Source organism: Malus sylvestris, chromosome 6 (genome assembly GCF_916048215.2).
Source record: "Malus sylvestris chromosome 6, drMalSylv7.2, whole genome shotgun sequence".
Taxonomy (NCBI): Eukaryota; Viridiplantae; Streptophyta; class Magnoliopsida; order Rosales; family Rosaceae; genus Malus; species Malus sylvestris.
In genome coordinates this window covers 8,922,137-8,994,225 of record NC_062265.1, presented here as the reverse complement: position 1 = coordinate 8,994,225, position 72,089 = coordinate 8,922,137, and the positions used below count along the sequence as shown (strand labels likewise).

The window sequence follows — 72,089 nt, the reverse complement described above, 5'->3', positions numbered from 1 at the left end:
ATTGCTACACAATTCCTTGTTCCCTCAATCATTTCAGATTTCATGCATCATTGCACTCAATTGCTACACCACTCCATGTTCCCCTCCATTGCCATGCACTTCCTCTATAAAAGGAAGTGTGTGTAACATAAATGGAGTTCATACTTGGTTAGATCATTCATCCCCATTTCAATACAACCTTCACCCAAACACATCCATTCATCTTCACATCCACTACTCCATACAAACAAACCTTCAAACACTCACGAACACCTTGTGCCGTAGCAAAGGAAGGGAAGGAAAGTGCTTGGATGTGCTTGTTGTCCAACTTGGATCGTTGGAGCATTTAGGTGTTTTCTTTCTTTTGTTTCTAATGTTTAAATTCATTTCCTTTCGTTTTGTTGTGAATATGAGTGGCTAAACCACTCTTAGCTAGGGGTGATTTCAAAGCCATGATTATGTGTGTAATATGATTTGATAAATTCCAGTTATGAACTCTTGAATCGTGAATACAATTAGCTTAACTATTTGATTGATAACTTATTTGTATTTGTTAATTAAGGGTCGACACTTAATTGGCATGCATAAATCCGTTGCTAGAATATAAGGAAGTTTCACATAATCGTTACAAACTTATATTCACATGTAGTGAAGGTCGCTTATAAACGATCGCGTTAAGTTCAATTCCTAGCATAAGCGACATGATGTCATAGCTGTAAGTGCTTTGTTAATGCTTATGATTTTCATTAAACGTAATGATCTTTGATTGTATCTCTATTATGATGTCATGTAGGGAACTTTTGAAGAATGTTTTGGGTTGTAGAATGATGTCATCCAATCCAATAAAACAAGGAAAATCTGAGAGTTAACTAGTGATGTCACGGTTAATTTGGAGCATTGTCGTTCATAGTTCAATGAAGTAGTAACTGGAAATCGAGTTGTTTGCATACATATCATGTGTGGAGAAAAAGCCTCTAGCTATCCTATCCATCATCTTATTTCTCAAATTTGTTTTACAATCTGTCTAGTTTTTCATACTTGTTTGTTTGTTTCAACTTCGTCCAAAGCTCACTCCCCCTTTACTTTAGTGTGTCTAATTAGTTAGAATCTGTTTTAATTTTTGTTTTTAAATGTTTTGATTCAAGTAAAAGTCAATTTTCGTCCAAAGTCATTCCTAGTGTCTAGTTTAAGTTTATTTGGTTGTTTTAAGCTGTTTTGAGTATTTTAAGTTTGCTTTGAGTCTTGTGAGTCTTGTTAAGTGTTTTTAAGTTTAGTTTTATGTTTTTGAGTCAGTTTAGAGGTTATTAGCAAGCCATCCTAATCCCCGGTCCAGAACGATCCCTATTTATACTTATACTACAATTGTCAAAAGAGGGTTAAATTTGTGTGTTAAGTTAATTTTCGCATCAATAGACATGCCATTGATCGAGTATATGATGTGGGTAATTTGGTATTCTTAAAATTGTCACCTTGGAGAGGTGTAGTGCGGTTTGGAAAGAAGGGAAAGTTAAGTCCTAGGTACATAGGATCTTATGAGATCACTGAAAGGATTGGTGAAGTTGCTTGCAAATTGGAGTTGCCTCCGAAGTTATCTAAGGTACATAATGTGTTTCATGTCTTGATGCTTCGACATTATGTTTCAGATCCTTCACATGTGATTCCTCCTCAACCTTTGGAGATTAATCCGGATCTGACGTATGATGAGGAACGAGTGACTATCTTAGATTAGAAAGACAAGGTTCTAAGGAATAAGACAGTGAGCTTGGTAAAGGTATTGTGGAGGAACCATTTAGTAGAAGAAGCTACTTGGGAGACAGAAGATCGAATGAGAGAGATGTATCCAAGGTTGTTTTATGAGTATTAGTTGATTGATTGGTTATATGAACTTCGAGGATGAAATTTTATAAGGAGGGTAGATTGTCACAGCCCATCCCGAAATTTACATTTATCGTTGATTTGAATTGACGGAATTGCCCTTAAAGGTTGCTAAGGTATGTGTGACATGTTTATTTGAATAAAGCATACCTTCCTAAATTCTTGGAAAAAGTTAAGTTGGATTAAAAATTGTGTGCATTTTGTGTGGTTAGGGACTTAGGAGGACCACACATACACAATCAGATTTTTCTCTATCTCCCGCACGTTCTCTCTCTCATTTCTCTCAGTTCATTCTCTCTCTCCCTTCGAACTCGTACGGACCACACCCAAAGACCATCAAAACATCACAGATCGTCGTGTTTGAGACCATCATCGTGCTCCTGAAGACCACACGAACGCTCTGGTACCCATTTCAGGTAAGGAATCGTTCAATATCACGTTGAAAACTCAAACTCCGAGTTGAGCACTATTCATGAACTTTTGAATGGTTACGTTTTAGGACAATCCAAGTTCACAGCGAGCTCTAGGACGTTCTCACGAAGCTCAGAGTGCTTCGTTTGAAGGTTTTGGACGTCGGGATCACGAGGTTCGAAGGTGGCCAGTTTTGGTAGAAATTTCCCGACGTGATTTCAAGGGTTTTGAGGCTCCAAAGAGGTATAACCTTCTTCCTCTTGTGATTTGTGACATTTTGGTGAAAATTTCGTGGAAAATGGTGCAAAATCGAGCCAGAAAAGGGCATTTATAGGTTTGCCTAGTTTCCGGCGTCTGGAAGTAGGGGATAACGTGCGTGGGGGCGCATAGCACTGTGACCCTCCCGGCCAGTGGGGGCGCGTGCGGCGATGAAATTTTTTTTTTAAAATATCTTGACGTCCGTGACGTCGAGTAGGTCACTGTGGTATATTCATATACCCAAATTGAGCAATGTATGAGAAGTTATTAGCTAGTTTTGCCTATATGTTTTAAAATAACGTTTTTATAGTTGTTTCGCATATAGGTGTGACCTATCCCGAGGACGAGCGCATTTAAGGGCGTCACGGGGGTTACGACCCTTCGACATACCAGTGAGTGGGCAGTTATTTTCTGTACATAACTATATACTACTGACTTTTCCTAGAAATTGAATTTAAATGAAAGTATGTTTTAAAATGCCATGCATACATATTATATGAAGTATATGAACTAGTATTTGATGCATATATGTGAAATGGTGCTATGGACGCACATGTGAGTATCAGGTGAGTTAGTTATTGTTTATTGTTTGATGTGATTTATGTTAAGAGCTCATAACCTGCACCCCCGGTGTCAGTGCTTGTATTATTCACCCCGCACCACACGTTCACCTTGGATCCAAGTAAGTGCATGTCGTATAGACCACTAGAGGTGGTTCTGGCGTGTCGTACAGACCATTAGAGGTGGTTCCGACTTGTAGGTGACTTTAGATTGTTATACAACTGTTGATGAAAGAAGCACTAGAGCGTATTCTTACACCATTCTTATCATACATACTACTTTAGGTAGTTCCGATTTGTGTGCAAAGTAGTGCCGTACAGGTTAAAGTTGGTGACTCCGGCTAGATTGGATATTGAGCTATAGAATTAGCCGTACAGGACAGCTGTAGGGTCTCTGGTTGATTCCATATTTCACCTGTTATATTGATGCATCCTTATTATGTTTTGAAGCATAGCATGGCATATTTCCTGAAAAGTGTTAAAGACTTGTGATTCGAATTATTTGCTGTTATATATGGTTATATATACTATTTTTCTGGGAAAGTATACAGGTTTTACAGTGAGGTGTTAGAAGTGTTATTAACTGAAATATTTCCGAAAAGCTTTGTTTTACTGACCCACTCAATCTTGTTTTGCGTCCCTCCAGGTTCTAGTTAGCAGTTTTGGTGGTTCACGAGGATTCCCACGGCGTTCTGACAGACTACTTAAATGTAGGACTCACCTTTGGGTGTTGTAATTTAGGAATTGTCCTACTTGACTGCACCTAGTACATATGCTCTGATTATGTATGTTTCACACTTAAACTCACTCAAACATGTTATTCGAATATTATTGCTAGTAGATGGTTTTTATTCCTTTGTATTTCTTTTACCTTTTTGTTTCCGCATTGCGCTTTTGGTTACGTCACGCCCACGTGACGGCCAGCACGCCCTGATTTTAGGATCGGGGTGTGTCAGTTGTAATTTCTTATTTGTTGAATAGAGTACTTTATGTTGTTTCCAATTTATTGAATTTAGTACTTTATTTAAACTAAGAGTATATTTATTTAAGTTGGTAATTTATTTAAACTAAGAGAATCTTTATTCAAAGGACATAAACACACCAAATAAAATTACATAAACATAACAAATAAAATTACAAACACACCAAATACAAAAAAAAAACACTCACTAAATGAACTTAAAAAACACACCAAATAAAATTAAATAAACACACCAAACAAAAACAAACACACTAAATGAACTTAAGTTTCTTGAGCTTGTTTCAATTCCCACTGGTGCTCTATCAAGTCAATTTGCTGGGCATTGTACATATATGGTTCCTGAAGTGCAGTATATCATTGAATGAGCCTTTCATTGTAATGTCCATCTCTTTTTAATGGTTCGTGTTGCACGGGTTCTTCGGTAGCATCATGAGCACAACATATTTGTGTTCTGGAATAGTTCATCGTGTTTGGCTCATATTCATTAACGGCATCATAATCGTACTCATCTTCCACAATCATGTTGTGAAGAATGATGCACGTCATCATGATGGATCGAAGCGACTCTAAATCAAACATTATGGCAGCACCCTTGATAATCGCCTAATGAGCTTGGAGGGTACCAAAACAACACTCCACATCCTTCTTACACCCCTCTTGACAGCTTGCAAAGTGTTTTTCCTTTGCACTTTGCGGGCATGGCACTGTTTTGACAAACGATGACCACCTTGGGTAAATGCCATATGCTAGGTAGAATGGCCCATGGTACTTATGTCTGTTGACCCAATACGTGACTTTTGGTGCTTTTCCTTGTAGGACATCGTTGAACACTGGGATTGGGTAAGGACATTGAGGTCATTTTAAGCCTCCGAAACACCGAAAAAAGTGTGCTAAATCCATGTATCAAATGATGCCACCGTCTCTAAAATGATACTTTTTGCTCATTTTATGTCCCCATAAGCTCCTTGCCATGCCCTTGGACAGTTTATTCAAGTCCAGTGCATACAGTCGATGCTTCCAATCATCCCAGGAAAACCGTGCATCTCGCCCGTCTTCAGAAGCTTTTGCAAGTCCATCTCAGTAGGTCTCCGAATGTACTCTGTGGTGTAGATAGATCCAATTGAGGATCAAAACCTCATCAGGGACTCAAGAATGGTTGATTTCCCCATCCTCGCTATCTCATCCACTTGGTCTGTAGATGCTCCATATGCAAGCATCCGCAAGGTAGCAATAATATTTTGCTAAGGAAGGAGACCCATTACACCAAAAACATCCTTCTTTTGCACAAAGTAAGAATCATGGTTGCAAACAACAATCATGATTTTGTTTAAAAAATGTCGTTCCATTCTAAAACGACGTCTAAAGTACGTATTAGGGAATGCACTGTTACAGACAAAATAATTGTCCAAGAGATCTATCTGTACCTCATCGTTGCCTGCTTTTATCAATGTTTGCGGACCGGCTAGGCCTGGAGATCTGAGCCATATCTTGGATGACTCGACGGGAATGTGAGGCTCTTTAGCTTCTTGCTTCGTCATCTCTCCTTCTACACTCTTCATCCTCATCCTCTTCCATCTCATTTTCGTCCACCTGGAGATTGAACATTTCTTCCGCTTGCTTAAACAATTATTTCTCTTGCTCATCGATTTCCCACAACATCCTTGAAGAAGACATTGTAAGAAGGAAGCAGAAACTATGAATAATGATAGAGATTTTGATTTTGGTGTGTGATTTCTTAGGTTGGATGGTGGGTTATATGGAGGAAAAAGAAAGGATTAGGTTGTAGATAATGCCACGTGGCTTGCCGTCATTCGTTAAAAATCTAATCGAAATTTATCCTCAAATATTGTAAACAGATTGTGACATGTGGCGCGATGTGATTGGTTAAAAATCTTGTCGAAAATCTATCCTCAACGATTTTGAAAATGTAATGACACGTGACACGATGACATTGGATAAAAATCTTATCGAAATCTATCACCAAAAATTGTATTTTCAGATAATGATACGTGGTGTAACGAGAACGATTAAAAATCTTATTCGAAATTACAAATAAAATTATTTTTTATTTTGTATTTTTTTAGATAAACGATGTTATCTACACTAAGGGATGAGGAAGTGGGCTAAGCCTGACAATAGACTAGCAATAATGTAGTTTAAATTCGCCTTTGCTGAAAATCAAACGTAAGACCTCTCATTTACAAGTGAAGATGAATACCATTAGACCGTAGTACTAAGTGGCTAGATATGGTGTGTTTTAAGAAACTACATGCAATCAATCAAAGGGATGGATCCAACCCATAAAAAAAAAAAAAATTCTTTTAAACAATGAATTAAGAAAATGGGATTCAAATTCCAAATACAAGGCAAAAAGGATTGACATGGGCTTCCTGACTATTTCTTTATAAAAATAAATAAAATATATCAAGTAATATCATAGTTATATAGAACCAAGACATAAGGCTGAAAGTGAGTGAAAAGTGTTTCTTTCAACTGCAATAACGACGGTCAAGGAAGATGATGCAGGAAGAGATGTGTACTAATATGATGGTTTACAAAGAACGATCTTTATTCACCACCATAATTGTTTTCCACGTATGAGTGAAATCATTGATTTTTTTTTTCCAAAGAAATTATTATTAACTACAAAGAAACATATTTACAAACGAAATGTCCAACTACAAAAAAACATAAACAAGCAAAAAGACCGGCCAAACAACAAACTAATAAGAGCCCGACTAAACAGCTGAGGCCGAAAAACAAAAAAAATCAAGAAGTTCGCTACTACCGCCTCCGCTGAAACAGTGCATCTCGACCTGAACAAATCCATGCTCACCATCGAACATTGCCTCGCCAATCGCATCATACCCGATCTGCTCTTTGAGGACAGCCACAAAGTAAAGATAACCAACTAAAGAAAATTAGTCGGCTATCAAGAAAACAGAAGCCCATGGAACACCTGCCAAACACGGCAGATGACAGAGAGAAGGTGGTGGTGTTGGGAACACCCGAGTTGGTCGAAACACCAAAACTCTATGCACCATCTCTAAGGCAAGTATGGCTGAAGATCGAAACTTAGATGAAGGGGGAAAAGGGATGTCAGTAAGATCAGAATAGAAGGGGAAATCAAGATGAGGAGGAGGAGGAAAATCTGTAGAAAAAGGGAATAGAGGAGACAAGAGGAGACAAGAAAAGAAAGGGAAATTGGCGACCGACCCCAGCCAAAGTTAGAGTTGGTGCCACCGATTTTGAGCAAAATTGAAACCCTCACAAAAAAAAAATGGGGAAGAACTCTCAAGCAAAGGAAAGCTCTCTCACGGAAGGAGAGAATGACATAATTTCTACAACCGGTGCTCTTAGGAAAAAACAACATGATCAATTCTCCTCATTTACAAGTGAAGCCATGAATAGCTCTCCAAGCTCATAAATATCAAAATCTCACCCCTGTAAGTTATGAAGGAATAACCAAAATCAAACCTAAAATTTTAGAGCTATCCTCTTCTTAAAACTTCATACATTTATCATCCCTAATTCCTAATGAATCTTTCCAACAAATAACATAAAGTCTGTAAATTTCTTTTATTCTGTATAACTGTTTTTTTATACTCTTCTCCTCTATTCTACATCTTACTTAAGTGTTAGGGTTTGTAAATTTTGTATTGGTTCTCTATATTGAATTCAATAAGCCTTTTAAAAGAGGCCTCAGATAAAATTTTGGCTCTGTCACTTATAGGAACTATGTTGTTTAGAGCCACCCCTATACAATATAACACTTCAACGATAAACATGGGATACATAAAGACATGTGTTCATAATTAGAGGTTCTCTTTTCCAGCTTGGTTGTATCACAACTATGGAGACATAAATTAACCACATTTAATAAGAGAAGGACACATGGACTATATGCTCAAGATGACGGTTTTACCTTTGACGTAATGAGTAGACCACAAAAGACTTTTTAGCCTAAATGGTCCCTAAAATTGGCATAACTCCTCACTTTGGTCTTTGACAATGAAAATTGATAGAAATGGTCCTTGAGTTTGTCCACCGTAAATCATGTTGGTACTTTTGTGAAAAATCTTTCAATATCATCACTAGGTGGAAGGATTGGTTTGACAAAAAATACCTTTAAAAAGGTGGTCACGTGGTCATTCACATTACAATTTAACGAGGAACTTAACAGATTTTTCACGGAAATAACAAAATGATGTACAGTGGACAAACTTAGGGACCACTTTTATTGATTTTCATTGTTAAGGATCAAAGTAAGAAGTTATGCCCATCTCAATGACCATTTTGGCTAAAAAAAAAAACCAACCACAAAATTACCCTAAGGGATTTGCCCTAAGGTAATTAGGCCTTTATGGAACTAACGGACCCAAGGGCTCTTTGGGTATGACCCAATGATCACTCATATATTTCATGCATTTATACCATCCATTTCTAAAGTCTTTGTGATGTTTTTGTGTTAAAATGGTTGCATTTTACCTTACCTTGTGTTAGTGTGCAGTTAAATTTGCTTTAGGATCAATTTCAAGCACAAAAGGAGAAAAGGAAACAATAAAAACAAACAAAAGAATAGGGAGTGGGATGAGGCTTGTCTTCCACTTGTGGCCTTAGTGACTTGGAAAAGAGTTGCCTTTTGTTAAAGGCAAGGAAAGAAAACACACGGAGGAGAAGTGGGAAAGAAGAGAGATGTGGAAAAGAAGGAAGGGAGCACGGCAGAGCGAGGATTAAGTGGAGCACTAGGAAGTGGGATGAGTTGCCTTCCACTTATAGCCTTGGTGCTTGATCATATCATGGCCCGATTGTTTAAGAAAACAAAGGCAGAGGTGAAAGACAAAAACAAAGGCAAAGGGAGAAAGACACGGAGAAAAAGAAATAGAGAGGGCATGGAGCAAAAGAAGCAGTGAGCAACATAGCAGAAAAATAAGGGAGTCGCAGCTCCACATGGAAGAAGGGCAGATAGCTTCTTTGTAAAAAAAGGGTTATCTCTTTCTTTGATTCTTCATGGATAATTTCTTATGTATTCAAATAATTATGTGTAACTAATTTCCTTTTTCTAGAGTGAGGCCATGAGCCGCAATATGATTACGTAGATTTCTCTTTCAATTGCTTAAGTGTTGTTACATGCTTGCTTTGATATTTTCAATCTCTAAATTAAACTATCTATGTGTCTTGATGATTGATCACCATTAGGATGCTTAGAAAAGTCATTGGATGCAATTTTGAACGAATGTCACGTTAAAATTGGTTATGCTTCTTGTGATTGAGGATTGTAATTTCTCCTAAAGTAAATATCATACTCTTAGGGATTACATGGTTTAACAAAGGGATTTTCATCAAGATTAATGAATCATTATGTTTATATTTAATCCAAATGTCATGGATAAATTGCATGTAGTGGTATGCGTTTTAACTTGAATGTCACAAGTAAAACATACACAAGGAAAACCCAACCTTCAAAGCATATGTGTTTTCGATTACTTAAGCAATTGGAAGAGCTACGTAGGAGTGTTGTTGGTAAAGGTTGAACTCTAGCATATTGTCAATCTATTTTTCTTCAATCATTTATTTTATCTTGAATTTTCTCATTTACTTGTTTTGTTTAGTTGAATCATTATTTCTATAAGCCATTTCCCTTTTTAAATGTTTGTTTAAGTCACGTACAATAGTATTTAGTTTTGTTGAATTAGTGTAGTTCTTCGAGAAAAATAAGTTAAATACACAAAAACTCGTAAATTGTTTATATCAGTCCCTGAGGAGATCGACCTTGCTTGAGCCATTCTATACTACAAACACTTGTTCTCTTGCAAGAATTTTCTATGGTTTAACCTTTGTTTTACAAGTGGTAAAAATCACCATCACCCAGTCCAATGATAGTAGTGCACCAACTCTCTTGAGTCTCCCTTTGGGTGTCCGGTTCATCTGTGCTTTTACCAACAAGGATCTCAAGACTACTAGTTGACATGATTAGAAGGACAGACTTACATCATCAAGGATTGCTAGTATGCTATGCAGCCTCTCCTCCTAGTTGCCTGCTAGGGTTTCTTCCCTATAAATAGCCTAGTCAATCAGAGGAAATGGTAATCGTCACTTACTTCTCATAACTCTCTCAAGTTTTCTTTTCTTTCTACTCTTTTTGACTTAGTCATCAGAGACCTTTTGGCGGACACCCTTTCTTTTTTCTTGGTGTTCCTCAATTAGGCTAACAATGTTTGTTCTCGTGTAGGTGGAATTTCACCAATCCAACTGTGTATAAAATTTTCATCCACAAATTGGTGCTTTTATTGAGAGAAAAATTGAGCTATACTTAATGCGTGCTTAGAGATTTTAACGAAGAAAGTTGTCACGCCCCAACTTGCGAATAAGGACTACTCACGAGTTAGGTTGTGAGCCATATCTTAGCTATAGAAATAAATTCTACAACCAAGATATGGTGGAAAATAAAATAAAATTATAATGATTACACATACATCACATAACAAAATCTTACATAAAATTTATCGAATACGCAGTGGAATAAAATAGTGTACAAATTAATTCACAACAAGAACTACCAATTAAATAATGATTAAATTGTAACAATTCTTGCAAATACATAAAATATATGCAAATGGGATGGATGAATGTACTCACTCCCTTCTAATCCCGCTAACACATACATAAGACACCCAAGCTTGCACATCCTATACCATGCTTATACCACTTGGCTCCGAATACCTTAGAATATGAGTTAACTCTTGTTCATCCCTTAAACCTAATTTTTGTAATTAAATTCTTAGTTTTCACTTTATCATATAGGCACTTCCTCCGATACCCAATTGTATATTCAAACCTTTCCCTTGACGCCTGACATATACAAGATTTCATTAATTATATTCAAGGCAAACTTCAGCCCTTGAATATCCTCCCAACTTAAACACTTTACACAAGTGAGCACTTGACACAACTCTTTTTCTTGCTTTGCAAGAATGCTTATGTATATGCCATGGAACAAGGATATCAATAATCACATGCTCTATAACATCTGCAACACTAATCAAACTGTTAGTAGCCAAAATTGTATTAAATCTGCAACACTAATCAAATTGTTAGTAGCCAAATTGTATTATATTATCAATAATATATAGTATGGATAACACACAACAATCTAATTGAGAAATATTACTTTACCATTTTACTCCATCTCTCTCTAGGTGATATTGATGCATAAACCCATTTGAGTTCCATAGAGCAATTATGTTGGGTAAGCTTTCATACATTTTTTTTTGGGATTTGTCTCTCTTATTTTACAACATTCTCAAGGGAAGTAAATGAAGATTTTCGATGGTTTAGTGGGAGTGCTTCTCATGGCAATAATCTCAAAATGTAAATTCATGAACAACACAAGATTTGAGTGGTTCGCCAGATTGACTACATCCACTGGTGTTTGCTTTCATTGTATTTCACTATATATAAGAGACTAACAAATACAATGAAAGATGGCTTAAAGCCTTAACAATATGTAAAAGAAAGGTAAGAGGTAAAATGAAAGGGAGAATGGCTTTTTGTTGGAGTTGTTCTTTTTCTTTTCTTTTTCTTTTCTTCTTCCTCTCTTTTCTCTCCATGTCCCTTTTGTTGGTTCTTACTCCTTCCTTTATAGAGATTGCATGACATCTTCATCTCCAATAAAATCTCACAAGTGTGCCAATAGAAAGAAACCAAGTATTGTGCTAATTATCACCCTAAAATGTGTTCCAATAACAAGGCAATAAGTGTTGTCCTAATCATTAAGAATGATAAGTGTTCAAATGGCAAAGCAAGTGTCAAGTTAATTATGAACAAATGAATATCATGCAAGATGGATGCAAGCATCAAAGCCCATGTAAAGGTTTATCTCAAGGTAAGCTTGATAGAGTTGCATTGGAGTGAGAATATTGCCCAAATGATTAAGATTCCTTTAGATTGATGAGTAAACACTTCTAAATACCACAAACATTGCCTCATGCATGCTAATAGACTAACAACACATGCTATAGACTCCACCTTTTCATCCTAATTATTAGCTTCTATTAATTACCAACTTCCAACTCATCCTTTGGATAAAATAACAAGACAAAACTACTCAATTATTCCCACCTCAAACTCTCTGCCCATTGTGAGAAAATATCAAACTAACTCTACTAACAAAATTCCCACCTCTCATTCTATTAGTAATTAGGTATATTTGTCCAATAAACCAAAATAGAGAAAATACAATTACAGAGGGATACAAAACTTTTGTAATATAGAAATAATAAGTATACATACACCTTTTTTTATTTTTTAAATATGGGGTATTACAAAAGTAAATTCTAAAATCTTTTCTCGGTGTTCTTCATTCATTCTTGTTCACATTGAACAACCATGTTGGATATGCGAAGAACTGCGAGCAAGAATAATGGTCAATCCTTGCAATCTCGGATTTTCATGGAGTATCTAAGGCCCCAAAATGTGAATTTGGGGTTTTTGTCGATCACGGCCTCCACTGTACATTTTATTCAAAGATTGGATTCACTTTCATCATTAAAAGGGATTGTTACTTCATCGATACCCTAAATCGCTGCCATGGTTGCTACAACAATAGCCATTGTGCCACCCACCATGCACTTCCATTACGGCTACAGCGGCACAATAACATCAACAACATCAACTGGTTTGGCTGGCTCTCGCCGAACAGCCGTAACTAGTTCAGAAGCTATCTACCGATGTTCTGCCATTGGTTTGGCCGACTCTTACTGAGCGATGTTACCTTTCACAACTATCCTAATTAAATCAATTTTGTGGTAGCCCTAGCTTCCATAGGCTTCGGCCCATCAGTGTAGCCTTTAGCGACTCTACCTACAGTGCAACACGTGTCTACTAGCAGACCCGCGCTAGAGCAGACCACTTTGGGATATACCATCCGTGAACTCTTTCCTTGCAGGTTGCAGACCTTATCACGGTGTTTAGTCAATAGATGAGGATGTTCACTTAATTCCTTACTCATCTTACTCTTGTTAGAGATCTTGATCCTCTCTTGCTAAATATGGAGTTTGAGCAAGAATCACCATTCCGCAAAAGACCAAGAAAAGAAGTCATAAACGACGTAATTCTCATCCGTCAGCACCAGAGGCAAGAGCTTGGAGATCATCTATCATATAAGGAAGAAGATCGTATGTTGAGGAATGAAGCATCTAGGAGTGTTCATTCTAAGCTAGGCTCTCACTCTGATAGGCCTTCTCGCCTTAGGTCTAGGGAAAAGTTTACACTTACCTCAATTATCATGAAAGTGTTTGTAATGGACAGAGCCCATGCATAAGCGTTCATTCTTGCCTAGATTTCATGGGGGTGCCCTAAGAATTAGGTTAGCACACTATCTAGAAGGAAGAGTAGCACAACGGTTCTTTAGAAGCAGGCTCCACCGATTCTCCAGTCTAGCAGTTCCAGTAAGCGGATTGCAGGTAAGAAGACATCTCATCTAGTTTGAAGATATACAACAGTTGCTCGATCAGCGACTTAGAAACAAAGATATTCAAGTGGTTTATCTGTAAAAGATGGGCTACGCTTACTGAAGTAGTTTTGTGTGTTTGTGTGTGTGTGTGTATGAGTTGTGGATTATAATAGCTCTCGGCAAAGGTAATCTAATCATTATCCCTTGGATCCGACCGTTTGTAAGTAGTACTTGCCTCCTTTTTATAGGCCCCAAATGAGCTCTAAAAATTTTGGGCCTTTAAGTTTCTCACTGCTTACTAGCAAATAGGTTGTACTTGTAGGTGTGGTTTGTAAGCTACTTCTCGACTGTTCGGCTGACAAGTGGAAAAGAAGTGACATCTACATAGGGTTACTTGCTTGGTTTCCCTGGTCGGTACCCCACAGGCGCTAAGCTCATGCGAATGTGGATAGAAAACACTTTACGATGAATGCTTAATTTGACAACATTCATATCCTTTCATACAGTTTCTTCTTTGTTGCTGGCTAACGCGTGGCATGGATTTGATGTTTAGATAGACCTATTGTGGAGATAAAAATAATCAAGAAAATTATGGAGGTGACACGTTGACTTTTGGGTAAAATAACAAAATTACCCTCGAGGCACACTGGGATTCCCACGCACATGCAACAGACAATAACGGCTCAATTAAGGAAAAGTCAAAGGTGATCAAAATGGTATTTATTCATATCCCTCTCATCACTCCTCATCAAATCCTTATCCAAAAGGTAACTCCCAAATTTCTTATGTAATTTAGGATTAATTACCATGTTAATTGCAAGATATTATTTCGCATAATATCTTGCAATTATTCACCTAATTACACCATATATGGTCGGCCACTATTCTCCAAATAGGGCTAGCCATTCCCTTACAAATAGCCATATTATTTGTCTAAAAACCTAAGCCATTTGCTACCCACAAACTCCTAAACACATTCTTTTCAGAATTCTAGCTTTGGCATCGGAGATTATTCGGCCAAAGTCCCCCCCCCCAATTCATTGTGGCTGTGTGAGGCTTTTGGTCTTAATATTAGGTGTTATTATTTTGCAAGTGCATTTTCATCAAAGCAGAAGACGGCAAAAATTTGCATTCATAAATTGGTGCTTTCATTGAAAGTTTGATTCATACGCTCGAAGAAGACTCTCGCATTCAAAGTTTCTAATTTCTCGTTCATTCATAGATTTTTCGTACATTCTTATTCCTAGAATTTTTTTTATAAACTTCTTTGAATAAACGTAAAAGAAAAATACAATGACTAGGCCCGTGCCATAAGGCAGCCATCCTAATGCGAAGTAGCCCACACCCAACAGGCTCACGATGCTGCAATTACAGCTGAGGCCCATGCAGTTGCAACAAGTGGAGCAACCCAGCGCGCTCCAAAGCTAAACCCAAGACCTGCAACCCCAAGGTGCAATGCAGGCCCGAGGCGCACAAAGGGGAGCCCAATGCCTACCTGTATAGCGGCCCAACCTGCACCTACGGTCTGACTTGTGCAGACGATCCGACCTGTTTTTACGATCCAACCCATAGTCCAACTTATTTTTGTGGCCTATTTGGTGATCCCAACCGGTCTAAGATCGATTCAACCGTCCCAGCTTTAGATTTCTGAATCGATAATTAAACCGGGGGTATTTTCACCTCATTTCTCCACAAATTTGACATATCCCAACTCAAATCTCGCACTCGGAGTCCATTACACTTCCACCCCCCAAGGAGACACATACCGTCCAAGCTCTTCCAACCTTAATGGTGAACAATATTGTCCTGATGAGTCATAAAGTTGACAACCACCCCTTGCGCAACAGACGACCTTAGTGAATTAGCTATTGCAGTGTACCGAGATGCAATGTGCCCTAGACAAGGTGTCCCGAAGTAGGAGAAGGGCAGACGACGAGTTTTTTCAACAGCGTCTCGTTAAGCAACCACTCGACCAACCATGAACCGAGTATTCTAGCAGTGTACACTCCCGACTAAGCCCTCGAGATAGCGTATACTCTCGTCTTAGCACGCGGAGGAGCGTGCATTTTTTGTTAGGCCGACGGACGAATATACATTCACGATTGGGGCCACACTCTGATAATCAACATGAATAACTTTTCAGGCGAAGTGTTCATTTACGACTAGGCCTGCAAGGAGCATTTTTCACGTCACATTGGAGTAGGCAGCACGACGAATGGAGAGAAACAGTTACTTAATGGTCAAGTTCAACCAGTAATCTACGAGTAATTCGCTCGCCTGCTAGAAACGTACCACATGCACCGCAGTCGTGACATAGATCAGCCGAGCACATGGAAGAGTAGCCTAGACTAGTAGATCATGACTAGGGGCAGCCAAGAACTCCACTACCCCAGCAAAGGTAAATCTAGGAAGAAGTAGAAAAGCTCCTGACTGAGCGATTAAGCGATTTCTAACATAACGAAGTCACTGACGATGCGCTCGAACGAGATATGACCAACATAAGCAGGTCACCCTTCACGGACGAGATCGAGCAGGCAGAGCCTCTACGCAAGTTCAGCATGCCACATTTCACATTTTTCAAATGAGATTGAGACCCAGGTAGGCACCTAAATCATTATTGAAGCGCAATGATCCTCTATCAAAACAATGACGCTCTCATGTGTAAGATATTTGCCACCACTCTATAAGGTGAAGCACAATATTGGTTCCACACCCCGCTGCCATAATCCATCTTGAGTTTCGATGAGCTTTCTTTGGTTTTCACAAAAAGTATTCATCATATCACTCAATCAGGAAAAAGTCCGACCACTTGTTTAATATCAAGAAGATCCTAAATGAGTCGCTCTGCGACTATGTGAAGAGATTCAAAAAGAGAAGTTAAAGATAGTTAGTTGTAACGACTCGATAGCTAGTGCAGTCTTCCAAAAAAGACTCACAGCAGACCACCTACTATTCGGAGAATTGATTATGAAAGAATAGCAGACTCAATCACTCTGGCAGAGAAGCATGCGCTTTGGGATGAGGCTCGGCAAGCAGATGGTAACCCCAAAAAGAATAGACAGTAGCTTAAAAGAAGGAGGACGAGAAACAGTACAACAATAAAAGCAGGCAGAAGGCTAAGCTTAAGGATTGATCCCTAACTAAAGGAAGCATAACACCGAAGAACTATTATATGTTCTTGATCTTGATCTACCAAATCCAACTAAGAGCGAACTATAGTTCAAGCTACCGAAGCAATCAAAGGGAGATACCTCCAAGTTGGATCATACCAAATACTGCTCGTTCTACCAAGGTCCTGGTCATACGATCTACAACTTCTATACCTAGAAAGATTACCTAGATAAGCAAGTGAGGGAGGGTAAATGCAGCAGATATTTAGACAAACCAGCTACACAGCCTAGGGGGAACACAAACACAAATAAGAACCGTCTTTCTAATCAACGGAATCTTCATAGAATTTGAGCATTTAGAGGCCACCAACAGATCCAAGAAGAGGAACATCCAGCAGGCCATATCAGTCTCACAAGTCCAGGCAATCGACATCAACTTAGGACCCATCGTCGGCTTCATCGAGTAAGATGCCGAAGGTGTAGACTTCTCACATGATGATGCTCTGGACACATTTGTCCAATTGGCCTATGCCATAGTCGACAAAATGATGGTGGACAATGGCAGCGCAGTCAACCTACTCCAACTTTCAGTTATTCAGAATATGGGCCTGGAAAAAACTATCATACGCCAGACAGAGGTAAGCACAAGATTCATTGGTCACACTTTAACTGCCATCAGCAAAATAACACTATGATGAGATTCTAGGTTGGCACTGGCTAGTGAGACTGAGCACGGTAACCTCTGTCGAGTATCAAAAAATCTGATTCTGTATCCTAAGAGGAGGAGTTAGAGAGATCAAGTCAAACCAGGCCACACCTCAACGATACACTGTGTAAGTTACTAAAGGAGTCAAAAAATAAGTCATTTACCCTTATAGAGGCTACTAAAGTGTAGAAAGACAACTCTATCTTAACCGAAGACAGGTCAAGAAACACCGAGCATATATTTCTTAACCCAAAGCAATGGTCAGACCACCTTAACAACTTGGTGGAGCCAATGAAGCCCAACCTTGCTGAATGCACATTCAAGGTAAATCCGAGCGATATTGAATATGAAGTCCACCACTACTCTGAAGAAGATTCAAGGTCTAACCAGACGAATGAGATGATGAGTGCGAATGAGCTTTCCAAGACCTGAAGAAGTATCTCACATCACCTCTTTTACTATCCAATCCAGAAGCAGCGGATGACTTATACATCTACTTGATAGTCTCAAAAGTAGTTGTGAGCTATGCCCTCATACGAGAAGAGCTAAAGGCCTAACTGTCGGTATTTTACACTTCTAAAGCTCTTCTCGATACGGAAACAAGATATCCGAAGATTGAGAAATTAATTTTGGCGCTAGTTGTCGCAGCTCGGAAGCTCAAACTATATTTTCAAGCTTATACAGTCATTATCATGACTCAATATCCTCTACGTTTAATCCAGACACTTCTCAATAAGTAATGAAATGGGCATTGGAACTTGGCTAATACGGCTTAGTTTACTGACCCCATACGGTGATAAAAGCCCAAGCCTTGGCAGACTTCATATCAGAATTTACGCCTAGCCTAAACGAAGAACCAGCACGGCCCAACGATGCCCAGGAGGCAACCAAGCATGCCCAAGTCACATCTGCCTCACCTGATGAAGACTTCTGGCATTTGCACATCAACGATGCATCTAACTACAAGGGCTCGGGAGCAGGCGTGGTCTTTGTCACCCTAAACGGTTTGATGGTTGAACATGCGATCAATCTAGGTTTCAAAGCATCCAACTACGAAGTAGAGTTTGAAGCCATACTAGCAGGCCTCCAAATGGCAAAAGACTTGGCGATGTAAAAGCTTGCAATTCATTCTGATTCTTAGCTAATCACTAGTCAGACTATCGAGAAGTACACGACAAAACATATGAAGATGGCACAATACATATAGAAGGTACAAAAACAACTTGAGGTGTTTCAGACTTACACCCTTACTTAAGTTCCACAGGCAGACAACGCCCACGTGGACGCGCTAGCCGGCCTAGGCTCCACCCTTAACCATCAATTTAAACGCTCTATTCAGATGAAGATCTGGACAAGCCAAGCATAGAGATGGAGCCAGCAGCCAAGGTGTCACAGGTTAGTACAACTCCAAACTAGCAAGATTCCATTAGAAACTACCTGGTCAATGACACACTCCTAATAGAAAGATTGGAGTCTAGAAAGCTCAAAACAAAGTAGCACGCTACTACATATGGAATGGCATTTTCGTATGAAGATCTTATACTATACCACATCTCTGCTGCCTAGCGCATCCCGACAACCTAAAGGTTCCAAGTTCAATCCACGAAGGAATTTGTGGAAATCACTCTGGAGGCCAATCCTTAGCATAAAAAGCTCTTAATACAAGTTATTACTAGCATACTATGCATCAAGACGCTAATGAGTTAGTACAAAAGTGTGACCACTGCCAACACTACAAGCCAGTACCAGCACTGCCTTCCAGGAAACTACACTCGCAGATGAGTGTTTGAACGGTCATGTAGTGGGCAATCAACTTGGTAGGGCCAATGCTGCTTGCTACTAGGGGTAGAGGCATGAAGATCGTGGCAACTGACTACTTCACCAAATAGGTGGAAGCAGAGCTTATGACAACCACAACTCAGTCGGATATATAGCGCTTTATATGGAGGAACATCATATACCAATTTGGCATTCTTAATCCATCATCATAGACAATGGCCTGCAATTCGTAGGCAAAGATTTGGCTATGTTCTTCCAAAAATATGGCGTCAAGCAGCACATGTCCATGCCGAGGTATCCTTAAGGCAATGGGTATGTCGGAGCATCTAACAAGACAATTCTACACTGCCTCAAGAAATCCCTCTCAGACAATAAGGGAAAATGGCCAAACGAACATCCCGGATGTCTGTGTGCATATCGCACAACCAAATGATGAGTAATCGGTGATACTCTTTTCTCCTTGGCATTTGGTTCAGAAGCCATTATTCCTCCCACTGTCATTGTGCCAAGTATCAGCACTCTACTGCCAAGCATCGAGCATAACATAAAGAAGATGGCCACAAACTTAGATCTGGTAGAGGAGGAATGTGAGAAGGTCATCACCCGCATCGCAGCCTACCAGCAGCAGCTCCTCTCTAGCTACAACAAAAATGCCAAGATTTAGCAGTTCCAGCCCGAAAATCTAGTCCTAAGAAAAGCCTTCATCACTGCCTGTAGATAAGGCTAAAAAAAGATGGATCCTATCTAGGAAGGTTAGTACAAAATTAGCAGAGTAAGCGACAAGGGTAGCTACACCCTCGCCACCATGAACGACAAAGAGATTGAGAAGTAATGGAATGCTTACAATATGAGGAAGTACCATGCGTGACCTCATGTTACATCAAAGCTCGAAGACTCAAGTAGCTCGATGGGCACCACCTCACAAGCCAAGGACTATCCAGTTGTTATGCACTTTCTACCTTCCAGCAAAGTTGATACATTTCTTTGAAGATCGAAGAAGTCATTCACAAGCCTGGCTCAACTATATGCCTACAACAACTGATCACTCATGCTTCTCCTTGAAGATCGTGCCCTTTTTGGGAACTATGGTAGGAATTGCACCCCTTGGGTACCAACCATGCTTTCCAGTACGAAAAGGTAAACTAATCCCCCGACACCCATATAGGTCTACTATCTGATGCGATAGGATAAACTATCCACTCCGAATATCTAAACGTGAATGAGTTGGGCTACCCTGGTGTAACTAGGTGCAAGATGGCTTGCGCTGGGATTCCTAGAAGTAGCCACAATGGTATTTTTCAAAGCTTAGCTAATTGAAGGATTTTTTTCTTTCTTTCTTTGGCCTAATCCGCAGGGAACTGGGCTTCAGAGATGGAGGAGGCATATTATGCAATACGCCCTATGGACGGCTGCTCTGGAACCCTAAAGCTCATACCAAGTGCATTAAGGTAGCCTACAATTTTTAAAAAACTGCATACGACTTGCCCTTCAAGCAGTAAGCTATGTTAAACTTATACAACCACACATTTTTGTGAAAGGTTAAACAGTTAGCGTGCATATACGAAACTCTATCCACTGCCGACATGATACGCAGTCGATAAGCTTCATCTCCGCCAAGTGCGAAATGATCGTTTAGATCTACACTAATTCCTAAATTGTTGTGATACTTGCTATGCAACCCATGAAATTGGTTACATAAAGAGCAAATAGTTATCTTGGACCTTTGCCTACAAAATTCCATACAACCGCGTACTTTTGATACGAAAGGTTAGTGAATTTCATGTTCCATAAATATTTAGTATGTTGTGATGCAGGCCACACAGCTCAAAGGATTGAAGAAAGCCAAAGTTAACAACCAAGTGGTCACTTAAACTTGTCTGATTCTGTAAGTGAGGAGTTTGGCTGCCGATCCTATGGCTAATAATTTTGCAAATATTCTATATCAAAACCTACGGCTATATAGGCTACGTGGGCCTGTCTGTTTATAGAAAAGTAGCACGCATGCCGCTGGTCTAAAGGTCAAAGGTTAGGTGTAAACAAAAGAAGCGAAGATGAAGAAAAACAAAAGGAAGCAAGTTTATTAAATTTTCTACCAAAATTGATAGACAAATAGCAATTTATGTAATTTTCAAGTAGCTTGGACATCCCACGACTACTCAATCGCTACACCTTCACCAGCTACACACTTTCAGCAGCAGCATCATCCAACGCTTCACCCCCAGCTGCCATAGCCTGGGCACTAACTTCTTTGACTACTTCACCAATGTAAGCCTAAAAAGTGAAGGCAAACAAGTCTTGTAGAGAAATAGATAAGGTCTTAAAGTCTTTCCCAGCAAACTCAAAGTCAGACGACCTACCAAAGAGATGATCTACATAACCCAACTTGTAGAAATCGGCTTAACTCTGAACAAGTGAAGCCTTGAGTCCAACCTTCTCACATTTCATCTGCTCGTTCTCCTCAAGCAAGCCAACACAAACACGTTACAGTTCATCCATTTCCTTCTTCAGACTTTCGTTGATCTTCAATGCACCTTGGAGTTCCAACACTTGGGGTTCAAGCTTATTGACGATTTTCTGGAAGTGGATCACTTGATTATAAGCAGTAATCAACTCTTCATCCTTTGCATAAGTAGTAGAATGAAGCTCAGAAACGGCATATTCAAGATCTTGAATCTAAGGTATATAACTGCCAATCTCATTCTTTGCACTTTCATACTTAACTTGGATCGTGTTAAGCCTAGTCTTCAAGTCAACGATCTCCTAACGAGCAGTCTTAAGCTGCACAGAAGTGGAGACAGAGATATTGGACCCCTTCAAAACGACAAGCTCAGACTCCAACTTTTTTATCCTCTTGGTAGAAGAATAAGCCTCAGCTGTCATAGTCATTGCCATTTCCTTGGCAGCCTTGGTATCCCCTTGGTTAAGGAGCATATACTCGGCAGCCAGAATTGTCGTTTTCTGCATCATAGCAGGTAAGGCATTCCTTCTATACTAGGTTGTATGTTTCGCAAATGAACTTGAGCAAACAACCCCTCTAACGCCATAAACAAGCTTGGCACACGTGTCTATGTCTTCAAGCAGATCTGGCTTCAGAAGTGCACAGATCTTAGTAGACTCTCCAAAAACAGGCTTGGTGGATTTCTCACAACTGCCCATATGAGTAGTCTTTTCTTTCTCAACAGGCGAATTAGTCCCACCAGTAAGATGAATAGGCATTGGCACCACTTTAGCAACATCGTCCACCTTATCGCTCTTCATAGTAGCAAGTTTCTCCAAAGGTGAACTAGAATTAACTCCCAACGGACGTCTTGTTACAAACTTCAGCACTAAGGCAATACGGAACCTCTACGTTGAGAAATCATATCAACAATCGTACTAGCTATCTTTAACATAGCAGGCGTCACAGGCTCAGATCTAGCAACCTAATTTTTCTTCCGTTTGGAAGAAGTTAAGTCAATCACAAGCCTCTCGGCAGCAAGCAAACCCTCACGAGCAGCAGAAAAAGCCTTTGACTTTTTCTAAACCAGCATCGCTTGAGCAGGCGGGGAAGATCTCTTTTTTATACCTTCATTCACAACAGGCTTCACGATAGCGATTAGACGAGCCAATGTATCCATCTTGATCCACTTTATCTCCTCTCTTAGGGGCAGCCCACCTTTCACCCAACGAATAGGACTAAGCAGCCAACGCTATTCACGGTACTCAACATGAATACCTAAAGCAATGTGCACCTTCTTTATCTCTGGAGAAGTTTTGGGAGTTGAGCCAAATTTCGAATCTACATAGATAGATAATGATAGTCAACAAATCCGAAAGTAGCTTAGCAAAATCACAAAGCAGCCTAGAGACTAAGTAGTCTACTTACTAGTGATGAAAATTGTAGGAACACGCAGCTCACGGGAAGAATCAGACTCCCACTCTCCATTTATCTCCAAAGTTTCCTTGGCCCAGTCATGATCTCCCTTGCTCTAATGATCAAAAAACCTATAGTGGGATTGTAGCTAACCAACTCTTTCAATATGGCCTATGTCAAAGAAGTACCAAAATTCGTTGATGGTCAGATCCAATTCAAATAATTAGCTTAGATTGAGGAATCCCACCATCACACGGACTGTATTTGGAGAATATTGAGCGGGGGCATACTTCATGGAGCAAAGCACTTCTTGGAAGAAACACGACATTGGAAAAGTAAATCCCAACACGAAGTAGTAGGGGTGAAACTTGATAGCTCTCTAAGCCCCACGACATGGCTCTTGATACCCTTCTTGACACGTTTCACACGCATCTCAGACAGAATGGCGTGCCTATATGCTTTAAGGAAATCTTTGAACGAGTCATCATAATTAATTTTGAAGTAAGCAGCTTTGAAGTAACCTATTACTCAAAGACCCGCCTTGACGATACAACGGCGGCACACCATAATCACTCTTGTAGCTTGAAGAAGATATACTCGAATAAATTCTACAAAGATACAAGGAAGAATAGTTAGACGGTTGCACAAAAAAAATGAATCAAGCCCCACGGGCCAAGGACAGTAGCCAAGGGAGCCTAGCCAGCGCTAGCTCTCTTCTATCTCGATCCAACAGGCCTCTCAACCCAGCTTAATTGGAGGGGTTGGTGCCCCCGTGCCTCCCTTTCTCTCTCATCTCTCACACTGGCCAAGTCCAGTGGCCCACTGACTAAGCCAAGGAAGGAGGCATGAGCCTCTATTTCTCTCTCTAACATGGGCCCAAGCATAGCAGCCTAGACCCAAATACCCCAGCGCCCTAGCTTATGCCAGCCACGCCTCCAGCCATAGGCTCGTGCTGCCAGCCCTCGGCCCAAGTCGAGCTGCCGCCAAATTGAGCAGATGAAGCAACCCCACGGCAGCAGCCATGCCATGGCTCCCCAACCATTTTTGACACATCCTGGACCTCCGTCAAGCTAAATTTCAAGCCCCGAGGCTCCCCAAAAATTAAAAAGACAAGGAAATTTTTTTTTCTTACGTTGGTGCAGCATGAAGACAAAGAAAGCAACGAAAGACAGTCTTTTGCACGGGCAAGTGAAGAAGATTGCTAGGGGAGGGGGAACAAATATCCCCTAGCTTTTCCTCTCTTGTAGGGTAGAATAAATTACTCTTTGTAGTTTATTTAATCTACTTAAGATAGACTTAACTTTGGAAGTGATTTATTTCCATTTCCTAGAATGATCTAATTTCAAATTAAAGTGGGAATCTACATCAAAATAGGAAACAATCTTATGTTTCTTAAATCAAAGGAAGATCTCTACACCTGCTGCCCTTTCCTGCGAGCAATCCAACAAGTGTGAGGGCATTTGTGGAGCAAAAAATAATCAAGAAAATTATGGAGGTGACACATGGACTTTTGGGTAAAAATGACAAAATTACCCTCGAGGCACACCGGGATTCCCACATGCATGCAACGGACGATAACAACTCAATCAAGGAAGAGTCAAAGGTGATCAAAATGGTATTTATTCTAATCCCTCTCATTACTCCTCATCAAATCCTTATTCAAAAGGTAACTCCCAAATTTCCTATCTAATTTATGATTAACTGCCATGTTAATTGCAAGATATTGTTTCACATAATATCTTGCAATTATTCACCCAGTTACACCATATATGGCCGACCACTATTCTCCAAATAGGGCCAGCCACTCCCTTATAAATAACCCTATTATCCCACTAAAAAGCTAAGTTATTTGCTACTCACAAACTGCTAAACACATTCTTTTCATAATTCTAACTTTGGAATTGGAGATTCTTCGGCCAAAGCACCCCTTCATTCATCGTGGGTGCGTAAGGGTTTTGGCTTTAATCTTGGATGTTATTATTTTGCAGGTGCATTTTCGTCAAAGGTGAAGACGGCGGAAATTTGCATCCATACCTATCTTTTGAGCTCAATGCCATAAATTAGTCACGTCTGTCAACTGGCTTGACTAGTCCAAAAGTACTTTAAGTTCAGTGATCGTTCTTTTTTGTTAGTAGACTATTTAGGGATTTGAGCAGTCATTGATGTCGGTCGTCTCTTTGTCATTTGAAATAGCGTTCTGGCTACCGAATCTTTTAGGTTGGCCTGTGGGCCTAGCCCCTTTCCCCCTCCTCATTTTTTTTATTTTTTTATTTTTTTTAATTAGGGTAAATTTGAAATTTAATTTATCAAAAATGTTTTGTTAGATAAATTCATTTAAAAGTTTGAGTACTAATAAAGACACCCAATTTAAATTACTTTTGAGGCAGTTAAGATCCAGGTAAAAGACTATAAAATGCTTATACCATAACAAGACTATAAAATTTCCAAAAGAAATATATTTAAGATAGAAATGAATCAAAGAATGCTGAAAGACATAGATTACAGGAAAAATATTAGATAATTTGGGTAGTTTAAAAACAATGTATCTGTGTGATAGCCCGTCCCGAAATATTTTTCTTAGAGATGTGAAAAGATGAAATTTCCCTTAACATTTGGTGGTGGTGTATATGTATTGGGCTAAGGATATTATCTAATAAAAATTTCTCCTAACTTTGGGGACCCAATGGGAAGTAAGCTTTGGTTTATTGTGATTGGTAGCCCAAACTTGGACTCTCTCTCTCTCTCACTTTCTCTCCTGTGTACTCTCTCTCTCATCCCTTTTAGATTTTCTTCATTATCCGTACCATCGTACGGACGATCTCCAAACCAACCCATTTCTTCACGGATCGAGCTTGTAGACACCATCATCATCTTCATCTCATCGTCACGAACCCATCTATACCATTTTTGGACGTTAAAGCTTAAAAAAACCCGAGAAACCATAACCTCTGATTTGAGCATTGTTCATGCAGTCGTAAATGCATGATTTTTAGAGGATTTCAAGCTTATAGGGAGCTTAGGGACCTCTACACGAAGCTCGGAGAAGAAGAATGACATGATTTGGACATCGGGAAGTCGAGATCGATGCATTTGAAGATTGGCCGGATTATCAAAGGTTCTTCGACAAATTTCCGTGGATTTTAGGTCCCAAAACAGGTATAGTTGTGTTCTACTCATCCTAAGCTTCGAATTGGTGCAAGTTTTACTGATTTTGATTAAGAATTGGACAAGATATGAAGGTTTTTCTATTTTTCCAGTTTCCGGCAGATGGCGACCAGCTAGGCTAACCGGAGAAGAAGATAGAATATTCCATCAAAGTTGACGGAATATTCTGACACCGTCAAGTAGATTTAATAGTTTCTGTTGCTTTTTAACGGAATATTCCCAACAACAGTTAGGATTCCGTCAGGGTTACCCGCGAGTGGAGGTGCGTCTAGCCTTGCCCTTGCCGGCGCGTGGGTGGTCGGAATTTTTTTTTTTAAATATAGGGATGTTCATGAGGTTGTGTAGATTACGTTGGTATATTCAAACATCTCATTTGAGCAATGTATGATAAGTTATTAACTAGTTTTGTTTATGTGCTTTAAATAACATTTATTCAGTTATTTCGCATATAGGTGAGACCTATCCCGAGGACGAGCGCAGTCAAGGACGGCTCAGGGGTTACGACCCTTCGACATACCAGTGAGTGGGCTTTTGGTTTTAAGTATATATGTATATGCTTGGTATCTTTCCCAGAAAATGCATTTAAATGAGTTATGATTTAAATTGCCATGCCAAATGTTTTACATTTAGAATATGCATATGATGTTTGCGCATATATATATTATTGTAGTGTTGTGGACGCTCAAGTAAGCCCCAGGTGAGTTTATGAATTGTGAATGTGAATAACGGTTGTGATTAATTGAGAAACATTGAGCTCATAAACTTACACCCCAGTGTTAGTGATTTTGCCAGAGATATGACACATGCCTGTATATAATGTCACCTCCCGCACCATATGCTCACATTGGATCCAATTTAGGTGCACAGTCTTGTCGTACAGACCATTATAGGTGGTTCCGACTCATAAGTGACTAGTGATTTATCACACATCTATAATGAGAATGTAGTAATGAGAATAATTATATTACACCCAGTTTTGTCTTACAGACCATTACAGTGGTTCTGACTCGTGTGCAGTGTAGTGCCATATAGGTCACTTGCAATGACTCAGACTAGATTGACTAATGAGCTATGAATTCAGCCGTACAAACTTCTGCAGGGGTTTCGGCTAATATGTTATTTTTCGATGAATTTATTTTCACCTTAGTTACTTATTCTGTGTTATATTTTGGCATGGCAGACTTATGAATATGGATATGTGTAACATGATTTGAATATATATTCCATATCTGGGAAAGTTATACATGTTTTACGGCGAGGGCTTAGAGCATTTGATAAACGAAATGGTTTTGAAAAGCTTTGTTTTTGCCCACTCATACTTTCTGTTTTGCGCGTTCCTTTAGGTTTTAGATAAGCTTGTTCGTTGGTGGCTCACGAGGATTAGTGGAGGTTCTGACAGACTGTCACAAATGTAGGGCATCTTTGGGTGTCATTTAACTAGTACTTGTTTTCTAGACTGAACTTAGGCTACTTACGCTCTAATTGTGTATTCACACATATTCCAGCACTTGTCTTAACTAGTACTTTTATGAGTTGGTTTTCATTTATTCGCATTCTCTATTATCATTATTGCTTTTGCACTGTGCACATGGCTACGTCACTATCACGTGATGGCCAGCATGTCCTGATTTAGATCGGGGTTTGTCAATCTGTGTTAATAAAAATAAAAATAAAAACCAAAACAATGTATCTGTAATATAGGTAAATTATCTAAAAAATTGATATAAGTAATTTATGATATAGGTGTATTGTGATGTAGGGTCCGATGAGATTTAGTTCATGCTATTAATTCAATGGTTTAGGATATCACAATTCTTTAAAGTTTTCAATTTTATCACAAACTTAACAAAAAAACATAATAATCATTCAACCTATTTTAAAGAAGAGATGATTCCACCCACTCTTTTAAAATTTTCATACACCATTCTTTATATTTGGCCATCAAATTGATTAATTCAAATAAAAAATAATGACTAAAATTGAACGAGTGTATATAAAACGTTAAAAATGATGTGTATTGTCACTTAGTATTACGGTCTAATTGTATTCCTTTATTGGTATATAAGAGGCCTTATGTTCAATTCTTGCCAAAAGTGCATTCGACCCACATTATTGTGAGCTCATTGTGAGGCTTAATCCACTCCCCCAACCCCTTAGTGTAGATAATATTGTTTGTTAAAAAATATGATGTGGCTACTCAATACTACGGTCTGATAGTATTTCTCTTCACTTGGAAGTGAAAGGTCTTAGGTTCGAATATCGTGGATGGAAAATTCGATATCAAATTAGGCTGCCCATTGTGTTGCTTAGCCGAACTCTCCCTCCCCTTAGTGTACAAATATCGATGTACTAAAAAAAACATGATGTGTGTTTATCAATTTTCTTTAGGAATTATTATTAGCACTTCAAAATTCTCATTATGCACTTCAAATATATTTAACAAGAAAAATACACTTATGACGTGTTCAAAATGAAATTTTTAGAGTGTAACAGTTCCATTATGCATCCAAACACGGGGTTTAGTCCAACAACAACAGAGCCAACACTGTTCATGTACTCCAAGGCCCATATTAAGAGTAAATTGTAGTAATAGTCCCTCAGATTTAATCAAATTGGAGCAATGGTCCATCAAATAAAAATCTTTTATCATTGGTTCCTTAACTTATCAAAATGTGTAGTTATAATATTTTTCATCAATTTCGTCAAAATTTTGTCAAAATAAGTTATGTTGAAATAACCATTTATATAATTAGGGTCCCTTAACTCATGAAAGTGTGTAATTATAGTCATTTTCGTCAACTACGTCAAAAGTTTTGTCAAAACGAGTTATGTTGGAATGATCATTGCTACAATTGGGTTAAAGGTAAGGGACAATTTCTCTAGTTGAATGAAAGTTGAGGGACCAATGGTAACGAATTTTTATTGAGGGATTATAGCTGCATATTTTGATGAGTTAAGAGACCAATGATAATGAATTTTTAGTTGAGAAATCATTGCTTCAATTGAGTTAAAATTAAGTTACTGTAACTAAAATTTACTCCCCATATTAAACAACGGATTGCCCATATATATCCCTATATCGACTCTCTGTTCACCTCACTCCCGCTCCAGCCACCCTCCCATAAACCCTAGACTCCGCTGATCCAACGACTCTCAGTGTTGGACCTCTTCACCTCTCTCGGTAGGTACTAAGGATCTCAAATCGTTACAAGTTTCACTCGTTTTCGTTCTAATTGGCATTACTGTATCCTCAAATCCCTGCAATTTATGTTTTTCGCTGTATTTTAATGCCCCAAATAATGTATATCTTAGTGTAATTATAGTTTTCTTGATGAAATTAGTGCTGGTTGAATGCAAGTGCGTATATCTTTATGAATTCCTTTTGGGGTTTTTTGTTTGACTGAGCAAAAGTGCCTTTCGTATCTTCTTTTATATGGTGTTCTCTGTGTTGTGCATTGAGTGAATTTATTTTGCCTCTGATGATGATTAAACTAGACCTTTTATCTTCCGAGATGCTCCATGCGGAAAAATTTGGAGACCTGAACTGAAGAGGCATTTTTATGTATGTTTACCTTGACAATGCTTTTATCTTCTTTTTGGTTGGTTAATTAGGACTGACATCCCCCGATGTATTTTGTGTTTTCACACGTCTCCTTCGATTACAATTCTTTCCGTAAATTGCGTCATGTAAGTTTTGGCTTTTTTGCTGAGTCATTGTCAAATAAGAAATAGGGAGGGGATGTGAATGTTCCTAACTAGTTTGTGTGTAGGAGTTATGTTGACTCTTATGATGATTCAAATTTAACTTTCGTTCTTCCGAGATATTCCATGCAGAAAATTTTGGAGACCTGAACTGAAGAGGGTTTGTTATATGTGTTTACACTTACGTATCTTCGACAATATTTTGTTTTCTTTTTGGTGGGTTAATTAGTAGTTTAGTACTGACATGCCCTGAGGTTTTGTGTTTTCACACAATCCCTTGGAGTTAAAATTTTGCCCATAATTTGCTTGCGCCACCATATACAAATTTTTACTTTTTTTGCTCGACAGTATCAAAAAAGAATTAATGGTCATGGGATGTGAATCTTTTTAACTAGTTTCATATATTGGGATAGAAGTATGTGTGTGTGTGTGTTCTATATGTTGATGGAGTTATGTTGCCTCTCATGATGATTCAAAATTAACTTTCGTTCTTCCGAGATATTCCATGCGGAAAAATTTGGAGACCTAAAACTGAAGAGGCTTTGTTTATGTGTTAATACACTTATGTATCTTCGACAATATTTTATTTTCTTTTTGGGGGGTTAATTATTAGTATAGTACTGACATGCCCTGAGATTTTGTGTATTCACACAATCCCTTCGATTAAAATTTGTCTATAATTTGCTTGCATCACCATAAACAAATTTTTCCTTTTTTTTTTTTCTTGACACTGCCAAAAAAGAATTAATGGTCATGGGATGTGAATCTTTTTAACTAGTTTCATATCTTGGGATAGATGTGTGTGTGTGTGTGTGTGTGTTCTATATGTTGGTGGAGTTATGCTGCCTCTCATGATGATTCAAAGTTAACTTTCGTTCTTCCGAGATATTCCATGCGGAAAAAATATGGAGACCTGAACTGAAGAGGCTATTTTTTATGTTTTCGAACTATACCTATTCAGTTATATGTCTATTTTATGTCATTTCTGGTTCTGTGGTTCAAACTATAAATTATTTTTTAAGTTTTATTTTTATGTTCTTTCGTACAAAGATGTGTTTTTATTTTACTTATGAGTATGTGATTAGCTTGATACGTTGAATGCTTATAATCCTTCTCTTTCTGTTTTGTGTTTAGTGCCCTGCCTTTCCAGCCGATCAAATGGAGGTAGATGTAAGTTGTTCTACTCTTCAGCTAATTCGATTCCTGTTTCTTATGCCACTTTTTGTAGCTTTATGTGTTACTTTTATCTGAAGTAAAATTTTTTGTGTACTGAATTTCAAAGTGGAAGCTATAACTTTGGTCTAGTGGCAGTTGGCAATGCCTGATGTAAAAACAAACTTAGTGGTGTGTTCTATTTGTGATTTGAAGATTTGAAGCCCCCAAATTATGTATGATTATGTATTTAGGGTAGCCCATAGTACTTCTTCAGAAGGTTGCTTCTTATGGTGAACTCCCTGTATACTTTGGTTGGGGATGTTCAAGTTTCCGAAGCATAGAAAAAATAGCCAGTATTAAACAGCACTGTGCGTACTTTTTGCTTGCACCGTGTTACCTGTCTCCTGGTACATTTTTACTCCAGTTAGGTTTTTTGTTTGTTTAATATATCAGAAAACCTGCAATTCTTAATGAGATGCCATCTCTAATCTTTTACAATTGTCTTTCTCACATATGTTGTAGGCTGCCAAATAATTTTTCTGTTTACTGTTCCACAAAATAAAAGACCGCCTAAACTCTTATCAATACTGTGAGTACATAAATTGATGTTTGTCAGTAGGGTATCAAGAATGAGGAAGAGGAATTTAACAACGGACCACTTTCTGTTCTTCTGATGAGCGTAAAGAATAATACTCAGGTAATCCTTTCACGTAATTTTACAGTTCTGTGATCATTAGAGCTTTACATTTCAAGAAAAAAAAAATTCTAATTCAAATTAGTTCTGATTGTGCAAGCAGGTCCTCATCAACTGTCGTAATAACAGGAAGCTCCTTGGCCGTGTGAGAGCATTTGATAGACATTGCAACATGGTGCTTGAAAACGTTAGAGAGATGTGGACCGAGGTACTTTTGTCATTGGTGCTTTATTTTGTTTGTTTCATATCTTGTTTCTCATTAGGCAACAACTAAGGTCTTTGATTTCATCGCCTATCATAGCCTATCATCGCCAATGGTATTTTTGTGAACTTTTATTTGTCTATGCAGGTACCGAAGACTGGAAAAGGCAAGAAGAAGGCCCAATCTGTCAACAAAGATAGATTCATGAGTAAGATGTTCCTCCGCGGAGATTCTGTGTCATTATTGTCCTTAGGAATCCAAAATGACATGTAATTGACCTTTTAATGATTTTTGTGGGAATAGATTCTGTACCGAAAATTGTAGTACCGAGGTTGGAAACTAACTGCCTTTTAGACCGACTTCCCGTGGTATAGTGTTCTTGTAAATCAACCTCGATCCAGCATTCCCCTCTTGAAAGATTCAGTATGAATTGAAAATGTTTTGGCATTGTCATGTGTTCATGTCTCTTGTATTATTGTATTTCCTCAGTTTTTCGACTCCCTTCGCCAGTTGAACCGGTCGTTAATTGCTTAATTTGGAGTGTGAGAAGCTAAATTGGGTTCGTTAATTATTCAATTGGGAGCGTTAGAAGTTAATCCAGGTCCAAAACTACAACGTAGGGTCCCAAAAATTGTTCAATGTCATTGATACACTCAAATGTTTGAGCCAAATGAAGGACGAAATCTAATCAAGCGATCTTATAATAATTACAGAGATTTTTCCATGTGAACTGGCCTCGAGTTTAATTCAAACTATTATAAAGCAAGGTTTATAGTACAAAATCAATGGAAGCTCATGCAAAACAGAGCTTCCGTCCGGCCCTTTTCCCATTTTTCACCAAATAAAACCTTTTCCCATTTTTCACCAAATAAAAAGGTGTTTATAGTACAAAATCAACGGAAGCTCATGCAAAACAGAGTTTCCATCCGGCCCTTTTCCCCTTTTTCCCCAAAATAAAAAGGAAAAAGAACAGCTTCTTCTCTGCTGGAATTTTGTCCAAGTACATCGCCTCTCTGTGCCGTCCTATTCATCCGGGGGAGCTTGTGCGTCTTTTCGAAGCTCAGGGCTCAACGGTGGAGGGGGACTCACCCGATTTTCGGAAAATAAGCTTCCCTTTCAACTGCGGCTTGAATGGATGCCATGACCTTAACCAGCGAAACCCATGCGAATGGCGCCACACAAAATGCATACGCAAATACAGAGAGAGCTCGTACAACACCATTTTGGTACCAAGGAAATGCCATGACAAAGAGGACACCAAAAATCCCAAGCCACGGAGCTAGAACAGGTACCATTGGCAGGAACAGAGCAGTGATTGCTACGAAGGAAAGTGCAAAAGAGCCAAGCAAATACAAACTCCAGCCTAATATCGGATGGACTGTGTGAGGAATGAGTACGAATGGTACCACGTATGCAGCCACAATCGACCACGCAGCTATCATTTTGAGGATGGTGTGTATCAAGTTAATGCTCTTGTCCGAGCGCCTATAGCACAGCTTTGATATATTTGGTCGTGTTAGGCGCGTCATTGCTATTATTCCGAGGTAAATTAGCGCCTGGATTAGGATCACTGGCATCTCAGCACCGTACCTGTATAATAGAGGAAATCAGTGACAATTAGAAGCTAACGATTAATTATTATGGCCGCATTTTAGTTAACACATCGACTGCCAGATGATGCTGATCAGTAAATGCAATGACAAATGTAGTTGCTCTATCATTACTTTGTTGAATGGTCTTACCCGAGAGTTTGATGACGTCGTGCATGCCATGAAATGCCCAACGGGAGAACAGGCCATGACCACCAATACCATGGCTTCAACCATGCAGCACCGGGGAAGGTAATCACGCTGTTGGGGCCGCAGGGTACGCTCCAATGCAATTTAAGATCTGAGCAACCAAAAGTAGGGCATGGCTAAGACAATAGTCATTGTTTTCCTGATGACTTCACGTTAAAAATGTTAAATGCTATGCTTACAATAATAAGAAGCATCCATTTGGTAGCCCAAAGGCAGTCTGTAGTGTCCGTTAAGCTTGGAGCCGTTAGAAGGTGGATGGAACAAGGGCTGATCAAGTAAGTCGGAAAAGTAACCACTTATAAAACCCTGGTCAGCACCGTCTGGATTGTCTCTTCCAATTTCAACCTCATGAAGCAGGTCCTTGAATACTTTCATTGATGGCTGCAATATCATAACCAAAGAAAGCCCGGTGTGGTTTTTTTCAGTTAACTACAACAGCAATTCAACTAAAGTGCTTGATTCTGATGGTTGATGCAACAGAAATGCTAAGGAGCTAAAGCAGTATTCTAATTTGACAGTATAACATATCCTAAAACCTCGAGGTTAGAGTCAATGCAAAACTTTATAAAATACAATTTATTACTGGGAAATGTCACTGGCGCTTCAAAAAGATCATAACGCACTCATCTTTTATAAAAGAACAAATGCTTGAAGGAAAGATTTACCTGCAACACAAAGAGGCCGGTATGGAAGATGCAAGGGTTAATGAAAGCTGCACAGAATTGTCCACACTGGAAAAGCTCATCGGTTTTTTGGAGAAAGAGGTTGTCAGCATCAAGCATGACCACTCTGTCATAGTCCACTAAGCTCCATGCATACAGTTTGTTGAGTGTTAACTTGAATCTTTTGTCAAAATTGGCCTGATTTCTGTATGGATTGTTCACATTTTCCACTCTCACCACTTTGGCCCCATCTTCTTGTTCTCTGAGTAAAAAAAATACCAAAAACTTGTCTCAGTTTATCAATGTGGCAATCATGGTACATGGTATCGAATTCTTCATTACAAGTTAAATAGAGCCCCTCCTTCTGGTCACTTGGTGACCAAGAATTTATGGTCACTGACCTTTAGATTTGATATCAAGGGTTGAGATTTAAACAATAGAAGTATATCAATTTATTCTCCACTCTTGATTCAAACTCAAGGGTGAGTGACCATCTATTGTTTGGTCACCAAGCGACGAGGAAAACATTCCCGTAAATAAATATAAACAGTACAATACTAATGGGTGAATATAGCTTTTTTTTAGGCTAAGCCTCACAATGGACTAGCAATAATGTGGTTAAAATTTATCTTTGGAGAGAATCGAACCTAAAACCTCACTTACCAGTAAAAAGGAATACCACTAAATCGTAGTACTAAGTGGCTAGTTAACATAGCTTTTAAATCCCATTTCATCCTTATCTTTCTACTTTCTTGCTAGGCAAGTGGTAGTGCTGCCACCCTTCATATTATCTTATCAAACCAAGGGAGTAGATTTTCTTGGAAATGAGAAAATTTGGTACAACTTCCCTGTCACGTGGTAGGTAAGACACAATGTGCTACAAAATCTTAATTATGACTGAAAACTTCCTACATGTAAACAATACATGTAACATGTCACTCAACTTGCCATGTGAGAGAACTGCTCGACCTAAGTTTTTCTCACAATTTCTAGGGTTTCATCATTTCGATGAAGCAATCCTCCATTCATTACTATTCTATTCCACTTGTAAAACCGAAGGCTTTCAGTTAATGTGAGGAGAGCAACTTCCAGAACATGGGACATCACTACGATTATGTGGCAAATTAATTCATTAGATTATTAATATGTACCCGTTAAATCTTAATTGGTACGATTAACAACTCAATAAATTGATTTCCAACTGCTACGGTTCTACTATATACTAATGTTTTGAAGACGTTCACCGATGAGAGAATGGGTCACATCTTAAGGTGCCAACTTCTGATGTAACAAAGAAAAGTGCTATCTCACAAAATATAGAATGACAAATCCATGACTTCATGGTTATCATTCCAAGCTAGTCATGTGCAGGGCAGAAAAAAGTCTTTTATTTCTTCCTTTCGAGAGATATTTCAATGTGATCGATACACGGAGTATTATATCACATGTTACTATACAAATAGTGATATATGTATATAAAAACACATGATATAACTTCTGTGTTCCGGTCACAATGAAAAATTTATATTTCCTTTCACTGAATTTTTAAACTTTTGGAGGGACCATACTCTTTTTTTTTGGGGGGGGGGGGTTTAGAGGTCAATTAATATCAAAATAACGCCCTTTACTACAGTGAGAGAAAAAAGTTGAGTCTTTGCATAATTACTTGGATTCAAACTTCGTTAACGATTAATATAACATTTATATTTAACAAAATTTATTATTTGACAAAAATATCGAAATAACAAATAATGAGTTATATATTCCATACTTAGTGCTAGAATTAGTGACATTTGATTCAAACAAAAGGTCTTGAATACTTCAGAATATTAGATACTCTGGATGATTTAACAGTTATATTTTTAAACAAAAGTCGAACGATGAAAATATCCGAAGTAGTCAAAAAGTGCCTTCAACTGAGTCCAGACCATTTTTGCGTTGAAAACATAACCACCCAAAACAACGGACTAGGTTCATCAAGAACAAAACAACGTTTTTCCATGTCTTGTTCGACCGACTTTACACTAACCCAATCGAAACACGCTACTTTACACTAATGGGACAGCCCACCCCAATAAATATATCCTCCAATCCACCCAGACCATTTGGTAAACAACATTTCCACTTGTGCGCTGCGACTTACAAGGCATCAATTTGGCAGATACCACCCACATTCTTATCCAAAAATGGAGAGAATCAAGATGGGATTTATTATAAGAATAATACTAGAGTTTTAAACTAAAATTTTAAATCAAATGAACACGTTAATCAACCGTTATAAACAATTAAATAAACCCAACGTTTAGTCTAGCAGTAACTTAAATAAAATATCATTCTGAACCCGAACTCGGAGGTCAAGATGATATTTTGTAATTTTCAATTTAATGATATTTATCTTCGCGAGATAACGAGATATTATATTGGACTCACATGGAAAAATAGAAAAATTCGACCGGACCCATCCAGAAATCGTTGACCATTTTAAGTTGTAAATACCCAAACCAATCACCACCAACGACGCATCAAACCTAAACCTACATTGGTTCAACTCCCATTTGACTAACCCTTCAAACACCCAAAGAACTTAACGTGCGCCGAAACGGCTACCTTTATTCTAACGTACACCGGAGCTACCGTGCGCGCACGTTACGGAGCAAAAAGCAAGGACGAAAAACGAAAGCGGAGAGTGTGAGGGTCGGAGACTTACAGAGTTTGGACCCAGCGGAGAGGCACGTCCGGCGAAGCAATGACGACCAGATCGGCCTCCACGTGGAGGTTGGAGAGCGATCTGAGCATGACACGTATCGCCACGTAGAACTCGTAGTCCCTCGGCGTCCCCATGTACATCATCGTCGCGTAAGCATTCCGGTAGCGCTGCTGCTTCTTCAGCTCGTAATTCTTCTCAACCGCCGCGGTTTCGAGAACAAGAAGCGGCAGCAGCAGCAGCAGCGAGAGGGTTACGGAAATTCCAATGCTGCCCTTGGCCATTGAGCTCTCTCCAACTCTCTCTCTCTCTCTCGCTTTCTCTCTGTAGGCCTCCATCGCCACTGGAAGCGGAAGGAGTTTATTTAACGGGGGAGGAGTCGCAGAGAAGGAGGAGAGAGAGAGTGAGTTTTGAATTTTATCTAAATAGGAAACAACGAGGGAAGGTGTTTTTCTTATGGGCAGGGTCTTTGTGAGATCCGGACCGTTCATTTAACTATGTGAGATCTGAACCGTTCATCTCTCATCGTCGTATTGTAATAATAAGTGTGACGCCTTATCGTCTTGGCGTGTGTGTGTGGGGGCATTTTTGAGGTCGGTCCAGTACGGCACCGTTTACGTCCTTTTCTGGTAATTTCATCTCTCTGTTTTTCTATTTTAACCGTGGGGCCCACTTTTGGTTTGCGTTGTTGTGAAATTCAAAGTAGCGAAAAGCTTCCACGTGGCCGTGAGTGTTGAATCTGAGAGACCGCGTTTTTCGAATTCGGCCTGCGAAAATAAAATACTTCTGCTCACCGCCTATAGATTGCGGTTGATGAGTTTGATTTAATATATCTATCACAAAAATTTTGAAACTAAGACTAATTTAACGATAATTAAGAAAATCATCGGTATTACCATTACTTTATGATGATCAAAATGCCCTTTGTGAAAATCGAATCTAAGTAAAGTAGTCTCGTGTTTGATGTTTCATTCTGCCCATGTTTCAAAACGATGTCATAGGAGATGTTATCAGATGACAACATAGATGTTGTGCACTTGCTAGATTCATTGTGTCAAATAATTAGTACATTAGTTAGAAAACTTATTGAAATAATGTAAGCTAAGAAATTAGAGCTTTAAATGAGGGCTTAAATCATCGAACCACATATTAAGCCACCTCCTAAGATTTTAAATGATGCGAGGAAGTATTATATTTGAGTTGACTCACTGTATGACATTTCCAATCCCTCTCCTCTTGAGCAATTCCATAGTAGGAAAGGCCTCTTCTAGGCTATCCACCCAGTGAACAATAACTACCATTAATGAACAGTAACCACCTTTTTTATAACTCATATATTTCATAGATTTATATCATTCATTCCTAGTCTCTTTGTGATATTTTTTAGTTAAATTGGTTGTGTTTTACTTTCTTGGTTAAATTGGATTAATGGTCCCTGTGGTGATAGGTTAATAGGAAGATAACCCCCGTGGTGAAAAAATTCGAATTTAAGCCCAAAATTAACATTTCCGTTAACCCACTCCGTCTTCTCTCTCGCACAAATTGGGCTCTCTCTCTCATCGTCCCCGTCGTTTGCTCCGTCTCCTTCTCTTGTCGGCTGTGTTATCCCCGTCTCCTCTGGCAAGCTCTGTTCTCCCCATCTCCTCTCGACGGCTTTATTCTCCTTGTCACCTTTGTTATCTGATAATTGGAGAGGCCCACAGAGAGATGACTCGCACCACCACAGCACAAATTCGAAAAGATTTCATTTGGGTTTTACGATGCAGAAAGATTTCTTCTGGTTTTAAGATTTCATTTGCGTTTTTAATTTCTGGGTTTTAAGATTCCATCTGCTTGTGAGTGTTTTCAAGCCTCTTTGGGCCAAGAACAGGTAAGGAAATGAGTGAGGGTGTTTGTGGGGGTGGTGCGACAGAGGGATCTGGGGAAGAGATAGATTTCCATTCTTTTTAATTTATTTTTACAGCCAACAAAACCAATCAAGAAATGTTAATCTAACAAAACCAGCCAACAAATTAATGATTAATTTACTGAATTGGATTAATAGTTAATTGCAAGCTAAATTAACTATTCGGAAATGTTAGGGTAATCTAGAAAAAAGACGGAGTGGGTTAACAGAAATGTTATTTTGGGCTTAAATCCAAACGGAACTTCACCACGAGGGTTTAAATCCGAATTTTTTCACCACAGGGGTTATCTTCCTATTTACCTATCATCACGGGGACCATTAATTCAATTTAGCCTACTTTCTTTTGTGTTAATGTGCAATTAATTGTATTTTAGAGCCATTTGAGGGTAAATAAGGCAAAATGGTGCTGAAAGAAGAGAATTGAATAAGGATTCTGATGTAGAGAGAGATTCAAGTGTATAATTGAATATGGTGATGAATATGGCCCTTTTAAGAGACCAATAACAGCAAAAAACGTTAGAAATAAATGCTCCATTACTAGGATGTCTTGGCATTCTATAACAGCCTCTTTAACCTTATAAAACAGAGAATTTCAGCCACTTTTACATAAGCTTCCCCTTGGGGTCGCCTAGAGCTCTCTCTCCCTCTTCTCTTTCTTTGGCCTTGCTTCCAGAAACAAAATCCTTTCTCTATTCACCATCCGCAGCCACTAAAGAAACCATACAGTCGCACTGTTTTTGGAGAAGTTCAACATCAGAATTTCTTCAAGGGGGTTTCTTCTATGAACTTTAATTTCACTCATCCTGTTCTTGATATTTATATATTCTGTAATCATGTTGTGTAATTAAATTCATAGCTGGGGATTTCGATGAAGCCTTGCAAGCCTACTCTATGTTATTAAGTTAAAGTATTGAAATTACCAATCTGTGTTCTTGTTTCATTCATTGATTTTATAGTATAATTTGTTTGTTAATCTTAATGTTTGATCACCATTAGGGCTGCTTATGAATTATTTAATCAAGGTTATAGTACACATCATGCTTAATCTTGGTGGACATGTGAATGAATGAAGAAACTGTTATTCATACATTATGCCATGTGATTTCTTTGGTTCTTTGAAGTTTTCTTGTTCTTAATGGATTCTTATTTGGTAATCTAAGTTGAACATCACAACAAGGTTGCAAATTAGGAGTACTTGATCACAACCACACATCAAATGGATGATCATAAATAAGTAAAACGAACCTTAGTTGCAGATTGGATAGTCGAATACGTTTTGACTTAATTTTCATTGAATTGGTTTGTAATGGTGAAATTGATATTCCTAGTTCCATTCCCATCATTTCTGAATCAATCTATCATTCATCTTTATCTTGTCTTGCATTTTAAGTTATTTTAGCTTTCAAAACAAAAATCTAAATTCAGTTTTCATTTGCATTTTCTTTAGGGTTCACATAAAGCTAGTAATTGGAGAGGTCTAATCAGTCCCTGTGGTTCGACACCCTTACTTGTGCCATTATACTATCCTTATATTTGCATTTGAAAGGAACACAACACTTTTGCATCTCCACCCCTACTTTGAAAAGCCCTGGCAATTGGCAATAAAATATTACTATTTTATTTATTTATAAAATAATACAAAATAATTTTATTTGTAATTTCGGATAAGATTTTTAATCATTCTCGTTGCGTCACTTGTCATTATCCGAAAAGACAATTATTGGTGATGGATTTCAGATTATTGGTGATGGATTTCCCGATAAGGTTTTTAACCAATCACGTCACGCCATGTGTCACAATCTGTTTACAATCTTTGATGATAGATTTCGGTTAGACTTTTAACGAATGATGACATGCCACATGGCATTATCTACAACCTAATCCTTTCTAAATCCTCCATATAATCCACCATCCATCCTCACAAATCTCACACCAATTTTCTCAAGATCTGTATCATTATTCATAGTTTCTGCTTCCTTCTTCACCAAAATCAAAATCTGTATCATTATTCATAGTTTATGTTTCCTTCTTACAATGTCTTCTTCTTCCTCAAGGGTGATGTGGGAAATCGAGCAGCAAGAGGAAGAATTGTTTAACCAATCAGAAGGAATGTTCAATCTCCAGATGGCCTAAAATAAGATGGAAGATGATGAAGAGCGTAGAAGGAGGGATGACGAAGTAAGAATGGCCAGAACCTCACATTCCCATCGGGTCATCCAAGCTATGGCTAAGATCTGCAGCCTAGCCATTCCGCAAACCTTGATAGAAGCAGGCAACAACGAGGTACGGAACTCTTGGACGATTATTTTGTCCTTAAGTGCATTCCCTGATACGTACTTTAGATGTCGTTATCGAATGGAACGACATTTGTTCAACAAAATCATGATTACTGTTTACAACCATGATTCTTACTTTGTGCAAAAGAATGATGCTTTTGGTGCTATGGGTTTCCTTCCTAAGCAAAAAATTATTGTTGCCTTGCGGATGCTTACATATGGAGCATCTGCAGATTAAGTGGATGAGATAGCGAGGATGGGGAAATCAACCATTCTTGAATCCCTGATGAGGTTTTGCGGAGCAATCAAATCTATCTACACCGCAGAGTACCTCTGGAAACCTACTGAGATGGACTTACAAAGGCTTCTGAAGAAAGGCGAGATGCGAGGTTTTCTTAGGATGATTGGAACAATCGATTGTATACACTGGACCTGGAAAAATTGTCCAAGTGCATGGCAATGCGCTTATGGGGATATAAAAGGATCAAAAAGTATTATTTTGGAAGCAGTGGCATCTTTTGATACATGGATTTAGCACTCCTTTTTCGGGGTTCCAGGAGTTCAAAATGACCTCAATGTCCTTGCCCAATCCCTAATGTTCAACGATGTGTTACAATGAAAGGCACCAAAAGTCACGTACTGGGTCAACGAACGTAAGTACGACAGGCCATACTACCTAGCAAACTTCATTTACCCAAGGTGGTCAACATTTGTCAAAACCGTGCCACGTCCGCAAAATGCAAACGAAAAACACTTTGCAAGCTGTCAAGAGAGGTGCATGAAGGATGTTGAGCGTTGTTTTGATATCCTCCAAGCTCGATGGGCGATTGTCATGGGTGCTGCAAGAATGTTTGATGTAAAGTTACTTCGATCCATCATGATGACGTGCATCATTCTTCACAACATGATTGTGGAAGATGAGTACGATTATGATGCCGTTGATGAATATGAGCTAGACACGATGAACAATTCCAAAACACAAATATATTGTGCTCATGACGCCACCGAAGACCCGTGCAACACGAGCCATTAGAAAATGATGGACGTTACAATTAAAGGCTCATTCAACGATATACTACACTTTAAAGGCCATATATGCACAATGCCCAACAAATTGACTTGATAGAGCACCAATGGGAATTGAAACAAGCTGAAGATACTTAAGTTCATTTAGTGTGTTTGTTTTTATTTGGTGTGTTTATTTAATTTTATTTGGTGTGTTTTTGTTTTTAGTTCATTTATTGAGTTTTTTATTATTTGGTATGTTAAAGTAATTTTGTTTGGTGTGTTTATGTCATTTGAATAAAGATTCTCTTTCTATAAATAAATTACCAAATTAAATAAATTTACTCTCACTTTAAATAAAGTACTAAATTCAATAAATTGGAAACAACATGAGGTACTCTATTCAATAAATAATAAATTACAACCCAAAGTACTCTATTCATCATCACTTAACCAATTTGTGGTGCTAGGATGATCTTCTCTTGTGGTGCTAGGACCATCTCCTCTTGCTCTCGCTTCTCTTGCACAACTTCTTTGCACCACGTCCGCTTTCTCCGACTTCCAAAAATATTTAGAATTTGGAGACTTCCCTTCTAAAGGTGCGTTCATAATGTCACTATCTCGTTGAGCCATTCTTTCTTCTCTAACCTATTCCCTTTCTTGCCTAAGTAGCTCTCTTTCTCTCTCATTAGCTTGAAATGCTTTCTCAACAGCTGTAGTTTTTGCCTCCTTTCTAGCCTTATCAACCTCAAATTTCACCATTTCCCGCGCCAAAGTAAATTCACCTTGGCGAGCAAGTTCTTCCATATACTTTTCATAATCATTCTTGGAACCACTCCATTTTCTCTTTGAAGCCTTCTTACCTTGAGGCCTAATAGGATAACAGGTCGACCTCGATGCTTGTTCATGTGGGCGTTTCGGGCACTTCTTCTGCCTCATCTTCATGAACATGCCCATCGGTTGAATGATCGGGTGTAGAGTGTAGAGGGGTGTTGTTCATGAAAAATTTTGGACCGATAGACACAACTCTGAATTTAAGACAATCTTTGACAATATTCCAATATTCCCATCGAGTGAATGATTTGCTTTTGGTTTTGGTTTTGGCATTATATCAAGCTTGAGCTTGAAGTTCCTACACAATGCAGGAGAAGAAATAATTATAATGAAAGTAGGCAACAAATAAATAAGTGACACACCCCGATCCAGAATGTCCAGTAGAACTTCGAATCAAGCTGTGCTGGCTGACACCTGGAAGGTGACGAAGCCATAGAATGTAATAATGTGTAAAATGTGATTAAATTTAAAACTAAAAGTGCCTATATACACAAGTGCGCGGTGAGCAGGTATGGACCTATTTCACATGTGATACAGAGCATAAGAAAAGTACAGTGAGGTAAGATAATAATTATACCATCATAAGAAGCTACCTGAAGTGGGAGTGCCACAAGTCCTCGTCGATATGGAACTTTGCTATTAGAACCTGGAGGGGTGCAAAATAGGAAGTGTGAGTGGGCAAACAAAGATTTTCAAAATCATTTCAATTATCAAAGGTAATAACCCCTCGCTGTAAAATCTGTATAGTCTTCAGAAAATTATACTACGTAAAAGTATGAAATCAAATGTATACTAACGGTAAATCCAGAAGAATACCATGAAGGGAAATAATGAGATTTATGTGGGATTTCTAGTGACTAGCATGCATATACAATTCAAAATTTATATACATTAGCAACGGAAACATGTTATCACATAATATCAAAGCTATAGTCATGCAAATCCCCTTCAAGAAGCATAGGTTCATATATGATGCATCTATGAAAATATTGAAGAACAAAGTGAAGGTATAGTTTTATACCCCTTAATCTAGACTTAAGACCAAGGATGGACCACCTCCAAGCTCTTTGTTCTTGGAACTCCTTGAGTCTAGCCTCCCTCATTGCTTCCTTCACCTTGATAGATTTAGAGCTCCTTTGATTCTCCTCTAGTCTCCAAAGTAGAAGACCTCTAAAGATCCACACCCACTAGTGTAGTGAGATGGATGTTGGAATAACCAAAAAGGATAAAAGATGATTAGCTATTTCTCCCTTATGGTGGCCGGCTATGTAGTGTGTAGAGAGAGAGAGACTTTTGTTTTCTCTAGTTGAAAAGAACACACAAAAACCCTAATGAAACCTTTTTCACTAAACTTCCTTTATAAATGTCAAAGAAGTGAGTCAACCACTTTACTCCCTCTCTCTCCTTTCACTTTGATTGGCCGGCCCCCTTAGTGTGGGTTTGGACTTTGGGCTTTCATCATCTCAAGTCATTCTATGCTTGAATAAAAGGACCCAATTCGTTTGGGCCCAATGGACCCGAATGAACTCGAACTTTTCTTTAAGTCCTAAACGATCTTTTATCATTTATATGATTTCTTTAGACTTTCTAATTAATCATAACACTTAATTAATCCAATTAATTAATTCCATCATCCTTTAGTTGTCTCACCACAAGAGTGTTTCGGTGTACAATCATTTTAGGTTCTAATTAGCAAAGCAGTGAGGTGATTGGTATCAATCCAATTGATTATTATTTATCCAATCACTTAGTGAATTAAAACTTATTTTTAATTCTCCTTCTTCTTTGATGAATACTTATTTAATCATCTAGAAGAACTCACAAGCCATGAGTGACATCTAACCATATATCATGGCTACCCAAGCTAGTGTAGAATTTGTTCGGAGAACCTATTCAGTTGGAATTACAATGTAATTCGATCCTTCTTTAATACAATACTCACAATCACATTACTGGGGTATGGATATTTAATGTCAAACCCCTAATGTGATTATATCAAGTTATATGATTCTATTGAGTTGTATAGGAACGCTTTCCATCATTACGCTCGATACTTCGGTCGAAGATTCCTGAATCATATCTTAGAGTATTCATCCTCTCATAACGAGGATTAGAGATCCCTTGTTGATCATTCACATGCCTCTGAGAATAAATCACTGACCCCAACAATGCATAGAACACATCCAAGATAAGATGTGGTCACGTCTCATTATCAAATGATCAGCAACGTATCTCAAAGACAACTTTGATGTCTCAGGTCAAAGGATTACTTACATTATTCCAACCAGAAGAGTTACTTGCTTGAAATGTGAGTAGACCTCCATGCAAGTACTCTCGTTTGATTGTGTTTAGTGAACTCATTCCCATAATGAGCACCTACATACTTGTCTTAGTGTCACTACACGAATGGCATAAGACTTTCCATCCTTCCCATTGGAAGGGGACATAGTATGTACTGGTCTATGTATTGTCAGTGTCCCTCCGACAATCCTATGACTAGGAACCTTTTTAGACATCATGGTTATGTGAAGAAGGTCTTTGCAGTCTAACATCATTAGATTACTTCTTCCATTGTTCCATTGTCCATGGATTCACTCTTTAGGACGTATATCGTTTATTGAGATAGTCCTAATGAGTGACTTTGCCTTTTGATGTATTAGAGTTTTCCATACATATAGACATTGTCCTAAAAGGTTTCTTCCAAAGATTGACTTTCAGGGCATATCTCCAACATACCACTACCCCGCATCTCATTAGCAATATAAATAATCAGGTGCTTAATAATCCATACTAGTACGCAAGTCGGAGTACCCTAATGTGACTTGTACGACTGCATCTATATCTCATCAATCAATGCTAGACATAAGTCGAAGTCACCTATAGTGACCGGTACGACTTACCCATATCTCATCAATCAATGCTAGCACATAAGTCGGAGTCACCTATAGCGACCTGTACGACTTATCCATATCTCATCATATATCCCTGTAATATGTTAGCCGGATCCACCTCTTGTGGCATGTATGGCTGAACTCATAGATCATCACATATCTCTGCACACGAGTCGGAACCACCTATAGTGGTCTATACAACAGGACTGGGTGTAAATAAGTACGCTCAAGTGCTACGATCACGTGAAGATTGTGCGAATAAATGTGGGTCACCTACTAGTCGAAACCACCTATAATGGTTTGTACGTCAGAACTGTGCACCTACCTTAGATCCAAGGTGAGCGTAAGGTGCGGGAGGTGAACATCACTTGAAGGACTATGCCCTGGCCACGGGCGTGAGCTCTAACACCGGGGTGCAGGTTTATGAGCTCTAACTGTATCTATTGTAACATATACGACTTATGGGCAAACTGTACGACAGTGTCGGAGTTGCCTATCATTACAACTTGTACGACAAGGTCAGAGTTGCCTAAAACATACATGTAGTCATGCCATAACTCCATCATTTCAACTAATACCATAAACTCACCTAAACTTACCTGGGTGTCTTGCGTTCACCTTTGCACTTCAAAGCGTTCACAATAATTATGTGCAAGTAATATACATATAGATAAACCATGATGCAATTTAATACTCAACCATGTTATAGCATTTTCAATTATATACATATATATATATATATATATATATATATATATAATATGGCATAAAAAAGTATAAGCTGTAACGCCCTACTTCTGAACTATTTATTTCTGAGAATAATTATCGGTGATAAGCCCAACTAGACACTAGTTTAATTAACTATCATTAGTTACGTTTCCTTACTTCAAATTCTTGATTCTTCACACATTGATTTATGACCAACATTTAACCACCAAATCATAAGGTTAAATCTCACATTTTCCACCAATGTCCCTCACATTACTCAATTCCCTAAACAAGGCTATTGTCTCAATTATTTAATCTCACTTCTTGTATGGCTGCATCTAACGTCTCGTTAGACTGCCTACGTACCCTAAATAGGGATCAAGCCATTTGTAGTTCACATTAGTACTTCATAGCATTCACAGTAATTATACGCAATAATCAATTTATAAACATTTGTGGAATTTTCAATCATATATATATATATATATATGATAGAAAGGAAAAGACCCACTCACCTTAGGTCCGCGTTACGACTTCCTAGCACAAATATTGAGACATCATGAACCATCGTCACCTAGAACAATTATCAAATCACATCTCAGAGTTCTTACTGATAAAATACATAATTTACAAAAACACATCCCTACGTAATTCAATTCGAAAGATCTGCATCACAGATTTCTAATCCGTTACTTCCAAGGATCCACAATATGTTTCTAGAACAACGTCCTAAGGTTTCATTATGATTCAATGCTTGGATCTCCGCCAATTGCCAAAACCAAGTGTCGGTCAACATTTTATTTTATAAACTTACAAATCCAATTCGGGAAAATCCGTACATCGGATTCCCTATCTGTAAATTTCTATGGTCCTCAAATATTATGTACTATAATGAAATAAAGTTTGGTGACGATCCAACGGTCGGATCGTCGGTTGCTATAATTTTCAAGTGATGGACCTTAATGGAACTAGGTTCAAATGACTGAAATTTCGTCAATTGGAATTCACATATGGAATTGGAGTATCAAATTTAACTTAGGAATGTCAAGGGGTATGTCGGCCCACGCGCCATCGCAAGTGGCAGTTGACCGCCCCGACTTGCCGAAAAATTCAACTATTTCTAAAAATTACCAAAATTTATAGGAATGAAGATCTCAAAGAGAGGAATAACTTTCATACCTATGGCCAATGCCAATTTGGCTGGGAAAAGCCCCAATTCACTCAAATCCGCCTGAAACCCTAAGATGAGTGTTCTTCGATTCGACTTCCTCGATGTTCCCACGCCCTTACAACTGATTGAGTCTTGCTACTAGGTCTAAGGGGAGTTGATTAAGGGTGATGGTGAATGGTGATACTCATCGAAACGGCGGATTGCCGTTGAGAACCCCACTATGTCGTGCGACGTCTTCACGGTTTAGGAGCCAAAAGGCTCGGTTTTTGGAAGGGAAAATGGGTTGCACAGAGGTTGTGTGTTGTTAGCAAGTGAAGGTTGGGTGAAAATCGCCTGAAAAATGGTGGAAGTTGGCCGAAAATCCCTCCGGGTCGAAATTGGAGTGCTGAGCGTGGATGGGTCGACCGGAAAGCTGGGAGCTTTCTCTCCCTTTCCTGATTGGTCCCTATTTCCTACCTAATTTCTAATTGGTCCTAAAAAATAATATGATTGGTTACAATTCCCACATGGTGGGAGTTTTAATTAATTTAAAAAATCCATAGTTTAGTAAAACGATTTCAAATGTCCATAACTATACCATTAAACCCGGATTCACAAACGGCTTTCGCCTATCCGTTCGTACCAACGAGTACTACACAAATGCGCTAAAGGAATAAGTCATACGTTTCTCTAGATGAACCTCAACATAACTCAAAGTCCTTGACCCTAGGGCATTTTTGTCAATTCCCTCGATTAAAATAAATAAAAACATAAATTTAGGGATGAGTTGTCACAATCTACCCACCTTAAAAATTTCGTCCTCGAAATTTAAAATCATTTGTCATAGTAAGAAGGCAGTAGAAAACACCTATGTAAAGATGATATCAAGTTAGAGCGGTTATATAAAAGAGATTGTCATTCTATCACGATCAGTTTGCAATGGTTCTTCTTTCATGCCTCCAAACTCAAACTTTCTTTCTCCTTCAACACAATTACTACAATATCAAATCCTTTATGAAAACATTAAGCCAAAAAAATAGATATACAATAACATGTCGTCAAAATATACAAATCATATAACGCACCATTTAAATAGATGTACCAAAATCAAAACTGAATATAGAAAAACTTCACTTACACTCTCGCAGCATAACTTACTCCGAAAATAAGCGTGTATTATCTTTGGTTCGAACCCAAACAATAAATAATTAATAAAATAAGTGAATGTAGCTGCTAACGTAGAATGACTACTTGTTTACTTGCTTCAATCTAATCGTTAGTTTAAGGGTGGAAATGTGATACTAAACAACATCTAATACTTACAACCTTTAAAAAGACTTCCAAAGGCTTGGAAGTGAAACACGTAACACGATGAAATATAAATACACCAAGATGATAATCTTGTTAGGTTTCTGATTGCCTAAATTTGTATAAAAATCTAGAAGCAGCTTTCTCATAATGCCATCATCCTCCGGAAGTAAATAGAGAAGAAACTGTGGTTATCCAGTTTGTTTGGATTTTATTTCCTCAACATCCTTCTACTCTAACCGAAGGCGAGACACCTAAACTGAGAATTCTCTTCAATCACCTTAAGTGGAGCCTCAATTTTAATTTCTGTTTTATCTCCACATTTGATCATATCACGAACGAGGACTTTTAGATCATGTCCCACGGATAAGTTAACAACATCCCACTTCTATCTTAGTTGTCTTCACAAGTGTATTGTTGTTGAAATTTCAACGCCCATTTTAAGAAAATAAACCTTCGCCAATACTTTCAGCTTTGAGGTTGGAAGAATACTGCTTTCTACTTAAGTAAAACTACCACCAATTGGAACACCACATGAGCGTAACATTGGTTCAGCATCATGATTATTGATTTTCACATTCTCTACACATACAAAATACCTCAAACTGAGAGTGTATAATGATACTTCCCAACTCCATTCATATAACAAAATGATTATAATCATTAAAACCATTTTTTGATAGGTTAAAGGTAACTCCATATCGATACTTGTATTTTCCAACTGAAATAGAATAGGACAAGCTGAAAGTGTGCAAGAGTAAATATGTCCTTTTTGTACAACCAGAAGATACACTATAGTGCACTCATAGCTGCTGATTAAATTCTTCTACTGCCACTGTCAGAAACTTAGTCCGTTCCAAAAGTAAGTGTATTTAAGAAGTTCTAAGGTTGATAAAGATTTTGGACACCTTCTCCACAAAGAAATGTCATTTGATTTCCAAGCAAAGATGATAATTGTTAACTTTAAATCACGGATAAAATAGTTCATTCCAAATGGTTCTATACATTGGTAAGACTACTATGAATTCAACAAGCTTCACGAGAAAACTTTGAGTTTCAAAAGTTTGTTACATAGACAACCAATTTGAAATAGGATTTGTGCTAAAAGATGCAAGAAAACTAATGTAGTACGAAGACGTGGAATGGTGGTATTCTCCTGAATATCACCAAGGAATCAAATCTATTTTTGATTTCTACTCTCAAAAGGTTTAATAATGACAGTTAACAATAATGATGAGATTGACCCATAAATCCCTGGCGACACGCCAATAATGATACATTAACCCCACGTTAGGGCCATCAACTAGTCTTAATTCCACACCTTTCCTTGGCAGAAAAGTTCTTTGCTTATCATTTAGAGACACTTGCCAAAATGATCTTCTAAAGATCGACGAGTTGTCAAATCTGCCCAAAACTTAGGAACAACTAACATATTTTCCGTATTCGACGAGGTGGCAAGATTCAAACATTAGACTCGAGAACTGAGAATACTCACATCACGCGTGTGATGAACACAATACTACCCAACTTATGCTTTGATACCAAATTGACACACCCCGACCCGGAATGTCCACTAGAACTCCAAATCGAGTTGTGCTGGCCGACACCTGGAAGGTGATGAAGCCATAGAATGTAATAATGTGTAAAATGTGAATAAATTTAAAACTAAAAGTGCCTATATACACAAGTGCGGTGAGCGGGTATGGACCCATTTCACACGTGACACAGAGCATAAGAAAAGTACAGTGAGGTAAGATAATAATTATACCATCATAAGGAGCCACCTAAAGTGGAAGTGCCACAAGTCTTTGTCGATATGGAACTTTGCTACTAGAACCTGATCCGTTATATTTTCCTAACTTCAAAGATTACCCCTAGCTTGTGCCAATGCGTCTCTCCACGTACTAAACGATTGGCTAAGTAATTTCCAACGACTAGATATCGATTCTATGGTTCTTTTCCCACCATTTTTCTCAAGAAAATTGGTATGAATAAGACTCCACATTTCTTGCAATTGCATCTCATTACTTGTAATCGGATCATGAGTAACTTCAACCCAGCTAGAACACAATGCAACATCTTAAATAAGCGTCCAATTCGTACCTGCATCAGTAGTCATTTTGTTGGAAAAAAATTGGATTTAAACTTTGAGAGAAAGATAGGAATGTGGTTGAAAGTAGTTGAGAAAATATGAAATTGTGATGCAAGGTAGAAGATAATGAGAACGTATTTATAGAAAAGTAAAATCAATTTTTTTTTCCGAATTTTTATTAATTTTTTATTCCCATAATTAATCTCTGCCATTGAATTTAAAAAAATTGGAATTCCAACACTCTAGATTGTGCCACATGGCACAAGTGTAACATCCCACATCGCCCAGTGGAGTGGATCATGTAAGCCTTATATGTATCTTTGCCTAGCACGAGGCATTTTGGGAGCTCACTGGCTTTGGGTTCCATCGGAACTCCGAAGTTAAGTGAGTTCGCGCGAGAGCAATCCCATGATGGGTGACCCATTGGGAAATTCTCGTGTGAGTTCCCAGAAACAAAACTGTAAGGGCGTGGTCGGGGCCCAAAGCGGATAATATCATGCTACGGTGGAGTCAAGCCCGGGATGTGGTGGGGGCCCGAGCTAGGATGTGACAACAAGGGTAAGATTTCTAATTTTTAAACTGTTTTTTCTTCTTCTTTTTTAATTTATAAAGACGAATAACGTGGACCGTTGATCTCAGATCCAATAGCTGATATTAAATTAACTTTTTTAATTTTTTTTACCGTTGGAAATCCAACAGTCTACAAATTGTAGATGTTAAATCCAACGAACATGGGGTAGCCACGTGGCCTCCCCAACAGTAACTTTGTTGAAGTGCACCACGAACCCCACCTCTGAAATCTTGTCGGACGACGTGCGCTCATGCGCGCTTGAAGCACAAGCGCCTAACAGAAAAACTTAAAAAACGTGGTTGACGTCTGGGCGACGTCAGCCCTTGCGTCAGGATGCCTTCAGGCTCTCGGGCTGGCAACTTGTGCCGAGCCTTTCCCTCGGGCTTGCTCGGGCTCCATCGCCATCACACGCTGGACTTGGTTGCTCGGGCTCGCTGCCACTGTTCGTGGGCCTGTCCCTCAATCTCCAACACACGCTGGACCTGTTTTAGAGTTGATATTCTTTTTTTCCGTACAACAAATTATGGTTGTATAAAAAAATTTCTCAAATGATGTATGTTTCATTTGTATAACATTTAGGTGTATACTCGATTTTATTTTTTTCACACCAATTAAAAATTTTCACATCAGTTGGTAACTAAACGTAAAACGTTAGTGTTTTTACAAATTTATGACAAATTTGAGACCTAATTGTTGATAGCCAATAATAATGTCATATATTTGTTACGTGTGTATTCACATGTTGTAACTTGTAACATATCATTTGTCAAACTAAACAGGTTTTTCCTTTATCATTTTTGCTCCAACAATGCGGTCTTTCTACCAGACGGGACTCGTACATTTATTCTCACTTTGTGTGATTGTCACCGGTTGCATGCTCCATAATTCTTTAAAAATCTGGCCTTGTTAACTAGTACGCCAGTTCTTTGACAACTTAAGGAACCCTACCTGGCGATATCTCCTATATTCTTTTTTTTTTTAATTTGGGGCATCCATCGACTTGATGAAAGTCAAATATTAGTACCATGTTAGGACAATCTTTGAAAGACAAATTAAGTATGGCTGGATCACTTTACTTACATCTACAATCCAACTAAACAATGCTTACTTTTTGTCACCACTTTACGTCTCTATATAGCGGTAGGGCATTGAAGAAATTGTCTGTGTCAAAACTCCTCTTCAATAACCATGACAAGTGATTCAGTGGAAAAGTACGACCATCAACTCCCTAAAAAAAAAAAAAAAAAAAAAAAGGGTTCTAGGCTACATAGGGCATTGAAAAAATTGTCCATGTCAAAACTCCTCCTCACTAACCACACCAAGTGATTCAGTGGAAAAGTACGATTATCAACTCTCTAAAAGAAAAAAAAGGAAGGTTCTGGGTTCGACACTTTGTAAGCTGTGAATTTACATGATCGTACTCACGGGTGGGGTGCAATTTCTAACTAGCCTCATCCAAGCCCAAAAGAGATAGATAATCATTGTTCACCACCAGTTGTCCATTTTTTAAGAAAAAGAAGAAAAAAAAACTCCACCTCACTAACTTGATCAATTTTTTTTAGAACTCGCTGGTTGGCATATTACGTAATTTTTGTTTGATCTGTACAAAGCGAATATCCGTAGAGATTATAGCTTGCATATCAGACCAGCGGATCTGGTGGTCGACAATCGTTCGGACTTGGTAAAGGTTGTCGCGGCATTCATCACGAATTTTGTAATCAAATAGATAAACTCGATGCTACAAATTAAAGCGACACCTTGCTCTATGTTTATGTCACCAATTTTGTAATTAGCCAGGGAGATTAAGGATTATAATTCTTTTTCAATGCAGCTAAGCCAACTTTCATCTGGTCAAAAACAAGGATAGAGACAGAGAGACGGAAAGATGAAAGATCCGTTCACTTTATTTATCAATATTATCGGATTAATATATAATTATTATGATAATAACCGCCCCAAACATGAGAAATTTTTAATTGTGACGGGAACACGAATGGTACGCTATGTGTTTTTATGTAAGTGGTGGAAAATTTTAATTTTTAAGTTATTAACATTTTAACACACATAACACACCATTTATATAAGAACACATGATGTACCACATCGTGTGACGATCACATTGAAAAATCTCTCTCAAACACGCATCTATATTTGGCAACCGGATTAGTATATGAATATTGTAGTTTTAGGGTTGACTCTGAACCTTGATGCTCGGAAATGGTGGTGGGATGGCGTGCTTTACGCTTACATATATATATATATATATATATATATATATATATATATATAGAATGAACGTAAGATGAAACTGTTGAAACCTGGTGAAGGTATATGCAGGCATGGATCAACTGGGCGAAATACATATGTCCCGGAGTAATCCTGCTGCTGTTTTGATTAAACTTAATTAAGCTTGTAATTAGCGTGGGGTTTGGGATGATGGTACATGCTGTCCGTGGTCTAGTACCGATTGATTAGGACTTCTGTGGTGTCACTTATTATATATTAGTTGACAGACATACTTTGAGTAAATGTTCAGAGGAAGACCATTTCCTTTTCATCATGTTACTTTTTGCAATTTAGTTTACAGCTTTAGCTATATAATGGTTGGTAAATGGGAACAGACGTTTTTGTTGGTACATATTTGGTGGTATTGGTAGCTTAACATGGTGAAAGCATTGGAGTGGTGGGCTGTTTTTGTGGTTAGGTCTTTTCTCTTGAACCTACTGTCTCTTAGAATCAAACGCTTCCCTATATCTCTCGTATAATTAAAGTAGTAATGTAGTTTGTATTTAAAAAAAAAAAAACATGGTGAAAGCATTTGCTAACATCACATCACATATAACTTGGGAGAGTCTCATGTGTGAAGCTTATTTAGGTTGCTTCATACTTAAGCCCAACATCATATGTATCTTTTTGGGCTTGGTTGAAAATAATTGTTTTCTTTTTGCTTTTTCTTTGGGTTTGTTCTCACTTTTCATACCCAAGCCCATTGTTGCCACTGCAAAATATGCCACCACCATCGAATCAAATCAAAAGAAAAGGAAATTAGCGTTTATGCTAAAATGAGAACATTGTCATGCACATATTTAGTTGACCAAGTAGATACAATATATTGTTGGAAGTATGACCACTTAGGCACTCATTTGATGTAATAGCTTTTGGAATACTTATTATGTTATACTCTTATTTGTTTAATGGAAGGGCAAAACTTATTTTTAATTACTATTTATTGTTTCATGTGTTTAATCAATAACAAAATCCAAGGAATGTATTCATCCTAATAGAGAAGTGATCTGAGCAAGTTAGATCAACGAGACTTTTCTCTTATTTTCATTCCTAACGTTCCTAGTCACATGATTGCCAATTGGGCGTTGACAATCTGCTAAGATTAGTATGTGTTTTGTTGACTCAATTGGGAGTATGACTAGTCTCAAGTCATTTAGTGTTGGGCACTAATTCAAGCACATATGTGCATTGAATAACGATCAAAAGAGAGTTCTAACATACATGTCATGTAACAACACATAAGTTGCAGTAATGCAAAGTAGTCATTTGACCTAAGGCATCATAGTTGTCTAGTGGTTTGGTCTTTGATCTTTGACAAGTTCAAAGGGATTCCATTGAAAGTGTCAACAACATTGTTGGGGTTAAGCTATCTAATCATGTATGCATGTGAATGCACAACAAGGGATCTCTAACATTCCATGGTGGAAGGAGAATACTCTGAGATATGATTCAAGAGTCTTTGGCCAAAGCAAATGAATATGACTTAGGATGAATATATCATATTCAATAGAATTATACAAAGAAGTATCACATTGGGTAGTAAACATAAAACAGACTATCAGTTAAACAATGTGATCAAGAGTATTGAATTAGAGACGGACCATATTGCATTGTAGTTGTAACTGGATAGGTTCTCCAACCACTTATACATAGCTTAGGTAGCCAGTGATAGGATTTTTACCACCTGCAGAAGTATGGATAAAAACACTTAAAAATACGTGAAAAAGTATAAGGTAGTTGTAGTAAGAATGCTCATGCAAAGTCGTTATCCACAGGGATTATTGAAAACAATTTAGGTAAAAACCAAATCTTAATTAACTATTCAAAACAATGTTTCGAAAAGATTAATTTTATGACTTAAAGTAATAAAAACAAATATAATAAAAACAATTTAAAAGATTTGGTAGAAGGAAAATAACACAAAGTAAACGGTTTTGAAAACCAACTTAAAAAGACACCAGGGTTCCGTCATCACCTTAACAATCTTACGTAGTTCTCCAAATTACATATGAAGCATTTTGAAGGTTAAGTTTTCCTAAAGTATTTTCTACTTGGACATCCAATCAAAACGTACCAAGCATGCAATCCGTCCAGATGTTCGGATCCAATGTGAACATGAAAGACTTATTAAGCTTTATGAAAATCATGCAACCCTTAAGACTTGATGTTCGCCCTAAGTGAACTTACAATCATTAACCACAAGAAGTTATAGCCAATTTCAGAGAACGTTCCGACCTTGCATCAAATTACTGTTCTAAATATCCTAATAGTGACTAACCATCAAGATAATTAGATAGTTTCATACATGGTGATTAATAATTCAAAATTCATAATATCATAAGTAAATTGAAAAGAAACTACATATTCTTGTTAAGGCTAGTGGCCATGCCCTAGCAAAAGAAAGTTAGTTACACATAATCATAATTAAAAACAAAGAAAATATTATTAAGAAGAAAAGGATTGAAAGCACATTATATGAAAAGTCTGAAATTTGTCAAAGCCTTCGGCAATCCTCTAAATGTGGTGTAGAGAATTCCCTAGGGCCGGCCCCTTTATTTATACTAACAAAATTGAAATCATTTCTATATAAAAAAAAAAGGTCTCCTAAAAACTAAGAAACAATATATAAATATATATATATATATATATATATATATATATAAACTAGGTAACAAAATAAATTAAGAGAAACTAGGTAACAATATCCTAGACAATAAAGGAGAACTTGCCCAATTGACTGATTTGCCACGTTCAGGGCCTAAAACACCACAAAATCGAGCACAAGACATCTTGTTTAAAGCTTGAGATGTGCTCAACATAATTTCAGAAGGGCCCATTTCCATTAACACCATCTTGGACGCCACAAAGCCGAAATAAGCGCAAAATGTCACTTCAACAGTTTCATGCGCTAGTCTTTTGTTTCTTTGTCATAAATTAACCATTTGGTAGAAAAATCTAAAATTTTGATGCAAACAAGTTGAAAGACTCACAAAAACAATCCAATTAAAATTACTCCAAAATTTATCCGTTTGATCACTTTTGCTCAAGAGGAAGTCGCATGTCCTACATTAAGAAATATAAACCAAAGTATCAAAAATCACCAAAATAATTACCAAAACATACTAAGAATAGGGAAAATATATTACATGAAATTGACTCATCAGCCATGACATACTACTAGGTGTCACTCATGGTTTGTGAAAGCCCTGAAGTTAGCAATCACTAATCTTCATCCAAGGAAGAATTGAAACATGGTTTCAATTCATAATCGATCGTTAAGAGTAACAATTGCACACTGCCTCACTAATTGGAACCTAATGGATCGTACACCGATTAAGGATGAATGTGAAGAAATATCAATGAGTTGGATAAGCAATTAAATGGTTTATTTGACCATGGTCAAGATTAATTAATTAATTAGTTAATTAATCATACTAATTAATTAGTTAGTTAATTAATCATACGAACAATTTCGTATTAGGGCTTTATGTTATTTCGAGTTTCGTGGTCTAAACGTGTTTGGTCCATAAAGACCTATTAAGTTTAACTTGTATTGACAATTAAAACCAAATAGGGATTTAGTCCAACACTAAAGAGGGAGGCCGACCACAACACAAGGGAATTGGTGATGAACTTATTACAAGTTTGCCACAAAATTGTGAGGAGGTATAAAGGCAATTTTATAACTTTTCCTCATTAGAGTTTTCATTGAGACACATAAGCAAAGAGCCAAGGAGAAAGGAAAGATCTAAGGAGTAAGGAGGTGACTTAAAGACCCTCCATTTGGGGGAATCCCTTGTGTAAACAAGGATGAGAAAAGCTCAAACTTTCCTCTTTCATTTGCAAAGAGTCTTGATTCACCTTATACTAGGTGTGGATGAAAATTTATTCTTTCTTGTTCTTGGACTAAAATGCACCCACAAAAACAATTAAAACCTTAGGTCAAGCCCAAGAGCCTCACATGCCCACTATGAATTGGGGGAGGGGGGGCATTGGTCGAAGAATCTCCGATGCCAAAGTTAGAATTTTGAGGGAAAAGTGTTTGGAGAATTTAGATAATTTTGTAAAAGGATTCAACTTAGGTTTTTGGAGAAATGAAGTGGTATTTATAGGGATGTGGCCAGCCCTTTTTGGAGAGGTGGGAACCGGCCACATTTGATGGTTTTTGGGTGTAATTGCAAGATATCATGTCTCCATAATATCTTGCAATCAATTAGAAAATCAATTAATTAATTAAAAAATTAATCCTATTTTGAATGAATATTTAAAGGTTACTTTGTGGGGAGGATTTGATGAGGATGGATGAAATAGGTTTTGAATAAATATCTATTTTGATCACTTTTGACCTTGATTGAGTCATGATTGTCCGCTGCTTGCGCATAGGAGTTCCGATGTGCCTCGAGGATAATCTTGTCTTTTTAACCCAAAAATCCATATATCACCTCCATATTTTTCTTGATTATTTTTTGTTCCACACTAGGCTTTGAATTTTTTTGGGTCAATAAGTTGTTATTTGAATGCATGCCTACTTTAAGAGTTATTTGTATGATTGTATGTTCAAATATTCTCACATGTTCTTAGTTAGGATTAAAATTTTGCTTCAACATAAAACTAGAATCTGAAATCTGTTCATCCACAAATTTGCATCACACCAAGTTATGGCTGAGCTGGTTGAGGAAAAAAGGGTACGAGGTGGAGAAATATTCAACAAAGCAAAATTTTGGTACATGGGTAGTTCTTTGAACATAAAATTAGGCCAAGGCATGCATACGATCCACCATCCACAATGTATTGAATGTATACACCATTTTTAATTGCGTGATCACAATGTTATCTCTTCTTAATACATTGTACAAAATATAGTTATGATGTCTACAACAATATTTGCCCACACCACCATATATCACATGCAAGGTAATTTAAAGCGGGAATCGTACAACTTATCCAATTGCATCCCCTCTCTTTTAGCTTCCCTCTCCTTCTGAGAGTATCCCTAAGCTAGTTTCTGTAGTTTTTCCCTATCTCGTTCTTTCTGTCCCCCTATTCCATAAACGCTTCCCAACGGCTAGTCTTCTCAAATTCAAAATCGTGCCCAGGTCTATTTTAACTGGCAATTTTATCCACAATAGTTGAGATGTCCTGCAACCCATGTACCCACACCATTTCTTCCTCATTTGATGGAACAACTTACCTCCTAATAGGAGCATATTTATGCAATTTAGTTAGCTTGTTTTCGTGCATTTTCATAGCTAATTTCTACTTATTAGAGTGTTTTAAGCTATTTTTCGTGTGTTTTCAAGTTCAAATGACAAAGTTGATAAGAAAGTGCAATTTAGAGCATTTTGAAGTAGTTTTGGGCCAAGAATGGATAACACATGCATGGAGCAAGGTGGATGGACATTTTTGAAGTTCAAGAGGTTAGGAATATGCTGAAGAGATAAAGAAAATAAAGTCAAGACTTGGAAGATAAAGAATCAGCTAAAAAGAAGGAATATTATCCAAACTAACCTTATCTTATCCAACATTATCTAAAACTTTATCTTACCTTATCCTAACCTTATCCTAACCTTATCCTAATCTACCTAATTTCCAGCTGTAAGAAGGGCATCTAAATGACATTAGGATACCTACAAATCAGGTTTCTAGAAGCCAAACCTTATCCTTAAAAGTGTAACGCACCTAGCCCTTCTAAAAGCTATGTTTCCTGCTGCAAGGATCATTCCTTTTCCTCCCTGGAATCTGATTAGAAGTGTCCTTTTTCCTTGTTGATTTGGAGTCCTAATTCCCTTCATTCTCAGCCTTTTCCGTGCATTCCCTTCTCCCTATAAATACATAATGTCGCAACACTCATAAATCACCCATCTCTCACCACAAAATCGCACCACACATCCATCATACACAGAAATCTCTCTTGTGCCACAACCTTGCAAGGAGAAAGGATAGGAGACCTTTTTGCCGTGCCCTGCCATTCAAGCTTGGATTGCTAGAATGTTCCTAGGTGTTTTCTATCTATTGTTTTCAATGTTTAATTTAAGTTATCTTTGTTTAAGTGAGAACATGAGGAACTAAACTCGTTTTGGCTAGAGGCGAATTCAAAGCCATGAACATATATTGCATATGAATTGATTACATCCAATTATTGTTTCATGAATCTTGAATGCAATTTGCTTAACTGTTTGATTCAGAACTTATTCTTGTATGTTGATTAAGGGTGCACACTTGTTTGCATGCATGAATTTGATGCTAAAATATAAGGGAGTTTCACCTAATAGTTATGAACTTATGTTTACAAGTAGTGGAGGTCACTGGTCATGATCATGTTAAGTAAAATTCCTGGCAGGAGTATCATGTTGTTCATAGTTACGAATGTCTTGTCAATACTTATGATTTTTGTAAAACTTAATGATCTTTGATATGTATCTCTATCATGATGTTCGTGTAGGGAACTTGAGAAGAATAATTTGGTTGCGACGCTGAGTCCAATTTAATGAACTTAGGAAAATCTGAGGGTTAATTAGTGATGTTCACGGTTAGTCTGGTGATGTGAAAATATTGACACACAAATTAAACCCTATTAAACATGTACTTGTAGTATTAAGCAAGTGGGGATTGTTCTAAATCGAGGATTAACTAGGGCTACTAATCAATGCAAATAAGACTCAAAAACACTAAACTAGACTCTATAAACTCAAAATTGACTTAAAACAGTAACAAACAATCAAAAAGACTCAATTCTAGACCTAACAAGTGATTTGGACGAAAATAAAACTTAACTTGACTCAAAAGACTCAATTAAAACAGATTATGACTCAACTAACTCAAAACACACTAAAAAGACTCAAAACAACACAATACTAACAATTAGACTCAAAACAGACTCTAAGGAGTTATTTGAACGAATTTAAGACAAATAAGACTCAAAACACTCAATTGGACAGATTGTAACACTTTTTAAACTAATCTAACACACCTAAGTAAAGGGGATTAAATTGAACGAAATTAATTAAATTGAATAGATTGCAAAACTAAATCAAACTAGGCATGAAATTAGGTGAATTGAATGGTGAAAAGCTAGCTAGAGGATTCTTCTCCACACATGAAACATATGCAACATAAATTGATTTCTAATATTGTTTCTTTAAACCATGAACGACAATATCCCAAATTAATCGTGAAAAGCACAAATTAACTTTCAGATTTTCCTAAGTTCATTGAATTGGATGGAATACGCATCGGCAACCAAATTATTCTTCTCAAGTTCCCTATATGAACAGCATGATAGAGATACAATCATAGATCATTAAGTTCTATGAAAATCATAAGCATTGACATGACATTCGTAACTATGAACTGCATGATACTCCTGCCATGGATTTACCTAACACGATTGTGACTAACAACCTCCACTACTTGTAATTATAAGTTCATAATGATTAGATGAAACTCCCTTATATTTTAGCATCAGATTCATGCATGCAAATTAAGTGTGCACCCTCAATCAACAAACAAGAATAAGTTTTGAATCAAACAGTTAAGTAAATTGCATTCATGATTCATGAAATCACAACTGGAAGTAATCAATTCATATAAAACATATAATCATGACTTCAAATTCACCTCTAACTAAAAAGAAATTAGTTCCTCATGCTCTTGAAAACATAAAACCAAATTAAAACAAACATTGAACTAAAACTAAGGATAGAATACACTTAGGAACATCCAGCAATCCAAGTTTGAATGGCAGGGCACGACTCCAAGGGTCTCCCCTCCTTCCTTCCTTGCTAATCTGCGCACAAGTATGTATTTTCTAATGTTTTGGCTCTTGTATGTGTGGTGCATGAAATTATGGTGGATGGTGTGGTAATTTGGTGGCAGAGGGTGGTGGTTTGAATTATGGCAGAAAAGATGTATTTATAGTGCAAATACCCACGGCACAAGGTAGCATAGGAAAAGGATTTGTCACAATTTCTGAAAGGAAAAGGATTGTGGAACCAAAACCCAAGTGGAATGGGTTTAAAATAATCAAAAACCAAGAGGAAGTAGGTTTGCAGGTTCTAGAGCTTCTAGAATATGGGGAGGCACCTGATTTGTAGGGACTTCTAGAAAGGATGTTTCAGAACCAATTTAGGGGTTCTAGAAAGACAAGGGTGCGGCATAAAGGTTGGGGAAATGATAGGCCTTCTAGAAATCAGATATTTAGGTCCCCTTCCAGCTGGATTTAAGGTAGGATAAGATAAGATAAGGTTAGTTTGGATAAGATAAGGTTGGATAAGGTTGGATAAGGTTTTGGATAATGTTCCTTCTTTTGAGCTGATTCCTTATCTTCTTTGTCTTGGATTTATTTTCTTCATCTTTTCAGCACGTTCCTAGCCTTTTGAACTTCAAATTCGTCCATTCATTTTGCTCGACTCATAAGCTATCCATTTGATGCCTAAAATTGCTTCAAAATGTTCCAAATTGCACTTTCTTGCCAACTTTGTCAATTGGACCTACAAAGACACGAAAATAGCTTAAAACACTATAATAAACACAAACTAGCTATGAAAACGCAAGAAAACAAGCTAACTAAGTCGCATAAATATGCTCCTATCATCTGGGGCGTTGTCATTCATGGTTTATAGGAAGAATAACTGGAAATTGATTTGTGTGCATATGTGTCATGTGTGGAGAATGACCCTTTAGCTAGCCATTCACCCATTAAAACACCCAATTTCATCCAAAGTTGTTGTCTTTAAATCTGTTTGCTTTTACTTGAAATTTGTCAAAAACCATTTCCCCCTTTATATTTCATGTCTTTTAGTTAGAATCTATCCAAACTGGTTTCTTTTCATTGTTTTGAGTCCTTTTAGTTCAAATTTCGTCAAAGTCATCCTTAGTGTTAGTTGTGAGTCAATTTGTTTGTTTTGTGTTGTTTGAGTCATAAGAGTCTAGTGTAGTGTTTTTAAGTCTAGTTAAGTGTACTTGAGTCTAATTTGAGTCGATCAGCAGTCCCTTCTAATCCCCGACCTAGAACGATCCCTATTTATCTATACTACAATTGTCAAAAAAGAGGGTTAAGTTTGAGAGCTAGTTTATATCACATCACCTCCTATGATGGGACTTCCTATTAATCCCTTCCCTAATCTCTCAAGACCCACCCTAATCCCATCTTTTCATTCTTTAACCACTTTAAACCCTAAACCATCAAGTCACCCCTTTCAAGTCCATCTACAGTGTCCAGTACATAGCATTACCACCCACAATCCTTTTCACCAAAACTCAAAATACTACTCACCAAAATCTCTATTTAATCCTCCATCCGGTGCCCATCATTTTATCATCATATACAATCAACTTTTTCCCCTAATTTTTGCTCTTGAGATATTTCTCTCCCTTATTTGCTCTCCTTGCCCTCTTGCCATGAATGAGATCATGAGAGATATGAATAACCTAGTTCTCCAACTTGAAAAGAAGCTGGACATCTTCATCACCAATGGTAGCATCTATTTTGCCAATTTTCTCATTGTTGATTGCTTCCTATCTCATGGGGCCATATTGGTATGATCAAACACATCTGGCTCATATTGGTGATTTTCGAGTGTCGTCGGTCTGAAACCGCCTTTGCAGTCACTGCTTCTTCTGAGGTGGCGGCAAGAATAGTGATATAAAACGGCCTTTGGAACATCGAAGGTAACCATCTTGCAATTCAGATTTGGCCATTGAAGAGGTTACTATCTACTTCTAGGTTTAATTCCATAGGTCATTCTGGAAAATGTGCTCAAGATTGGCAAGACCTTCGGGGAAGTCATCCAGGTGGAAAATCCGTTTTCTTTCTTGGATGGTATTTGTGGTTTTTTTTTTTCATACTAGATTAAAACTTGATGCTTGCAACCCATTCTCAATGGGTCTTGGCTAGCAAAAGTAAAGGGCGAACCATCACGGGTGGAATTTTACTATGAATGCTTGGTGAAATTTTGCTTCACCTATGGTCGTCTATGGCACATTGACAGCCATTGTTCCTTTAAGGTTAATCCCCAACTGTCCCATGGTTGTGCTTACAACTCTAAAATGGCAGTGGACCATGTTCGTACCACTCGACGTATTCAACCAACCCCTGAAAAGGGCTAGACTTGAAGTATCCCCAACAATAGATCTTGGACTGCTGAGGCAATACGTGAACCATGATTTCTTGGTTGGACTAATGGACAATGAGACCAGCTCCCTGCATCCTCAAAAAATCATCCCAGGTTTTCTCATTCCATTGAAACTTGAAATAAAAGTACTCCACGTAACCATCCTCTTTCAACCAGAATACTATGGTGAACAATGTTTCTTCTGCTATCAATGACGTAGCCATGTTAAGGGTTACCCCGAGCTATAACCCAGGTAGCTTTCCGTAAAAAATTAAAATTTTACATGTAATTTTTATTGATTTTCGAAAATAGCCCATCATATATTTAGTCACTAATCCTAATTTTCTTGGTTTAACCATATAAAATTAAATAATACAGTTTAAAAACTATCTCCTTTTTGTTTCGTCATTTTTCTCATCACTTCTTGTACATGTACAAGTTTAGGGTTGTTTGAATTTTAACACATATTTGTTTAATAACGAAAATTCTTGGCTCACTTTGTGAAATTTTTTTTAAGCTAAAGGATACTGTGAAAAATATAGTATCAAGTTTCTTTGTTTATAAAGATTTAAATATTCAAGTTAGTCCACCCAATGAAAATTTCCTAGCGCCGTTATTGTTTGTTATGTTGGCGGGCTGTGACACACCATCCCAGCATTGACCTTACCCTAAACCAGTCACCTTTCAGCTTTCTATAAGAGAAATTTCCCAATCTCATCCCTATTGCCAACTTAGTTCTCACATCAAACCCTTCCCCCCCAGTGGCAAAGCCAGGATTTAACGAAGGGAGGGGGGAAATTCGAAAGAGTGCAAGGTTCAATCGAACCGGTTGCTTTTATATTGGAAAGTGCAAAGTTTTGAGTCCATATTCATAACAGTAAATAGTTTCTCGACCAAAATGGTTGTAAGCGGTAATATCAAAGCCAATATAAGAAGCTTAAATTGACTAGGATTAGATTCTAAAAAACGTTAGGCGCTAGTAAGCATCGAACTGGGGTCTAGTAGCTAGGTGCCTATGTGAGATCTAGGTAGGAGCCTAGATGGATTTAAATGAATTTCTTTTATCGTAAAATAAGTATTAAACAATATTTACTTTATTTTTAAAAAGTAATACAATATTTTAGATAATGTGAAAGTTTAAGATAAAGGATAATACTTGGGACAATACTTACTCACCATTCAATACCAATTTTACTCACTAGACTTTGTGGCCCAATAAAATTATGACAACTATCATTCTTAACTTTCTAACTAAACAACAATAGATCTACTATTCTAGTAACCACACACTTTATATATCACCCTCAATACCTCTTCTCCATCACCCCCAACCATACCCCACCCAATCGCTTCCTTCCTCCATCATCTCCATCTGAATTAAAATTAGGAGATCGAGAATGTCGTCGCTGGAAGCAGAGGTATCCAACTCTCATCATCGAACCAAACTACCACCGACGACCTCTTCATTCCGTTGCTCAACTTGTCCATGGTCAATAATTTGGGATTTTATTTTTTATTTTATAGTTTTAATCATTCTTATCCTATGTCAATTGATGCTATTGCCTATCATGTTTTGCATAGAAATCAAACTATGTGTTTGTATAAGATATGAACTAATATGAGCATCAAATTTATGGCAGAGATGAATTGGTGTAGGATTTTTCTATTGGCTTTAATTTTTCTTCAGTTGTCGCCATTTGGTATAGGGAATATCAAACTGATAAGCCTTCATCTTCTTCGTAAGTTCTGCTGCTCTGCAACTACTTTTTTTTTACTCCAAAATCTAAAGACAAAAAACAAACAAACCCAGCCCTGTTGTAGAAACCAAATCACCCAGAGTGGGAATTCTCATTTCCGAAGAGAGCAGAGGGGCTAAACCAGTGCTACTAGGCATGTTTTTCGGCGAGGGGTGGGGCAGCAGCCACTCTTCGCCCTCATATAGTTTTACCACTTCTTCCCCCTACTAAAAGCCTAACCCTAAACCAAAACCTTACCACCATAAAAAGCCAAAAGTTTGCTTTATTATCAAAAACTCAACATGGGCATTCTAATCTCCCCCACGTGGGTTCCCGCTAATTTTCCAAGTCCACCAAACCTGTCATCTAGTTTTACCCTAACTGAATGGCAAGCCAGTGTCGTGCTTCTTAGTCATCATAGATCATTGTTTTTTAATCAACACTAATAATGTGGGCCTCACCAACAATCCATCCAATCTCCCTCTACACCTTCAAAGTTTACAATACAATTCTATTGGGATCATTATTCTCAATACCTCGTAAAACACCCCAATTACCAGCAACCACACCTCATCCAAAGATCAATCTACCATGCCCCACAATTTCTTACCCATCTTAAAAATAAATAAAAAATCCAAAACCAGTGTGAGTCCCACTCCTTGCCATATTCCCTCTAGGGATGAAACACATAGCATTCCCTTACAGTGATCATGCCTGCCTTACTAGTTTCGGGACAAAGCGTATGGTCTTCCACTGCACCACCGATGACAACATGACATTCTGAATAAAGCATGTTCAGGTCTTTCAAGGGGCCCCTATTAATGTCAATGTTCATGCTGACTTTATGCCGATTGTGGAAGAAGTTAGTGAAACCCCGATGAATAGGATAGAGAGCCTGTTGCCTTTCCAAAGTGGTGGTGGCTGGCCTGAGGTAGCCATGATTTCCAAATGATCTACTTGCCTTGGAACTATTAAGGAATTGGGCAAGCCTGGACAATTGATGCTCTCTATGACAACATTCGCAAGAATAAGCTTTCATTGTTTTTTTTGTCAGAAACTAAAGCCAAGAGCAATGAGATTATTTGTGTTTGTAGGTCATGTGGTTTTAACCAAGGCTTTTTATGGATGCTTCTAGCCTTTGCCTATGCCTATGGTGGAAAGATTTTCTCTCAGTGCAAATTTTATCTTCCTAGGAGAAATTTATTGACACTATCCTTTAGAATTCCTCTGACGATTTGGATGTCCGTATTTCATGGTTCTATGGTCTTCCTCATGTAGCAAACAAAGTAAAATTTTGGGCCGCCATGTAAGACCTTATCTTTTGATAATTTTCCCTGGCTTTGTGCAGCAACTTCAACAAGTTGTTGTGGCTTCATGAAAAAAAAGGACGGAGAAGTTAGGATATTGCCTAGAGAATATTTTAAGGGATTTCATGCAACGAAAAGATCCTATTGACATCGGTTTCTGAAGACCTCTGTTTACATGTGGGAGAGATTTGGAAAACCAAGGTTTGATTGATGGAGCACCTTGATAGTGTTTTAACCAACGCCTCTTGTCTAGAAAAGTAGCCTAATTCTTCTGTGTCCACTTCTCATCCACACAAGTCCTCCATTTGTATCAGGATCAAAAGTTTTCAAGTTCAAAGGGTTTTAGCTTAAAAATCTTGCTTGTAATCATGTTATTTCATCTGCTTGGGATGAAAATTATGGTGGTTCTTTCTTGTTCTAGTGGTTGTGTAAACTTAATCGTTGCAAGTTTGCCCAAGCTAAGGGGAGTAGTGCAAAGTTTTCCAACAACCACAAAGGAATAAATTAAAATTTAAAAGAACTCAAGGATGTGTCTTTGCAAATCTCATTATCCACCCTAGCACACCTAACAACTTGGAGCCTTGTGGTGTAGCCAAGAAATATATTAGCTTCAACGATCTTGCATTTCTTGGCTCAAAGAGAGGGATGCGAACACAAACTTCTTCCACCAATCAACTATACAAAGTAGGTAATGGAATCACATTCTTAAGATCAAAGTCGATAGTGATGTGTGGTTAGAAGGTGAACAGGTTGTGAGAAATCACATTGAGAATTCTCTCAAAAATCTATTTTCATCATTGGCACCCTGTCCCATGCAAACTATATGCATCATTAAACAAGTGGTTAACTTTTCTATGAACTCCCAAGCTCCATACTTTTTCTATTGAGGAAATCAAAGAAGCCACTTTCTAGATGGGTTCTAAAGGCCCCGAGCCCAGATGGTTTCATTGATGCTTTCTACCATAGTTATTAGGAAACTATCAATGAAATTATTTTGGGGGCGGTGATTGAGTTCTTTGCCCACAATATACTTGTTTTCTCTTTGAACCATACAAACATTGTCCTTGTCCCAAAGGTGCCCAATCTTGAGTCTGTTACCTAATTCCGCCCTATAAGTCTTTGTAATTTTTCCTATAAGATCCTTTGAAAGCTCATTGTCAACCGTTTGAAGGAATTCCTGCCAAGTCTGATTTTTTTATAACCAATGTACTTTTGTCCCAAATCGCTAATCCAAGATAACATTTTTGTTGCTCATGAGGCCTTCCATTACCTTAAAAGTAAGAAATCAAGTAATGGCTTTGAATTAGGTTTGAAAGTGGATATGAATAAAGGCTTTGATAGAGTTGAATGAAACTTCTTTGAAGATGTTTTAAGGGCGATGTGGATCAATCAAAATTGGATTTTTCTTATCATGTCTTGTGTTAAATATGTGTCCTTGGTTTCTATTAATGGAAAAGCTGGAGAAAGTTTCACTTTCTTTAGAGGGCTTAGACAAGGTGATCTTCTATCACCTTATTTATCACTATTCATTACCGAAGCCCTTTGAGGTTTGATCATTAATTCATGCAATGAGGATAACCTCCATGGAATCAAATTAGCCCCTTCGTGCTCGACTCTCTCTTACCTCTTTTTAGCGGATGACTTTTTATTTTTCATCCGAGCTTCCACCCTTCTTGTTTCAAAGTGCTTTTTCTTTTCAATATCTATTGTGAGGCTTTTATTCAGCTTATAAAATATGAAAAATAATCATTATTTCTCCCCCCAAACACATTACCCTGAGCTCCATAACAAAGTTACCTCAATTCTAAAAATCCCTCTCACCACCGACCCTGACTTTTATCTCGATCTCCCCCATTATTTGGGGCATGTCCAAGAAGGAAGCTCTTGCCTTTATCAAAAGTCATATCAAGAGAAAGATTCAAAATTGGAAGCCAAAAAATTTATCCTTAGCTGAAAGGGAGGTTATCATCAAAGTCGTCGTATATGCAATACCAACTTATCCAATGAACTCTTTCTTTTTCCCTCTTACTTTTTGTAAGGAGATTGATGCTTTGGTTGTAAATATTTGGTGGGGTCAAAGAGATGATGAATGGAAATTTCATTGGAGGAACTGGGATTCCATTAGTCTTCCAAAAGAAGCTGGTGGTATGGGTTTTAAGAGCCTAAACGATTTCAACAAAGCCCTACTCACAAAACAATTCTAGCGGCTTGTTCAGGAACCTCATTCATTATGGGAATTGATCATTAAGGGACGTCAATTTCATGATGGTAATGCTTTTTTTCAGCTACGATACGGTCTCATGCTTATTGGGCTTAGAGTAGTTTTCTTGAAGAGCACACTTTAATTGTTAATAGGGCTCGAAGGAAAGTAGGGGACAAAACTGCAATCAACATATGGCACAACAAATGGATTGCAACTAACACATATGACTTACTTCATTCCTTGTTGCCCGCATCACATTAGGTCCCTTGCTAACCTTATCAGCTGTGATTATAGGTCTTGGAACCTGGATGCAATTAGAAACCTAATTTCGCCTTCTAAAGCTAGGAGTATCGAGACTATTATTTTTGGTGATTATGTTGGAAGTGACCGGCTTATTTGGTCTTGGACGAAAAATGGGTCCTATTTGGCAAAATCTGGCTATGCGTTTTGCCATATCCCTGCTACTCTGGAGAAACAGCTTGTCATTGGCAAAGCCAACCATTTTCACTAGATTCATGCTGCTACTTGGAAGTGCCTATGGAAGACAATGACTCTTCCCAAAATCAAAAGTTTCCTTTGGAGAGTCACCACTAATTTTCTACCCATCATGCTTGCCTTATTCAAAAGGAAGGTCATTTCTCACCCTTTGTGCCCTTTATATAAGGATTTTCCTGAAACTGTTGAGCATGTATTGTTTTTGTGCTCTTGGACATGTGATGTTTGGTTTGCTTCTGCTCTAAACTACCGAATTGATCTTCAAGTTATTATCACATTCGACAAATGGTTCCTTCCCCTAAAGGATGTTATTGGTCGCTACAAGGAAAACTAATCCAAAGTATACATTATTGCTTCCCTTGTTTGCTAGGAAATCTGAAAAGTTTGATGCCACTGTAGTTTCAATGACCAGCAACCTTCTGCAAATGACAAGGCTTCTCGAGCATATTGAACCGCATTTGAGTTTCTATAGTCTCCTGTGAGGTTCCTGTGAACTCCTTCCATGAAGTTTTATATTATTGTTCTATGGTTTAGCGTCATCTGGGTACCTACCTTCTGGGGGTATCATCAAAGTAAACTTTGATGGTGCATGGCCTAAAAAGGATAGTTCGATGAGACTTGGTGTGTGGCACGATATTCCAATGGTGCTATCATGGCTAGTCTTACAAAGAAGGGTACTACTTGTTCCCCCTTAGAATTTGACTATGGAGAAGGCTATCCACTATAATTACTCATCGGTCATCTTCAAGTCAGACTCTAAGGAGCTAATTTGCAACCTTAATGGAAATATTAAAAGCCAAAGACGGTCGATTACCTTATCCTTCTTCAAATTAGAATTTTTTGTCGATTTCAGCTTCTCAATGGAAGTTGGATTCCACATCAAGCAAACTCTGTAGTTGACTGGGTTGCATCACTTTGTAAAAAATGAATGTGTCCGAAAGTCTGGATCACCAGACCCCTATCTTTTCTAGTTCAAATTCTTTTAATTGACGGCCTCCCTTCTTCATTGATCCTTTTTTTCCTATGCTAGATGGCTATTTAGGGGTTGGACAGAAGATGCTCTTTTTGTCGAGTTACAACATATTCTTGTTCCTTTAACTCTTTTTGGCCACTTTTGGATTTCTCCTCTTGTTGTAGGTTGCCTCTTTTTCTAGGGCTGGAATGCTTTTTACCTTTACTGTATGTTTCTCATTGGGGTTTCCCTCTGTTTTAATGAAACTATTCTTCGACCAAAAGAAAGAAGGGCAATTTAAAGTGATTTTCATGTCATCTCAATTAATGTGCTCAAATGTTTTATGATTATCTTTTTATGACAATGAGCTCAAATGTGTTATTTATTTTAAATTAAATCAAAATGACCCGATTAATAAAACTAATAATAATAATTTTGAAAATAATACCGACACATTTTTGTCCTCTATGTGCTCCTATGTAATAAGGGAAAGTGTGTGAAGGACTAAAATACATTTGTGAAAATCAGCTCCCATAAGTTTTAGCCTTCGCATCCCAACTATTGCCTTTTGCTTGGAAAAATGGTATAAAATCAAGTGATGTAAGAGATAAAAAGAGGAGAATATAGGTGGTTTCCAGTTGGATCAAAAACAAGCATTTTAGTGCCAATCTAAACATAAAAAATTATATCTAAATTGGATTTATCAGAATTTATCAAAAAATTTCAGAATCAATTTTGTCTTGAAATTTTTGAAAAATAATTCGGACCTCGTACATTTTACAAGACTTCAAAAAATTTCAAACTTTTATGTATCCACCATTTATATGTTTTTGACTTTTTGTGATTTTGTAGGCCATTAAATGAGGGTATTCATAAGAGCATATTTATGCGACTGAGTTAGCTTGTTCTCATGCATTTATGTTGTTATTTCTTAGTTAATTATGTATTTTAAGCTATTTTCGTGTGTTTGTAGGTCCATAGGCCTTATAAAGCAATAAGATGCATTTTGGAGCAGTTTTGGGCTTGGAATGAATAGCACATGCATGGAGCAAGGTGGATGGACAAAATTGAAGACTAAAGAGGCTAGGAATGTGTTAAAGAGAAAGAAGAATTAATGTAAAAAGGACAAAGAGCTCAGCCACAAAGGGGTGTCACTCCACCATTCACCTTTCCATCATTGTCGTGCACCACCATTGCACTCCCTTTG

At 37.8% G+C, this 72,089-nt stretch overlaps 1 protein-coding gene, 5 non-coding genes and 1 pseudogene across 6 annotated transcripts; 6 read left to right on the top strand and 1 right to left on the bottom strand.

Moving 5' to 3' along the window:
* Positions 1-29,184: 29,184 nt before the first annotated feature.
* Positions 29,185-32,338, top strand: LOC126626626 (uncharacterized; annotated as a pseudogene).
* On the top strand, positions 29,605-29,686 carry LOC126627572 (small nucleolar RNA Z159/U59). The gene has a single exon (XR_007625057.1). It is a non-coding gene; the product is annotated as a small nucleolar RNA Z159/U59 (small nucleolar RNA).
* Positions 29,913-29,995, top strand: LOC126627571 (small nucleolar RNA Z159/U59). Its single transcript, XR_007625056.1, has one exon. It is a non-coding gene; the product is annotated as a small nucleolar RNA Z159/U59 (small nucleolar RNA).
* On the top strand, positions 30,292-30,375 carry LOC126627574 (small nucleolar RNA Z159/U59). The gene has a single exon (XR_007625058.1). It is a non-coding gene; the product is annotated as a small nucleolar RNA Z159/U59 (small nucleolar RNA).
* LOC126627570 (small nucleolar RNA Z159/U59) lies at positions 30,679-30,762 on the top strand. Its single transcript, XR_007625055.1, has one exon. It is a non-coding gene; the product is annotated as a small nucleolar RNA Z159/U59 (small nucleolar RNA).
* On the top strand, positions 31,267-31,404 carry LOC126627592 (small nucleolar RNA snoR137). Its single transcript, XR_007625077.1, has one exon. It is a non-coding gene; the product is annotated as a small nucleolar RNA snoR137 (small nucleolar RNA).
* A 263-nt stretch (positions 32,339-32,601) lies between the features above and the next one.
* On the bottom strand, positions 32,602-37,481 carry LOC126626625 (putative glucuronosyltransferase PGSIP8). Its single transcript, XM_050296004.1, has 5 exons — positions 37,054-37,481; positions 34,350-34,608; positions 33,864-34,065; positions 33,628-33,775; positions 32,602-33,475 (listed from the first exon to the last, which is right to left on the bottom strand). The coding sequence occupies exons 1-5, from the start codon at positions 37,386-37,388 to the stop codon at positions 32,971-32,973; spliced, it is 1,449 nt and encodes a 482-aa protein (XP_050151961.1). The 5' UTR covers positions 37,389-37,481; the 3' UTR covers positions 32,602-32,970.
* Positions 37,482-72,089: the final 34,608 nt, after the last annotated feature.

Excerpts from the sequence above, each read along its gene's own strand:
- LOC126626625 (XM_050296004.1), bottom strand. The coding sequence starts at position 37,388 with ATGGAGGCCTACAGAGAGAAAGCGAGAGAGAGAGAGAGAGTTGGAGAG. Across the intron at positions 34,609-37,053 it reads CTCCGCTGGGTCCAAACTCT|AGAACAAGAAGATGGGGCCA; the intron begins GTAAGTCTCCGA and ends TTTTTTACTCAG. Across the intron at positions 33,776-33,863 it reads AATGGATGCTTCTTATTATT|ATCTTAAATTGCATTGGAGC; the intron begins GTAAGCATAGCA and ends TTGGTTGCTCAG.